This window comes from Somniosus microcephalus, unplaced genomic scaffold (genome assembly GCF_052327205.1).
Source record: "Somniosus microcephalus isolate GS21.2 unplaced genomic scaffold, FLI_Smic_1.0 unresolved_chr4, whole genome shotgun sequence".
Taxonomy (NCBI): Eukaryota; Metazoa; Chordata; class Chondrichthyes; order Squaliformes; family Somniosidae; genus Somniosus; species Somniosus microcephalus.
The window spans coordinates 17,941,144-18,013,232 of NW_028225182.1; the positions used below are offsets into that span (position 1 = coordinate 17,941,144).

A 72,089-nucleotide genomic window follows, 5' to 3' on the forward strand; every position below is an offset into this window, starting at 1 on the left:
TTCATCAACGGGCAAACCGTACCCCTGTTGTCGGAGGGGGTACACTGGTCCTGGTCCCGGCCTATCTAGCGGGGCCTGCTGTGCTTCCTCTACCACCTCATCCTCCCCCCCCCTTTGCTGCCAGAGCTCCTGAAACCTCGGATCCATGGGAGGCAGTCGTGGGACCTCTGATTACCTGACCGACCTTTTCCTGGATGTTGCCTGTGGGACGGTCTTATTTGGGTTGCCGGTAAAATCCGACTGACCTGCCTTCGGGCTGATCAGACATATCATCCCCTTTGCCCTCTTTTACACCATATTCTAGCTTTCTCTCTCAGCCCTACAGGGACCATGATCTGCTTCCTCAAACCCTTGATCGCAGGCCAGCTTATATGCTACCTTTACCTCCCAAAACTTTTCCTCCTGCTCTTTTATTTCTTGCATGAGGTGAGCATTCTCCTCCCACACCCTCATCTCATTGCTCTTGGCCTCTGCAACTAGGCACGTCATGTACTCTGACTCGTGCCTCGTGTGGCTTTTGCCCTCACTAAACTGGACCACCAGGCGCTCTATCTTGGCCTGGTATTCTTCAACCTCCCTTTCTCTATCCCAGCTCTCTGCTCTAGATTCCCTAAGCCTGCGGGTAACTTCCCCAAGCATGCGGGCACCTAACCACAAACAGATCAGTGGGATAAAAGGAAAACCATTAACTGCTACTCTCTCCAGACCCAAACATTGCATACCATTGCCGACGGTCCTGCCACAGTCGCCATTTTGTAGAAATTAATAGGGGGTTATATACACTGGGGTTATGCCCCTGGCCAGTCAGAAGTATCTGAGCTGCTCCAGAGACCCGTGTGGTTTCGAATCGCTCCCCTTTCCTGGTTCTGACCGCCGGACTTATTCAGCAGTGATGTAGACAAAACGAGACCCGTGGTTGGGTGCAAAATAATCAATACAGCACTCCTATGCTTAATACAGCACTTTTACTCAACACAGTACACTTTTGACTACTACAGCACTCCTTTGCTTAGTACAACACTCTATTACTTAAATACAGCACTTTTAACTAATGCAACACACTTTTAATACAGTACGCACTTTGCTTACTACAGCACCTTTTGCTTACTTAAATACAACAATTTTAACTGGTGCAGCACACTTTTAATACAGTACACTTTGCTTACTACAGCACCTTTGCTTAGTACAACACTCTTTTACTTACATACAGCACTTTTAAATGGTGCAGCATTCTTTTAGTTAATAGTGGAGGAGAAAACGGACACAACAAGGGAAAATTGAACAAAATTACAATTTAACAAAAATTCACCTTAATTCCCACCCCTAATACCTATCTAGGTTGTCTTGTGATGGGCCAGAAAATCTATGCTCACCAGAGAACGCCTGCTCTGTGCCCCTGCGGTCTGTAGTCTTCACCACCCCGAAATGGAGATACTCCAGTGTTTAAAAGTAACTGCTGGTATTCCACTCCTTTGGGCGGGCTGTCGAGTTGTTCTTCCTTGTAGGCAGAGCACGGAGGCAAGGCGGCAGAGAGAGAGCGAGATGGCTTCCTCTGAAGCTATCTTTATAACCCATTTGGAGCCGAAATCTTCACGCCCAAATCTGGATGTATCTGGGCTATACAAAAGGGAATCAAGCTGTCCCCATTCATTGTGATGGGTTTTTAATGTATCCCCATTCATTGACTGGTTTGAATAATGCTGTCTCAGTTTGAAAAAAACGTGTCTGTTTCCTTAAGTGCTGAGTAAACAGCCCTTGGATGTTAGTGCAAACATCCAATTGTCCTGCAGTCATGCCCAACCGCAATTGATTGACAGTCTCAAGTACTTAATCTCTTAAGTCAACATTGTAGAGCGCTCGTTTTAACAAGTTTCTTTGTTCATGTTGACAGTCTCAAGTACTTAATCTCTTGAGTCAACATTGTAGCTTTGTTCGTGCAAACAGAGTTCTTTGATTGACAGTTTGAATACCTCATTACATCAGAGGCTGGTTATTTTTTTAAATCCTTTGTCAGCCATCTTTGATTTTCCTTCCCACATGCACACAGGCTGTGTTGTGTCTTATAGCCACGAGGCCGGACAGCCATCTTTGAATTTCCTTTTCACATACACACACACAGGCTGCCCTTTTCTTCTGCCACGAGGTCTGATGGCCATTTTGATGCCCTGGATTTTTAAAGGTATATGCTACCCAGGTTTTCCTTCAACAAAATATAATATTCGGGGCTGTAGAGATTTTGGAAATTCATGCGAAGCCCTACAGTCCCCCATTGGATACTAAAACTTGCTTGTAGTATCCTGTCCAAAGGTGAGCAATAATTTCTGACCCCCCTATAAACAACCTTCCCTTATACTTATCTTGATCTATCTTTGATCCCCTGACACCTCCACCTCCCCTACCCAGAGAGAATCACACTACACGGTAGGCATCTATCGACAGAAAAACATGATTAGATAAATAATCAATACACGGACGGGTTCCAATTCCCCTGCACCACTTGTACTCACAATAATTCAAGCATAGAGAGGGTCCTATGCCCCTGCACCACTTGTGACATAGTTTTAACACGATAGGACATCTTCAATGGGATTACCACCAAGCCAAAACATATCTGTTAATAATACAAATGGAAGAAGACGAGCTTCCTCTTTTTTTAATTAAAATGCAATTGGCTGACACTTTATTAAATGGCACAATCCTTCAGCCATAAATGTTTTTCAAATGTTACAATCTGCAAACACGACAATCCATAGGCATATGCAATTTGTTCAATTAACTCTAAACAAGTAGTACAATCTTACATTTAGGAACTAAATTCACATATTATTTCCTTTGGAGTTGGGACCAATACATAATATAAAGTATAAAATAATTAACAAGCTTTTGCAAATTCTTAATCGAACTTCCAATAACAGTTTGAATGCTGTGGGCATCTGCCTCCTGCAGACCCCTTCCTTCGTGGGCTAGGGGTGCTTCCTTTCCCGAACACACAAAAACACGATGGTCCTCTGCACCTTCCGGAACTCTGAAAAAGACTAAAAAAACATCTTGCCAGGTCCCCTGGCTCAGGGGAGTGTGATCAGGTCCCGCGACCACGACTCATATAGACACTCTGGAATGGTTCCATACTTAAAAATTATGCTCTAATAATTAACACTACCGAATTGCAATATAAAATTTAAAATCAACACGTTCTACATTAATCCCCTTTACACGTTATTTGAACAAAGCTATATACATTCGCGCCCGTCTCCGGGCGGCCAGCCTAATCCCTGTTTGGGCTGCCACAGGCTGCTCCCTGTGGCGTGGATGGATTGATTCCAACTTTACGTCCCTCGCAGCTTATGGCTGCTGGTTGGGGACTTTTGCCTTTTGGCTTCTCCCTGACTTGGGAGTCCGCCCTATTCCACTGGAAAGTGGGGGACCATACTTTCTTTGGCTGAAGTACCTGATGAGAAATCCTAAGGAGTGTCACTGGTGGGGCTACCCCGGCGAGCGGGCACTTAGCTCGGGTCACACTCCTTGCTGGCTGGGGACCTCCTCCTTCGGGTCCCTCCCTTCCCAAATCCAGGCTGGGGACAGGCAATCCCTTTCCACCGGCTTCCGGTGGCTGAGAACCTTCCCTTTCAGGTCCAAAACCTGGTTCAGTCTCCTCCCCGGAGTCCCAAAAGAGAGGGGAATCACTTGGGCCAAGTGCTGGGGAACTTCTCCCCTCACGCTCGTGACTGCACCTGCATGTGCAGTCTTTGTGTGTGTACGCACCGTAGGCTGAAGCTTTCTAATCTCAGGTACAATCCCAGCTGCCTGTTTGACTCCCCCCGGCTCAAGCAACCTGCATTGTTTGAAATAACTGGCAGCCTGCTGGTAATCCTTTTCAAAATCGTTTTCCCTCACCAGGGCGGCTTTAAATGTGGAATCTTGCGCTTTGGCCTGCTTTTGGTCTGCGGCCAAAGCCTTTGTGCCTCCCCTGTCCTGGATTGTTGCTACCGGTCCTGCTCTACAGGGGTCCCAGAACTCTCCTTCCCTGCCCCCCTGCTTAAACAGCTTGCACTGGTCATGAATGGCTCCTCCCCTACACAAGCCACAGCGCCTGCCTGTGCAGCCTGTGAGCTTGTAACCGCTGCGGGCTGGGGATTTCTGACCTCGGGTTCACTCCCAGCTGCCTGTTTCCCTGTGGGTCCCTTTAAGCTAAATGGGACCTCATTAGACCGGGGTGAATTGGTCAGGTCTTCGGAGTGGACCACCGTGCTGGAGGCTCCAGTGTCCACCGAATATGTCCCCTGCCCCGTCTTCACCCCCATCTTAACATTGGGCCTGCTCCCCTCAGCATTTTGCGGGGACACAGGTCAAATGGTTGCGCTGGCTCTAGTCATTGCTGGGAGTGGGATGGGGCAGACGGGGTGGTGGCTGCTACTCTCCCCTGGCCAGTCAGAAGAGACCATAGGAACTGTAAAAATGACTCGATCGCAGTGGGAGGGATATCTTGCCCTGCCTTTTGGGCTCGGGCTGTGGGATCCTTTCCCTGGTTATCCTTCCAGGTATTCTTACAGTCTTTTCTCCAGTGACTGTCTTTCCCGCACCCATAACAATTCAACATTGCCAGGGAGGGGTGGTTCCTTCCTGGTGCCACTCTTTCTTACTCTGGCTCCCAGGTTTAACCTCATGGTCTCTTCCCTTGGGTTGGGGCGCCTCGATGCACCTCATGTTTCTGAAGGCTACTGTGAGCTGCTGGATCACCACTTCTTCGGTGGTCTGGGGGTTTCAGGGGTCAAACCAAGCCAAGACCTGCGCTTGGATCTGGGGTCGGCTATTTGTCATGAGACAACGGAGCCAGTGAGTCAATGGGACTGGGTCCAGTGCTGCCTGCCCTGGCATTCCCAGGCATGCGCTCCAGTAGACTGGCAATAGCCTGTCAGCGAACGCCTGCGGGGACTCCCCTGGAAGCTGCACCGTTCTCTCTACCCGGGTGAATGGACTAACATCATTGAGTCCCAAGGCCTCCAATATCTCATTCTTAAGACCCTCATAATCCCTCTGCCCTCTTTTGCACTCACCAGATTGGGCTTGGAGGAGATCACCTGCCAGGAAAAACAGCAGCATTTTTGCCTGCTCTGCTTCATCGCAGTCATTTCCACAAGCTGCCTGCTCTATCTCCCTGAAGTGTAGAGAGGGGTCTCCCTTTTTAGTGAGCTTGCGGGTGTGGCTAACCATGTCCCTGAGCTGGTGGGTGTCATATGGCACCACAAACTGATTCTGGATGGCCCCTGGGTCATCTTCATCAACGAGCGAACCGTACCTCCGTTGTCAGAGGGGGTACACTGGTCCTGGTCGTGGCCAATCTAACGGGGCCTGCTGTGCTTCCTCTACCACCTCATCCTCCCCCGCTTTGCTGCCAGAGCTCCTGAAAGCTCGGAGCCGTGGGAGGCGGTCGTGGGACCTCTGATTCCCTGACCAACCTTTTCCTGGATGTTGCCTGTGGTACGGTCTTATTTGGGTAGCCGGTAAAATCCGACTGACCAGTCTTCGGGCTGATCAGACATATCATCCCTTTTGCCCTCTTTTACGCCATATTCTAGCTTTCTCTCTCAGCCCTACAGGGACCATGATCTGCTTCCTCAAAACCTTGATCGCAGGCCAGCTTATATGCTACCTTTACCTCCCTAAACTTTTCCTCCTGCTCTTTTATTTCTTGCATGAGGTGAGCATTCTCCTCCCGGACTCTCATCTCATTGCTCTTGGCCTCTGCAACTAGGCACTTCATGTTCTCTGACTCATGCCTCGTGTGGCTTTTGCCCTCACTAAACTGGACCACCAGGCGCTCTATCTTGGCCTGGTATTCTTCAACCTCCCTTTCTCTATCCCAACTCTCTGCTCTAGATTCCCGTAGCCTGCAGGTAACTTCCCCAAGCGTGCGGGCACCTAACCACAAACAGACCAGTGGGATAAAAAGAAAACCATTAACTGCTACTCTCTCCAGACCCAAAAATTGCATACCATTGCCGACGGTCCTGCCACAGTCGCCATTTTGTAGAAATTAATAGGGGGTTATATATACTGGGGTTATTGCCTCTGGCCAGTCAGAAGTATCTGAGCTGCTCCAGAGCCCCGTGCGGTTTCGAATCGCTCCCCTTTCCTCGTTCTGACCGCTGGACTTATTCAGCAGCGATGTAGACAAAACGAGACCCGTGGTTGGGTGCAAAATAATCAATACAGCACTCCAGTGCTTAATACAGCAGTTTTACTCAACACAGTACACTTTTGTCGACTACAGCACTCCTTTGCTTTGTACAACACTCTATTACTTAAATACAGCACTTTTAACTGGTGCAGCACACATTTAATACAGTACACTTTGCTTACTACAGCACCTTTGCTTAGTACAACACTCTTTTACTTAAATACAGCACTTTTATCTAGTGCAGCTTTCTTTTAGTTAATAGTGGAGGAGAAAACTGACACAACGAGGGAAAATTGAACAAAATTAAATTTAACAAAAATTCACCTTAATTCCCACCCCTAATACCTATCTAGGTTGCCTTGTGATGGGCCAGAAAATCTATGCTCACCAAATAATGCCTGTTCTGTGCCCCTGCGGTCTGTAGTCTTCACCACCCCGAAATGGAGATACCCCAGTGTTTAAAAGTAACTGCTGGTATTCCACTCCTTTAGGCGCACTGTCGAGTTGTTCTTCCTTGCAGGCAGAGCACGGAGGCGAGGCGGCAGAGAGAGAGAGATGGCTTCCTGAGAAGCTATCTTTATACCCCATTTGGAGCCGAAATCTTTGCGCCCAAATCCGGATGTATCTGGGCTATATAAAAGGGAATCGATCTGTCCCCATTCATTGTGATGGGTTTTTGAATGTGCCCCCGTTCATTGTGATGGGTTTTTGAATGTATCCCCATTCATTGTGATGGGTTTTTGAATGTATCCCCATTCATTGTGATGGGTTTTTGAATGTATCCCCATTCATTGACTGGTTTGAATAAAGCTGTCTCAGTTTGAAAAAAAGTGTCTGTTTCCTGAAGTGCTGAGTAAACAGCCCTTGGATGTTAGTGTAAACATCCGATTGTCCTGCGTTAGTGCCCAACCACAATTGATTGACAGTCTCAAGTACGTAATCTGATAAGTCAACATTGTACAGCGTTCGTGTATACAAGGTTCTTTGTTCATGTTGACAGTCTCGAGTACTTAGTCTCTTGAGTCAACATTGTAGCTTTGTTCGTGTAAACAGAGTTCTTTGATTGACAGTTTGAATACCTCATTACTTCCGAGGCAGTTTTTTTTTTAAATCCTTTGTCAGCCATCTTTGATTTTCCTTCCCACATGCACACACACAGGCTGCACTTTTCTTCTGCCACGAGGTCTGATGGACATTTTGATGACCTGGATTTTTAAAGGTATATGCTACCCAGGTTTTCTTTAACCAAAATATAATCTTCGGGGCTGTAGAGATTTTGGAAATTCTTGCAAAACCCTACAGACACCATCGGATACTAAAACTTGCTTGTTGTATCCTGTCCAAAGGTGAGTAATAACTTCTGATGCCCCCGCAAGCCTTATACTTATCTAGATCTATCTATGATCCCTCGACACCTCCATCTCCCCTACCCAGAGAGAAACGCAGTACACGGTAGGCATCTATGGACATGATTCGTTAAATAATCAATACACGGAGGGTGTCCAATGCCCCTGCACCACTTGTAAACACAGCAATTCAACCATGGACGGGGTCCAATGCCCCTGCACCACTTGTGACATAGTTTTTACATGATACGACATCTTCAATGGGATTAACACCAAGCCAAAACATAACTGTTAAAAATACAAATGGAAGAAGACGAGCTTCCCCTTTTTTTTATTAAAATGCAATTGCCTGACACTTTATTAAATGGCACCATCCTTCAGCCATAAATGTTTTTCAAACTTTACAATCTGTAAACACGATAATCCATAGGCATATGCAATTTGTTCAATTAACTCTAAACAAGTAGTACAATCTTACATTTGGGAAATAAATTCACACATTATTGCCTTTGGAGTTGGGACCAATACATAATACAATATATAAAATAATTAACAAGCTTTCGTAAACTCTTAATTCAACTTCCAATAACAGTTTGAATGCTGTGGGCATCTGCCGCCTGCCGACCCCTTCCTTCGTGGGCTAGGGGTGCTTCCTTTCCCAAACACCCAAAAACACGATGGTCCTCTGTACCTTCCGGAACTCTGAAAAAGTCTAAAATAAATCTAGCCAGGTCCCCTGACTCAGGGGAGTATGATCAGGTCCCGCGACCTCGACTCACATAGACACTCTGGAATGGTTCCATACTTAAAACTTATGCTCTAATAATTAACACTACCGAATTGCAATATTAAATTTAAAATCAACACATTCTACCTTAATCCTCTGTACATGTTATTTGAACAAAGCTATATACAAGCGCAGCCCGTCTCCGGGTGGCCAGCTTAATCCCTGTTTGGGCTGCCACAGGCTGCTCCCTGCGGCGTGGCTGGATTGATTCCAACTTCTCGTCCCTCGCAGCTTATGGCTGCTGGTTGGGGACTTCTGCCTTTTGGATACTCCCTGACTCGGGAGACCACCCTATTCCACTGGAAAGTGGGGGACACTACTTTCTTGGGCTGGGGTACCCGCAGAGACCTCCTAGGGAGTGTCGCTGGTGGGGCTACCCCGGCGAGGATACCCTTAGCTCCAGTCACACTCCTTGCTGGCTGGGGACCTCCTCCTTCGGGTCCCTCCCTTCCCAAATCTGGGCTGGGGACAGGCAATCCCTTTCCACTGGCTGCCGGTGGCTGACAGCCTTCCCCTTCAGGTCTAAAACCTGGTTCAGGCTCCTCCTCAGAGTCCCACAAGAGAGGGGGAATCGCTCGGGCCAAGTTCTGGGGAACTTCCCTCATGCACGCGACTGCACCTGCGTGTGCAGTCTGTGTGTGTATACGCACCGCAGGCTGCGGCTTTCTAATCTCAAGTACAATCCCAGCTGCCTGTTTCCCTGCCCCCAGCTCAAACAACCTGCATTGTTTGATAAAACTGGCAGCCTGCCACTAATCCTGTTCAAAATCCTTTTCCCTCACCAGGGTGGCCGTAAATGTGGAATCTTGGGCTTGGACCATCTATTGGCATCTTTGTCTCTGTCTAGGCCGGGAGCCTAGGTCTAGAGTTGCACTGCTGGCAGTTGGAGAAGCCTAGCCCCGGGCCTGGAAAAACGGTGAAAGGTAGGAGAATTATAGACGTTTGAGAAAAGATTTACAAATTAATTAACTTTTTTTAAAGACAATTTGTGTTTTAAAAGCAACTTCTTTTTTAGCTGGAAATGTAGATTTGAAAAGAAACACGCAGAAAGCGGGAAAAAGAAATGATAAGATTGGAATCAAGATGGCGGCGACTCACCTCAGTTCAGAACAGCCCATGCAGGCACCGATTGGTCGACCGTCAGGTCACCGAAGTGTAGGATTGGTCAATCCTCCCGTCACTCGACTGTAGGAGGGCCTGCCCGCACGCGCCAGGAACCCGGCGTACGATTGGTCGACCTCGACATCACTATTGCTAATAAGCGGATAATGACATGCTAATGAGTGGAATTTTGAACGTTTTTTGGATACCGCTGGCGCGGTTTTGTCCGGCCGAAACGTAAATGCGCTTACGACCGTTTTGGAAAGGTAAGCTTTCTTTTGACGTAACGCACGCGTAGGTACGCTCTATAACTTTCGAGTGCATAGCCGGACAGACGCACACCAGAGGACAGACAGACAGACAGATAGACAGACAGACAGGCAGATAGACAGACAGAAAGACAGATCGATCCGTTTATATATATAGATATATGATATAGGCCGGGGTTATGAACTGAAATTGTTGAACTCTCTTTTGAGTCCAGAGGATTGTAAAGTGCCTAATCGAAAGATGAGCTGCTGTTCCTCAAGCTTACACTGAGCTTCCGTGGAACAATGCAGGAGGCCAAGGATGGTGAGGTCTGAGTGGGTGCAGAGCAGTGAATTAAAGTGACAGGCAACCGGAAGCTCGGGGTCCCCTGTGTTACTCGTATTTGTGCCTTTAATTAAAGTTTGTGCCATCTGACACCCGTTCATGTCCCTTCTTCCTCTGTTGCATAAGAAAGGAGGGGCTGACGTTAACCAGACTGCACTGCGCCTGATATTTGTGAGCTCATCCTTTATCTTGAGTGAGCTGCTTAAGGTGAACCAATCAGCACAGAGGGAGTTCACTGGTCAGATCCCCTGTCTTGACGCAATGCGCACAGTGGTTCCTGTAGTGTAGTGGTTATCACGTTCATTTTACACGCGGCAGGTCCCCGGTTCGAGTCCTGGTGGAAACAATATGTTTAAAGTTGCTGTGAATGAACAACCAAAAGGTTTATTCCAAAGGACAAAGGAAACTGACTGTAAATCTGGAATAGAAACGGAAAAGTAGGAAATGCTCAAGAGGTCAGGCAGTATCTGTGGATAAAGAAACAGAGTGAACGCGTTAAGTTGATGACCCTTCGTTCGAACTGGGAAACGTGAGAGATGTATGCCGAGTTTATTCTCCTGTCAATAGGGCTAAAACGGCTTCGCCCTTATTATTTATTTGTTCTTTATTTCACTTCCCTAATCAGATACCTTTGAGTGAAAGAAAACTGATCCACAGTGAGGCCCATTTCATTTGTTGTTCCCTTTTAAACCTTGGAATCTCTGATGTCCTGAGGTTCAGAAATGTAAATCATTAATCTGCAGGGTGACCATCAGTAAGAAGACTTTTCTGTCTGGATCTGGAAGTGCAGCTCATTTCAGGCTCAAGACTGGCGCTACTCTCGATAGATTTTTGTTGGTTAAGGGTATTGAGGGTTATGGAAATAAAAAGCGTAGATGAAGTGAAGATGCAGATCAGCCCTGAGCTAATTGAATGGTGCAACAGGCTCGAGGGGTTGAATGGCCTCCTACTCTTCCTATGTAGTCGCTGCAATGCAATGCATTCGAGTGCTGAGGGTTTCCGGTGTGTAGTGGTTATCGCATTCTGCTAACACATGAAAACTCAGCGGTTCGAAAGTGGGTAGTTCCAATTTAAAGCCTTTTCTCCATTCAAGTTTAGGAAATATGAAACTGGAATTATTTGCATGGTTGGTTCAGTATAAATAAAATACGCATTGACAGGCGAATTATGCCATTCAAATGGCAGCGTTACAGTGATTCAAATTATTCTCAATGATATTTCCCATATAGGACACAGTTTTGGTTGTGGTACTGTCAGGAGGATTTGGGGAAAGTTGGTTTTGATTTAGGGAATCTCCCCCCACGTGTCGCTAACTTAAGGGGTGAGACTTATTTTACATAAAAATTGAGGCTGGGAATGTTGTCGTTCAGAATGTAGAAGCAGAACAACACAGATAAATAGGAAAACACAAGGTCAGCGGCAGGATTCAAATTGCAGTTTCAATTGGTCCGTCTGGGTGTCCTTTCAATAAGTAATGAAAAAGCGCATCTGTAAAAATGTTCCCACCGTGTTATGATTCAGGAAACTCAGACGGGGGTAGAAATAGAAGAATAAAAGCACATGGATATAGAGAAGAGGAAGAGGGAAGAGGGAATGTACTTTTTCCACGTGAACTAATGCAGAGACTCCTCTGCTGCACCTGGGGCGACCTCCTCAAGCCCAGATACGTTAACGTCCTAACAGCTCATTAACTGTAGGAGTGGGACCGGGCGGCGCTTCAGAAGACAGGTCGAAAAGGCAAAGATACTGTCTCAGTCTCAAGTGCTCTGGTCATCAAGAATAGCCACATACACAACATGGTTTTACAATGGTTACCTGCTCCCTCGGCTAGCTTTGACTAGGCATCTCGGGGTCTGATTTTCGCTTCGGTAGTTGTTAAAATTTCCGAGAAGTCCGCGTTTCAAATCCCAAACGAGCGCTAATTTTGCCACCACTCTTGGACAGGCAGTTGAATTTTTTGCAATCACAATTAAATAACCGATAACCATAATTTACAGATAGAAAGAAAGGCGAAACACACTTCAATAACGCATTTATCCCTTTGTAATTCATGAACTGTTAACCATGTCTCATTTTACACATTGCAGTTTAGGAATATCTTTTAAAATGGTAATTGCTTATGAAAGCAGAAAGCTGTTGAAATTATCGGGACTGATCACTGCACAGAATGAAATCCTAGCAATTGTCATGTTGCCGCCGGGGCTCGAACGGGGGACTTTTCTCATGTGAGTGTAAGGTGCTAGCCGCTACACTACGGAAACCTCAGCTTCACTTCTCACAGAGAATAAAATCAGTAGTGAACAAAATATCCCACGGTGCTCATTTTCAGATTCAACGCAGTCAGCTTTTAGATAAAATGAAATAATTTTTCAGTGAAACGATTTGGAAGTATGTGTTACTCGTATTTGTGCCTTTAATTAAAGTTTGTGGCGTCTGACTCCCGTCCATGTCTCTTCTTCCTCTGTTGAATAAGAAAGAAGTGGCTGACGTTGACCAGACTGCACTGCGTCTGATATCTGTGAGCTCATCCTTTATCTTGAGCGATGCTGCTTAAGGTGAACCAATCAGCACAGAGTGAGTTCACTGGTCAGCTCCACTGTGTTGAAAGTATGCACACTGCGGTTCCCATAGTGTAGTGGTTATCACGTTCGCTTTACAAGTGGTAGGCCTCCGGTACGAGCGGGGGTAAACATTATGTTTAAACTTGATCTGTATGAACATCCCAGCTGTTTCATTACAAATGGTAAAAAAAAATTCTGCAAATGCTGTAAATCTGAAATAGAAACGGAAAATGCTGGAAATTCTCAAGAGGTCAGGCAGTATCTGTGGATGAAGAATCATTGAACGTTTCATGTTCATGACCCTTCGTTTGAACTGGGAAACGTGAGAGATATATGGCGAGTTTATTCTCATACATAGAAACATAGAAGATAGGAGCAGGAGCAGGCCATTCGGCCCCTCGAGCCTGCTCCGCTATTCAATGAGATCATGGCTGAACATTCAAATTCAGTACTCTGTCCCTGCCTTTTCTACATACCCCTTGATCCCTTTAGCCTTAAGAAATATATCTAACTCCTTCTTCAATATATTTAATGAATTGGCCTCTACGGCCTTCTGTGGTAGAGAACTCCATAGGTTCACCACTCTCTGGGTGAAGAAATTCCTCCTCATCTCTGTCCTAAATTGCTTACCCCTTATCCTTAGACTGTGACCCCCGGTTCTGGACTCACCAACCATCGGGAATATCCTCCCCGCATCTAGACTGTCTAGTTCTTTTAGAATTTTATAAGTTTCAATGAGATCCCCTCTCATGCTTCTGAACTTCAACGAGTATAAGCCCAATCGACCCAATCTCTCCTCATACGTCATTCCTGCCATCACATGTATCAGCCTGGTGAATCTTCGCTGCACTCCCTCCATGGCAAGAACATCCTTCCTCAGATAAGGCGACCAAAACTGCACACAGTACTCAAGATGTGGTCTCACCAAAGCCCTGTACAACTGCAGCAAGACATCCTTGTTCCTGTACTCAAAACCTCTTGCTACGAAGGCCAACATATCATTTGCCTTCTTAACCGCCTGCTGCACCTGCATGCTTACCTTCAGCGACTGGTGCACAAGGACACAAAGGTCTCGTTTCACTTCCCCTTCTCCCAATCTATTGCCATTCAGATAATGATCTGCCTTCCTGTTTTTGGCACCAAAGTGGATAACTTCGTATTTATAAACGTTATATTGCAACTGCCATGCTTCTGCCCAATCACCCAACCTGCCCAAATCATACTGGAGTTTTTCGGCATCCTCCTCACAGCACAAACGCCCACCCAGCTTTTTGTCGTCTGCAAACTTGGAGATATTTCATCTAGTTCCCTCGTCTAGATCGTTAATATATATTGTGAATAGCTGGGGTCCAAGGCCTGATCCATGCGGTACCCCACTAGTCCCTGCCTGCCACTCAGAAAAAGACCCATTTATACCAACTCTTTGCTTTCTATCTGCCAACCAGTTCTCTATCCAAGTCAATACCTTGCCCCCAATCCCATGTGCCTTAACTTTACACGCTAATCTCTTATGCATGACCTTATCGAACCCCTTTTGAATATCCAATTGCACCACATCAACTGGTTCTCCCTTATCCATTTTACCAGTTACATCCTCAAAAAATTCCAGTAGATCAGTCAAGCACGAGTTACCTTTTGTATATCCATGTTGACTTTGTATGATCGGGTCACTGTTTTCCAAGTGCTCTGCTATTACATCTTTTATAATGGACTCTAGCATTTTCCCCATTACCGATGTCAGGCTTACCGGCCTGTAATTCCCCGTTTTATCTCTACCACCTTTTTTGGAGAGTTGGGGAAACATTAGCTACCCTCCAGTCTATGGTTACTGTTTCAGAATCTATCGAATTTTGGAAGATGGCCAGCATTGCATCTATTATTTCCAGAGCCACTTCCTTAAGTACCCTAGGATGTAGATTATCAGGCCCTGGGAATTTATCGGCCTTCAATCCCGTCAATTTCCCTAACACCATTTCCCTACAAATACTGATTTCTTTCAGTTCCTCTCTTTCATTAGACATTATGTTGCCCGACATCTCTGGGAGGTAATTTGTGTCCTCCTTTCTGAAGACAGAACCAAAGTATGTGTTTCATTGGACTGCCATTTCTTTGTTCCCCATTATAAATTCCCCTGATTCTGACTGCAAGGGACCTACGCTTGACTTCACCAATCTTAATCTCTTCACATAGTCATAAAAGCTTTTTTTATTTATTTATTTTTTTTATTTATTTTTTAGAAACCCCACAGTGCAGATAGAGGCCATTTCGGCCCATCGAGCCTGCTCTGACACATATCCCACCCGAACCCCGTAACCCCTACACAAACACATATCCCACCCTATCCCTGTAACCCCACGTATTTAATCCCCCTAACACTAAGGGTCAATTTATCATAGCCAATCAACCTAACCCGCACATCTTTGGACTGTGGGAGGAAACCGGAGCACCCGGAGAAAACCCACGCAAATACGGGGAGAATGTGCAAACTTTTACAGTCAGTTTTTATGTCCCGTGCATCCATACTCTCATACCCTATTTCCCCGCTCTTAATTAATCCCTTTGTCCTCTTTTGGTTGAATCCTAAACTGCTCCCAATCCTCAGATTTACTGCTTTTTCTGGCCAATTTATATGTCCTCTCCTTGGATATGATCGAATTCTTCATTAAGATGGAAAATGAAGCAGTTGGCTCAGCGTATAGCATCCTGAATTTAATTAAAGGGAACTACAATTGACTGAGGCACGAGTTGGGTAGGATGGATTAGGGAATGTCACTCAAAGGTTTGCCAGTGGATAGGCAATGGCAAACATTCAAAGACCACATGGACGAACTACAGAATTTGTTCATCACTGTTTGGCATAAAAATAAAACAAAAATGGTGACTCAACCGTGGCTAACAAGAGAAATTAGGGATAGCATAAGATTCAAGGAGAGGACATATAAATTGGCCAGAAAATGCAGTAAACCTGAGGATTGGGAGCAGTTTAGGATTCAACAAAGGAGGACAATGGATTAATTAAGAAAGGAAAAATAGAATATGAGAGTAAGCTTTCAGTGAACATAAAAACTGATGTAAAAGCTTTTATAGATATGTGAAGAGAAAAAGATTGGTGAAGTCAAGCAGAGGTCCCTTGCAGACAGAATCAGGGGTATTTATAATGTGGAACAAAGAAGTGGCAGTCCAATTAAATACATATTTTGGTTCTGTCTTCACAAAGGAGGACACAGATAACCTCCCAGAGACGTCGGGAACATAGGGTCTGATGAAAGGGAGGAACTGAAAGAAATCAGTATTTGTAGGGAAATGGTGTTAGGGAAATTGACGGGATTGAAGGCCGATAAATCCTCAGGGCCTGCTAATATATATCTTAGGGTACTTAAGGAAGTGGCCCTAGAAATATTAGATGCATTGCTAAACATCTTCCAACATTCGATAGAATCTGGAACAGTACCCATGGATTGGAAGGTAGCTAATGTTACCCAACTATTCAAAAAAGGTGGTAGAGAGAAAACGGGGAATTACAGACCTTTAAGCCTGACATCGGTAGTGGGGAAAATGCTAGAGTCCATTGTAAAATATGTAATAGCAGAGCACTTGGAAAACAGTGACAGGATCTGACAAAGTTAAAATGGATTTACAAAAGGTAAATCGTGCTTGACTAATCTACTGGAATTTTTTGAGGATGTAACCAGTAAAATAAATAAGGGAAAACCAGTGGTTGTGGTGCATTTGGACTTTCAGAAGTCTTTCGATAAGGTCCCACATAAGAGATTAGCGTGTAAAGTTAAGGCACATGGGATTGGGGGCAATGTATTGACTTGGATAGAGAGCTGGTTGGCAGATAGAAAGCAAAGAGTTGGAATAAATGTGTCTTTTTCCAAGTGGCAGGCAGGGACTAGTGGGGTACCGCAGGGATCGGGCCTTGGAGCCCAGCTATTCACAATATATATTAATGATCTAGACAAGGGAACTAGATGCAATAACTCCAACTATGCAGAAGACACAAAGCTGGGTGGGCATGTGTGCTGTGAGGAGGATGCCGAGAAACTACAGGATGATTTGGACCGGTTGGGTGATTGGGCAGAAGAAAAGCAGATGCAATATAACGTGGATAAATGTGAGGTTATCTACTTTGGTGGCTAAAACAGGAAGGCAGATTATTATCTGAATGGCAATAGATTGGAAGAAGCGGAAGTGCAACGAGACATGGGGGTCTTTGTGCACCTATCGCTGAAGTTAAGCATGCAGGTGCAACAGGCGGTTAAGAAGGCAAATGGCACGTTGGCCTTCGTAGCGAGAGGGTTTGAGTTCAGGAACAAGGATGTCTTGCTGCAGTTGTATAGGGCCTTGGTGAGACCACATCTTGAGGATTGATGTATGAGGAGATATTGGGACGATTGGGCTTGTACTCGCTGGAGTTTAGAAGAATGAGAGGGGATCTCATTGAAACTTATAAAATTCTGGCAGGGCTGGACAGACTAGATGCAGGGAGGATGTTCCCGATGGTTGGGGAATCCAGAACCAGGGGTCACAATCTAAGGATTAGGGGTCGGCCTTTTAGGACAGAAATGAGGAGGAATTTATTCACCCAGAGCGTGGTGAACCTGTGGACTTCTCTACCACAGGAGGCAGTAGAGGCCAATACATTAAATATATTCAAGAAGGAGTTGGATATATTTCTTCAGGCTAAATGGATCAAGGGGTATGAGGAGAAAGCAGGGACCGGGTACCGAACTTGGATGATCAGCCATGATCGCATTGAATGGCAGAGCAGGCTCGAGGGGCCGAATGGCCTACTACTGCTCCTATCTTCTATGTTTCAATATATATATATGTATATGCATGTGTGTGTTTGTAATTATAATATTTAGAAATTGCTCGGTCATTGAAGTCAATGGCCCCGATACTTACAGGGAAGCGGGGGGGGGGGCGGGTGGAGATGAAAAGAGAGCATAGAACTCAGCTAGGCCGGGTAATTGTTGGTCCTTACGAACTTAACAGCGGGACCTCATTATCTATTTTTCTGCCGTTTCACATCTGGCAATCGGTCAAATTGACATCCTGGCCGGCTGCCGGGCGTGAAAAACCAGTGACCGGAGGTCACAGCCATGGACCGTTGCAGTCGGCCCCTGGCAATCGGGAGGGGGGAAGGTCAGCGAGTGGTGCTTGGAGTGGGAGGAGAGAGAGAACATCGTGGGATGTTGATGCTTGGATGGGTTGGGTCACAATTGGCTGCAGCGAGAGAGATGCCATCGGGGTGGGAGTGGATGGAAGGGATGACAATCTCGGCAGGTGGAGAGAGAGGTCGTGAATGGCAGCGGGGTGGTGATGCACATGCGCTAAAACCCAGAACTTGTGATCTGTCAAGTTTCTGCTTGACGGATCATTCACATTTGTTTGAAATGGACATTCCCTGGTGCAGAGTTGCGCTGTTTGCCCAACTACTGCCTAAGCGACTGCACGTGAAACACTTATGCCTGGTAAGAGCAGACATAACATAACTCCTTTTTTATCAGTGTAAGGGTTTAAATAAATATTAAAACCGAATCATTTAAACATTCCCTTACATTTAAAATTAGTTTAGATTATTTCTGTCCCGTTTAAAAGAAAATTAATTTATTTTTCTAAACATATTACTATTTTAAATGTTTAATTAAATGACATTTTAATTAATTTTGACCATGGGATTATTTATTTGTGTTTCAGTGTTGTGTAATTTTATTTTCAGGGGATTCCTATTCTTCTTGTGGGGATTCTGTAGATAATCAGAATCCCCCTTTCTCATTGGTTGGGCTGGCCCACGAGATCCATGAGATGCTTGCCAGCTGCAATGCACCCCTGGGATACATACGCCTGCCAGCCCAGGACTGAAACAGATGCCAGCTAATGAGGCACCAGGTAGTTGCATACTCTTCTTGGGTCCGGAGGATACACACGCGGGAAACCTCCGACCGCAATTTCCAGCCCACTAGTAATTAAGTACCCGACTCTCCACACGGCTGGGATGTCACAAAACCCGCCACGTGAAAACAGAATTTTGCCACCTTTTTTTCTGTGGCACTCTCCCTCCCCCTCCCACCCCCCATGACCACGCCCATTCCTAGACGCTCTCCGCCCGTCATGGGGGTGTTAACATCGAGGCCAATGGAACTGAATAACGGGCAGTGCGCAGGACGAGCCAAAGAAAGGAGGCTGACCATTTTGAACTACCGCCCGAGGGAATGACTAACCCCACAATGCATATACTGAAGTAAAATCGAATATCTGTACCATGTTCCGTTATAATTCAATTTAAAAAGCAGATATCTGTTGTAACGGACGTGAGAGGCGCTTGCAGAAGCTCCAACACCCGCAGCACATCCTCAGCATAAGGGAGAAAAGGAGACGTAGCGAACCCCGCCTCTGACAAATGACACAGTTCCCTTTTACACCACCCCTGAACAGCACAGCTTCACAGGCGCTGCACACTGATCGGCGGAATGGAAGATGATATCACTTGTGCAGAACTGAAGTTCTCACAAACTTCTTGACAGCAACAACTTCCAGCACCTCCGCCCAGCAATGCAGGTACAGGAGCCGTTTGTTCAGTATATAACAACGTAGATTTAAGGTAACCAGGCAGTTATTGTAGTCGCTCTGTGATGGTGTGCCAACAGGTACGACCCATTATAATTATCACCTTTGAAATTTGTGTCAGTTTAACTCGTAGATACTTGGAAGTTTCGGAGTGGCACTGAAGCCATACAGCCCACAGGGGTTCCAGCTAGGAAGCCTGATTCACTCAGCGTTTGCTGATCCGGAACATGGTCCTGACAGCAGCCACTTAAGGATCCGTGAGTTCTCTTTTTAAGGAGGAATGTCAGCGAGAATTGGATCTGCAGATTGTCACCCAGTTACTCTGGCCGGAATCACTGCGCGAGAGGTTCTAGTGGGAGTTGCATTGGAAGGGATCACCCCGTGCTTAAATATCCTGTGAACTGACCGGCTCCTACACGAAGAATGAGAGCTCGGGCCAGCGACCAGAAATGTGACCGATATCAGTAAGCAATGTTATTGATCTGAGCAGAACTAGGTTTATTTTGAAAGAGGGGGTGGTGCAGTATTAATAACACATAATGGAATTTTCTATATGCAAACGTTTTTATGTGTATTGTAACTCAGTCTGGCACTACATCGCAAGCAGTGTAATTTCTCAGTGAGCCAAAGTACACTGCTGTCCCCCGACAGTCTACCACGGCAGTTGTTCATTTCTGCACTGCCCGAAACAGCAGCAGGAGCCTTTGGTGATTGAAGTAAATCTCATCTTGTTGAACATCTTGTTTTTGAACGTTATTTATGCATGGACCCTAGCTATTGTGCCACTGCTGTGTCCATTAACCGTTATGATCTACAGTAAGTTCCTGATCTTGATTACATGTTCATCGTTTAGAGCAGATATTTCCTGTTGATCTGGGGAACATTCGGATGTCGCAACATTTTTACTGTGCATGTTTTATTTTTCTCCACCAACTACTTAATTCACAATTGGTTCATTAACAAACATATTTTTCCAATTAAAATTAAAAGCATTTAAGCCCCTTTATTATCCAGTAAATGCATTGTCTGAAATAATACTGAAAAATACAGGTTACAAGTTGAACCACACAAGAAAGAAATGGAACTAGGCAAATAAGTAGGTGCCACAGGCAGATGGAAAGATGTACAACACAGGTGAGAAAGTGCACTAGCCAAGAGAGAAGCTGAAATGATAAGGTAAGGAAGAAAAGTGTATAGAGAATTAAACCGATCAGAAGGCAAACTGGACAGGAACCGTCATCTAGACAGGAGACACAGTGACATAGACAGCTGACATGGTGACACAAACAGATGACGAGATTTGATGGACCAGTGACATTGTGAACCAGTCATGTAACACAGTTACCTAGACAGGCGCTGCAGTCACCAAGACCAGTAATAAAACTACTCCTGCTCCTCTCTTCTATGTCTCTAGAGCTATGACACAGTGGCCTAGGCAGGTGAAATATTGACCTAGAATTATGCACAGTGACCTAGGCAGGAAAAACAGTGACCTAGACATGTGCACAGTGACATAGGAAGGTGACACAGTGACCTAGGAAGGTGAAACAGTGAACTAGGCAGGTGAAGCAATGACCTAGGCAGGTGACAGAGTGACCTAGAATTGTGCAATGTGACTTAGGCAGGTGACATATTGATCCAGGCAGGTGAAACAGTGAGCTAGGCAGGTGACACAGTGATCCAAAATTGTGCACAGTGACCTAGGCAGGTGACATAGTGGCCTAGGCAGGCAAAACCGTGACCCAGGCATGTGACACAGCGACCTAGACCTGTACACAGTGATCTAGGCAGGTGAAACTGTGACCTAGGTAGATGAGAAAGTGATCTAGACCTGTGCACATTGAACTAGACAGGTAAAACTGTGACTTAGGCAGTTGACATAATGAACAATACCTGTGCACAGTGATCTAGGCAGGTGACAGTGTGATCTAGGCAGGTGAATCAGTGACCTGTGCAGGTGACACATTGAACTAGGCCTGTGCACAGTGAACTAGGCAGGTGAAATAATGACCTAGGTAGGTGAAACCGTGACTAGGCAGATGACACAATGACCTAGGCAGGTGACATAGTGATCGAGGCCAGTGCACGGTGAACTAGGCAGGTGACACAGTGACCTAGGAAGGTGAAACAGTGAGCTAGGTAGGTGAAAGAGTGCCCTAGGTAGGTGAAACAGTGATCTAGGCAGGTGACACAGTGACCTAGGCAGGTGACATAGTGATCGAGACCTGTGCACGGTGACATAGGCAGGTGACACAGTGACCTAGGAAGGTGACATAGTGATCGAGACCTGTGCACGGTGAACTAGGCAGGTGACACAGTGACCTAGGAAGGTGAACCAGTGACCTAGGCAGATGCCATGGTGACTTAGACTTGTGCACAGTGACGAACACAGGTGAAACAATGACCTACACAGGTGACACAGTGACGTGGAATTGTGCACAGTCACCTGGACAGGTGACATAATGAACTTGTCAGGAGAAACTGTGACCTAGGCAGGTGACACAGAGACCTAGACCTGTGCAACTTGATCTAGGCAGGTGAAACAGTGACCTAGGTAGGTGACATAGTGATCTAGACCAGTGCACAGTGATCTAGGCAGGTGACATAGTGACCTAGGAAGGTGAAACTGTGATCTAGGCAGATGACACAGTGACCTAGGAAGGTGAAACAGTGACCTAAGCAGGTGAGACGGTGACCTAAACTTGCGCACAGTGTCGTAGGCAGGTGAAACAATGACCTTGGCAGATGACACAGTGACCTAGAATTGTGCACCGTGACCTAGATTTGTGCCCAGTGACCTAGGCAGATGAAACAGTGACCTAGGCAGGTGACGTAGATTTGTGCAGAATGACCTAGGCAGAGGAAAACGCGAGCTAGGCAGGTGAAAAAGTGACCTAGCTTCGTGCACAGTGACCTTGGCAGCTGAAACTGTGACCTAGGCTGGTGACGCAGTGAACTAGACCTGTGCACAGAGATCTTGGCAGAAGAAATAATGGACTAGGCAGGTGACATAGTGACCTAAAATTGTGCAAAATAACCTAGGCAGATGAAACAGTGACCTAGGCTTGTGCACAGTGAACTAGGCAGAAGAAACAGTGACATAGGCAGGTTACATAGTGAGCTAGACCTGTGCACAGTAAGCAAGCAGATGAAATAGTGACCTAGGCAGGTGACCCAGTGAGCTAGGCTTGTGCACAGTGACATAGGGAGAAGAAACTGTGACCTAGGCAGGTTACATAATGAGCTAGACCTGTGCACAGTAATCTAGGCAGATGAAATAGTGACCTAGGCAGGTGACCCAGTGAGCTAGGCTTGTGCACAGTGACCTAGGGAGGAGAAACTGTGACCTAGGCAGGTGACATAATGATCTAGACCTGTGCACAGTGACGTAGGCAGGTGAAACAGTGATCTAGGCAGGTGATATAGTGACATTGACCTGTGCACAGTGATCTAGGCAGATGAAACAGTGAGCTAGGCAGGTGACCTAGTGACCTAGACCTGAGCACAGTGACCTAGGCTTATGAAACAGTGACCTAGGCAGATGAAACAGTGACCTAGGTAAGTGTCACAGTGACCTAGATTATGGCACAGTGACCTCGTCAGGTGAAACAGTGACATAGGCAGGTTACATAGTGAGCTAGACCTGTATACAGTGACCTAGGCAGGTGAAACAGTCACCTAGGCAGGTGATATAGTGACCTAGAGCTGTGTACTGTTACTAAGGCATGTGAAACAGTGACCTAGGCAGGGGACATAGTGACATTGACCTGTGCACAGTGACCTAGACAGTTGAAACTGGGACCTAGGCAAGGGACATAGTGAACTAGACCTGTGCAAAGTGACCTAGGCAGATGACACAGTGACTTAGGTAGGTGATACAATGTCCTCGGCAGAGTCTCCTAGGCAGCTGAAACAGTGACCTAGGCAGGTGACATTGTGACCTAGACCTGTGCACAGTTACCAAGGCAGGAGAAACCGTGACCTAGGCAGCTGTCACAGTGACCTAGACTTTTGCACAGTGACCTCTTCAGGTGAAACTGAACTAGGCAGGTGACATAGTGTGCTAGACCTGTGCACAGTGACCTAGGGAGGTAAAACAGTGATATAGGCAGGTGACACAGTGAAATAGACATGGGCACAGTGACCTAGGCAGATGATACAGTGATCTAGGCAGGTGACATAGTGACCTAGACCTGAGCACATTGACCTAGGCTTATGAAACCATGACCTAGGCAGATGAAACAGTGACCTAGACCTGTGCACAGTGAACTAGGCAGGTGCTACAGTGATCTAAATTTGTGCACAGTGACCTAGGCAGGTGAAACAGTGACCTAGGCATGTGACATTGTGATCTAGACCTGTGCATAGTGCCCTAGGCAGGTGACACAGTTACCTAGGCAGGTGATATAGTGATCTAGACCTGTTCATCATGCCCTAGGTAGTTGACACAGTTACCTAGGCAGGAGATATAGTGATCTAGACCTGTGCATAGTGCCCTAAGCAGGTGACACAGTTACCTAGGCAGCTGACCTAGTACTCTAGATCTGGGTGCAATGTCCTAGGCAGGTGCCACAGTGACCTAGGCAGGTGCGATGATGAAATAACATTTGATTGTGGGATGTACACAGATGAGAAGGTGATTCATACATGTGTCAAGATGAACTTGGTGGGTGCTAACATGAGATTGAAATGTGTGAAGGTGGATTAAACAAGTGCAAAAGTGAACAAGACAGAATTGATGGTGAACTAGATTAACTAAGAGTGAACTTTGACTGGTGAGTAGGTGAACTACACAGCTGAGACAATACAGCAGGTGAACTGCATAATGTTTCTAGCATATACATTCAGAGATTTGTTTGGTTATCATAAGTTTCCAAGTCTCATGATCCTTGGCTTTCATCGTGGTGGAGAAGGTCAGATTATTCTGGGGCCTGAGGCCAACTATAACGGTGAGAGAGCCAGGTTCTTCTGCTTCTTATAGTTATCATTTCCAGGCCATCAAACCACGGGTTACCAGTTACCAGTATCTTGGAGATGCTGTGCCGATAAGCCTGGTCACGTGCCCTTAAAGGCTGTCAGGTCATCATTTTGACCTGAACATTTGTGACCGAAAATGGTGGATGCAGCAGTGACGCTCCTGAAACACTGGATCATTTTTGGCCTGGTGTGATTGCGAGGCAGTTCATGTCTCTAATGTATCCAGGAGAAATGGAGTGATGCAAGTCTTTTAAAGGCGCAGCTTTGTTGGAAGCAAACAATGCGATGACCATATCCTCTTGTCCATGGGCATCATTACCTGGCACCTCAGGGTACTTTGGTATCGTACTTCTGGGATGCTTGTACATAACACATGGTTCAGTAATGCTAGATATATAAACCCCTTCAACCATTCCACAGTTGTACCTGAAATCTCTAGATAACACGGATGCGGGATAAAAGCGAAGAGTGAATGGATCATTGTCTTCTTTTTGTTTACTGCTATGCCTAAAGCGCCAATTATAAAGTGAACTGCATGAGGGAAAAGTTGAACTAGGCAACTGAGAACGTGATCTTGTCTGGTAAGAACCTGAACGACACACGTGATAAGGATGAATAGCAGATGAAAAAGATGAACAAAATAAGAGAAACGTATAAGAGACAAGTTAAAAGCTAAACTAAGCAGGTTAGGTGGTGAACTGATAGTTGAGTTTGTGAAGTGTTGAGGTAAGAGGACAAACTGAACGGGTAATAGGTGAAATACCAGTTGAGAAAGTAAAGGAGCCAAGAGCAATAGTGAGCAGGGCAGTTGGGAAGGTAGCGTTGTGGTTATAGCACTGAGCTAGCAGCCCAGAGACCAAGAATTGAAATAGCACCATTATAATCTGTTTGAACTCAATTCAATAAAGCTGCTAATTCATGCACTAGTTCAGGAGCAAGTAGCCGTGGTAGCTTCCAGGCTGCCATAACAAAAAATTGCTTTACGAGGGAGAAGGAGGCCTATATATGTGAGATATTGAACTATGAAACTGAGAAGATAATTTGAGTGGCAGGTGTAGTGTATGTGCCTTTAAGAGCCCCAGGTGTGCTGTGGTGCCGGTGATTGCCACTCGGGCTATATAAGCCTGTGTATTGTGTATATCCGTTAGAACCCCCCCCAGACTTTGCTTAGTAAATACCTATGAACCAACTCCTGTCTTCAGTGTCTTTATCAACACACGGATACTATATTGGCGATGAAGTGGAAACGGACTTACCTGCAATTCGGCAGCACCTCAAGGACATCGATTCCTTGGGCGTCCTGAAGACTCAAGGAAGTGAGAGAAGCTGTGGTTTCACCAGCTGGCCAAGCTGGTGGCAGGTACTGCGCTAAATCCTTCCTGGGCGTCAGGCTGGGGCTCCAGCGGCTGGCTCTACAGCTGAGACAGGCAGCGAAATTGGAGGCAAGCAATAACGGACTGGGAGGGAGCACTCGGGAGATGGCCGGCGCGGCAAGCAGGTCAGCGTTCAGACCTGGACAAAAACTCCGGCGGGAGCGAGTCTCCAACAGTAAATTAAAAAAAACAAACGGAAACCGCAGTAAGCAGCGTTGTCATCGGCAGCAGCGGCGGGAAAGCGCGGGAAGCACCATATCTTTTCTACAGAAAAGAAAGAAAAGCGCGGGAAGCGCCATATCTTTTCTAAGATGCCTAATTCTGGCAATATTGATGTTTTTGATAACGAGATAGAGGATGGGACCACATATGTGGAAAGAGTGGAGGTATATTGCACCGCAAATGGAATAGAAGATGATAAAAAAGCTTCAGTGCTTCTGGATCTAATGGGTGCAAAGACATACAAGCTGTAACGAAACTTAATCACTCCAGCCGAACTGATGGACAAGAATTTTGAGGAGATTGTTGATACCCTACACTGCCAATTCGAGGCAGGGCTGGCAGATTCTCTGCGAGACAAATTCATCTGCGATTCCCTAAGTGTAGAAACACAAAAAAAGCTATCTTCTGAGAAAAATTTAACACTGGACAAGGCTTTCAGTGCAATAGGAGCTGCAGAGATACAGCAAAGGCCACAGGACTTCGGCACCCATGAAATGACACAGGGTTTCGAGAGATGCTATCACTGCGGCAGATCCACCCATGACCAGAGGGACTGCTGGTTCAAGGAAAAAGCATGCAGGCGATGCGGAAAGATGGGACACATTCCACGTGTGTGCCGATCTGGAAACAAAAAAATCCACTAACAGGAAAAGAATCAATAAGGAAAAGCACAGAAAGGTACAAATGATGACGGACAGTAGCTCCGAAGACCAGAAGAGCGATAACGACTCCGGGAACCAGAGACTAAGCTCTCTCAAATTATATAATGTGATTGCCAAAGAAGATTACCAGACCATTTGGGTTACCCTCGCAATAGCAGGGTCCCCAGTTAAAATGGAGCTGGATACAGGATCAGCTCTGACCATCATAAATCGACGGGATTACGAGCGGCTATTTCTGCATATACCTTTAAAAGACACATCCATTATCTTGAAAACATATACGGGGCAGAAAGCATACCCCAAAGGAAAAATAAGGGTGCCTGTTGTATACAACGGCAAGGAAATACAGAAGTTGTATTTATACGTTCTACAAGATGGTGGTCCACCGCTGTTGGGACGTGAATGGATCAGAAAAATTACGTTTAGACTGGCACTCCATTCAGGCACTGACGGTGACCAGTAAGGAAAGGAATGATGATGACGTCATACCTGAACGATTAAAAGACATCTTGGCCAACGCCAAGGAAGTGTTTCAAGAGAAACTAGAAACCTTGAAAGGCATCACCGCCTCAATAAAAGTGGAAGATGCAGCAATTCCCAAGTTTTTTAAGGCATACGCCATACGCAATTCGTCCAGCAGTCGAGGCAGAGCTGGAGAATTTGGAAAAGGCAGGCGTATTATCTAAAATAGATTGGAGCGAGTGGGCAACACCCATCATCCCAGTCATGAAGAAAGCATTGAAGAATGATAAATCTGAAGAACAGAGAATAATTCGCATCTGTGGAGACTTCAAGGTGACTGTAAACCCGGTCCTTCACACGGTACAGTATCCTCTTCCGAGGATAGAAGATATTTTCGCCTCACTATCCGGAGGGAAACGTTTCACCAAAATTGACTTGGCACAGGCATATCTACAGATGGAGGTTGAAGAGGCCTCTAAAAATATCTCACGATAAATACACACAAAGGTCTGTACCAGTACAATCGACTGGTTTTCAGAGTAGCATCCACTCCAGCTATCTGGCAAAGAGCTATGGAGCAAGTCCTCCAAGGGATTCCGGGGACTCAATGCTACCTAGACGACATCCTTGTAACAGAAGAAAACGACAACGAGCACCTTACCAACTTAGAGCAGGTGCTCACTAGGCTGAGAGAACGGGGCCTACGAGCAAATCGCCCCAAGTGCGAATTTTTCCGAAATCAAATATCATATTGTGGCCACATAATAAATAATGAAGGGTTGAATAAGTCACCTGAAAAAATTGAGGCGGTCATAAAGGCCCCAGCACCTGAAAATGTTTCACAATTAAGGTCGTTCCTGAGATTAATAAATTACTATCATAAATTTTTACCGAACTTATCAACTCTTCTACACCCTCTTAATGAATTGCTACAAACAGGAGTAATTTGGAAATGGAACGAAGACTGTAAACGTGCCTTCCATAAATGCAAAGACTTAATCAAGTCCAAAGAAGTTTTGGCTCATTACAACCCAGCACTGCCAATCAGACTCGTGTGCGATGCATCCCCTTACGGCATAGGAGCAGTATTATGGCATAAATTCCCTGATGGCTCGGAACGGCTGATAGCATTTGCGTCACGCTCATTGAACTCAGCTGAGCGTAACTATGCCCAAATCGACAGGGAAGCACGCAGCCTGGTATGGGGAGTAAAGAAATTCAACCATTACCTACACGGACAAAAATTTACCTTGTTGACTGACCATCAACCCCTCATCTCCATATTCAACCCTAAAAAGGGTGTTCCCATTGAGACAGCGCAAAGGCTACAGAGGTGGTCCCTTTTTCTAGGGGCACACCAATACAACATAGAATACAAAGGGTCAAAACATCATGGGAATGCTGATGGTTTATCGCGCCTACCGTTGCCAATGGTAGAAGAGGCACCTACAGTAGACCCAATGGAGCTGTTCCACTGTACCATAGTGGAATGTCTACCAGTAACAAATTCTGCCATTGAAAGGGAAATGAGAAATGACCCGACTCTTTCACGGGTCTACGATGTAACAGTGAAGGGATGGCCAGCAAATGGCGAACCACTGTTGCCAGCATGCTCGCAAAGAAGAGAACAGCTGTCAGTGTGCCGAGGAACCTTGATGTGTGGATCCAGAGTGGTGATTCCACCCAAACTCCAGGATAAAGTGCTAAAGGAGCTTCACGAGGGGCATCTGGGTGGAGTGAAAATGAAGAACCTAGCCAGGGCGTTTGTAGAGTGGCCAGGTATCGCTGGAGACATCGAAGAAATGACCAAGAGCTGCCTGGGATGCCAGAAGGTCCAAAACGCTCCACCACAAGCCCCTCTACATCCATGGGAGTGGCCCTCATCTTCCTGGCAAAGGGTACACATCGACTTTGCTGGTCCATTTATGGACTCAATGTTCTTAATCGCGATTGATGCACACTCCAAGTGGCCGGAGGTAATAAAGATGTCCTCCACCACCACGGAAAAAACCATCACAGTATTAAGGACCACATTTGCCAGGAATGGGCTGCCAGAACAGATCTGTTCTGATAATGGACCGCAATTTGTGCCCGAAGAATTCAGAAAGTTCTTAAAAAACAATGGGGTTAAGCACTACACGTCCACCCCATACCATCCCGCCACCAATGGATTGGCTGAAAGGTTTGTCCAGACCTTCAAGAAGGCCATAAAGGCCATGGGTAATGAAGACACAAAACTTCAGCACAAGGTGGATTACTTCTTATTCGCATACAGGAATGCAACACATATGGTTACCAACCAAACTCCGACCATGATGTTCTTCAATAGAAACCTAAGATGCCGGCTGGATTTGGTCAAGCCCAACATCAGAAGGGACGTGGAGAACCGGCAGTTTCAAGGCATGAATGAAAGGCAAACTAGAATCTTCCAGATAGGTCAACAAGTTTTGGCCCGGAACTACCGTACCGAGAAATGGCAGCCTGGAACAATCTGCACACGACTAGGACCACTGATGTATACCGTGGACATCGGAGAAAGCATAATAAGGCACCATGCTGACCAACTCATAAAGTCATCCGAAAAGGGACAACCTACACCACCACTCTATACATCTAACGATGAAGTAGAGATACCCATATCTACCTCCAATCCGGTGATACTGGAACCCGATGAACACGACACTGGCATTCAAGCCGAATCAGCCTTGCCAGAAGAACCTACTACACCACCAGAAACCACTACGTTATCCAGACCGAGTCAGGAAGCCTCCTGAGAGACTGACTTATAATTAATTAACTACAGCAATGTATATTATTTTGCTTATAATATGTAATTAATAATTACTTAAAATATGATGTACTGGTTAGCTAAAAGGGGAGGAATTGTAGTGTATGTGCCTTTAAGAGCCCCAGGTGTGCTGTGGTGCCGGTGATTGACACTCGGGCTATATAAGCCTGTGTATTGTGTATATCCGTTAGAACCCCCCCCCCCAGACTTTGCTTAGTAAATACCTATGAACCAGTGTCTTTATCAACACACGGACACTACAGCAGGATCCAGAACAGAATAGGTGAGAAAGTGAATTACATTGATGGGCCGTAGAACTAGACAAGTGAGGAGGCGATCTCCGTAGACAAGTGATAATGTGAGATACACAGATGAGCGGATTGGAGTATACAAGGGAAAAGTTACGTAGTTAAGTGAGATGATGAACTGCTAAGCTGATAACGTGAGTCATACATGTTCAGAAGGTGAAGTAGATGAGTGAGAACATGAAGTAGAGAGCTGAGAAAGTGAACTGGCCAGGACAGAAAGTGAACTGCAGAGCCAAACATTACAACTCCACAGATGAGAAAGTGAAATGGAATGGGGAGAAGATGAAATGGAAAATGAAGAAGGTACGCTGAACTGATTCGAGGGTGTACCAGGCATCCCTGAAGGTCAACTCATACCAGAAAAAAGCTAACCTAGACAGAGATGAACTGGTCAAGTAACGATGCCCTTTGGCAGATGAGAAACTGAAATAGGCGAATGGCGTGGTGAAGTAGACAGATGTGAAGAAAAGCACAGCGGGGAAGGTGAACCAGACAAGAGAGAGCGTGAAATTGGTATTTGCGAAATTGAAGTAGAAAGGTAAGGTGGTGAAAAAGGAAGGGGAGAATGTGACCAAGGCAGATAATGATGTTAAGCCGAAAGGGCAGAACATGAACTACACCGTGCAAGGTACGTTAGAACCATCCCCTTTTAACTTGCTTTTCGACTGTGAAACTGTCATTTTGAGGCCAGTTACATAGGAAGGAACATAGGTCAATGGTAGGGCATCCAGCCGCTCAAACCTGTTCCGCAATTCAATTAGATCATGTCTGATCTGCATCTTAAATCCACCTACCACATTGAATCCGTAACACCTAATACGCTTACCTAACAATAATCCATTAATCCCTATTTTGAAATTTTCAACTGACCCAGCCTCAACAGATTTTGGGGGAGGAATTCCAGATTGGCACTGCGCTTTGTGCAAAGAAGTCCTTCCGGATATCACCCCTGAAAGGCCGAGCTCCAATTGTAACATTTTCCCCCCTTGTTGTGGCCTCTCCCATCAGAGGAAATCCTTTCTCTCTATTTAACCTATCACGTACTTTACTCTTCGTAAACATCGCAATTAGTTCACCCGCTCATTTTCTATAATCAAATGATGCAAGCCGCGTCTGTCCAACCTGTCCTCATAATTTAACCCCTTTAACCCCGGTATAATTCTAATGAATCTGCACTTTACCCCTTCTTGAGGAGTTGTGAACAGATCTGAATACAATACTCCAGATGGGATCTCACCAGAGCTCTGCACACCTATAGCATAACTTCCATCCCTTTGCATTCCAGCCTTCTTTGCATAGGCTGGGGTTGTTTTACTTGGAACAGAGGAAACTCAATTGAGGTGTATATAATTATGAGGGTTCTGGATAGAGTGAATAGTAAGGACGTATTTCTCTTCGCAGAAAATTCACTAACCTGTGTGCATATATTTAAAGTAATTGGTATAATGATTAGATGGGGTTTGAGGAGACCCTTTTCACCGAGAGGGTGTTTGGGTTCTGAATCTCACTGCCCGGAAGGGTGGCAGATGCAGAAAACATTATCACACTTGGAGCGCTGCAACTTACAAGGCTACGGACCAACAGCTGGAAAGTGGGATTAGGCTGGATAGCTTTTTTTCGGCCGGTACAGGGATGATGGGCCGAATGACCTCCTTTTGTGCCACAAAATTTGATCATTCTAAAGTTCTTCGGATAAAGGCCAATATTCCATTAATCTTTCAAATTATTGTTGTTACCCGTTAGTATATTTTAGTGATTTCTGAACTTGAACCCCTTAATCTCCACTGTTCTTAGCTTCTCGCCATTTCATAAATACTCTGATCTATCTTTCTTTGGCCCAATGTGGATGACCTCACATTTTCTCACCTTAAAGTACACCTGCCACAGCTTTCCCCATTCACTTAATCTAACAATGTCCCTTTGCAACCTTCTGCTCCCATCTACACTATTTCCAGCACCACCTAACATAGAAACATAGAAGATAGGAGCAGGAGTAGGCCATTCGGCCCTCGAGCCAGCTCCGCCATTCAATGAGATCATGGCTGATCATCCAAATTCAGTACCCTGTCCCTGCCTACTCCCCATAACCCTTGATCCCTTTAGCCTCAAGAAATATATCCAAATCTTTCTTGAATATATTTAATGAACTGGCCACCACCGCCCTCTGTGGCAGAGAATTCCACAGGTTCACCACTCTCTGGGTGAAGAAATTCCTCCTCATTTCAGTCCTAAATGGCTTACCCCTTATCCTTAGACTATGACCCCTGGTTCCGGGCTCCACGGCCATCAGAAACATCCTTTCTGCATCTAGTCTGTCCAGACCTGACATAATTTTATAGGTTACGATGAGATCCCCTCTCAATCTTCTAAACTCCAGAGAGTATAAGCCCAATCGACACAATTTCTCCTCGGACATCATTCCTGCCATCCCAGGTATCAGCCTGGTGAATCTTCGCTGCACTCCCTCCATGGCAAGAACGTCCTTCCTCAGGTAAGGTGACCAAAACTGCACACAATACTCAAGGTGCGGTCTCACCAAGGCCCTGTACAACTGCAGCAAGACATCCTTGGTCTTGTACTCGAACCCACTTGCTACGAATGCCAACATACCATTTGCCTTCTTAACCGCCTGCTGCACCTGCATGCTTACCTTCAGCGACTGGTGCACAAGAACACCCAGGTCTCTTTGCACTTCCCCTTCTCCCAATCTATTGCCATTCAAATAATAATCTGCCTTCCTGTTTTTACCACCAAAGTGGATAACCTCACATTTATCCACATTATAGTGCATTTGCCATGTTTCTGCCCAATCAACCAACCTGTCCAAATCGTACTTAGCATCATCAGCAAGCATAGCTATACTGCTCTCTATTCCTTCACTCATTTATAGATATAGTGAAAACCTGCATCCCAATAGAAGTCCCTGAGGACACCGCTAGTCTCATCCTGCCAATTTAATTAAATAACCATTAACCTACTCTCTATATCCAAACACCTGAATTATTCAAGCCAGTAGGTTGCCTCCAATTCCATACGCTCTATTTTTTCTTACCAATATATCAAGTGGAAGCTTGTTGAATGCCTTCTGGAAGTCCATATACATAACATCCATAGACAGTCCCTTATCTACCACATTAGTTACCGCATCAATAAAACCAACTATGTTCATTAGACAAAGTCAAATGCCCAGTCACTCTGTCCAGAATAACAGATTCTAATAACTTCCCCACAACTCATTATAGAGTAACGGGCCTATATATTCCGAGAATATCTCTCTTACCCTTCTTACATATTGGAGTAACATTGGCAATTTTCCAAACCAGGGTGATACGTCCTGAATCGAGAGATTTTTTTTGGTACGTCTGACGAATGTTCCAACAATTTTCAAACTGCTTCTTATAATACATTGGGTTGGAAACCATCTGGTCCTCAAAATCTGTGTTTCCTTAATCTCGATCAACATTTTTAAATTTATAATGAATCCAGATGATTCTAAACTTTTGATCAATATTTGTTTTTTCATGTATCCCTGGTATTTTATCATTATCCTGTACTGTGAAGACCGATACACATTAGCTATTTAGTAAGACTGCCATTTCTTTATTACCAATTACAAGATCACCTGCATCTGCCAATTATAGAATCCGCCCAATTTTCATTTCCATTCAAATCACATTTATGCCCGAATGGTGCGTTGAAAATGTTCCCTATATCTGGGGGTAATTTTTAATTACAACAAAGATATAAAATGGGCGGGTGTATAATGGGTGGCGTATTCGTTATCACCATTTCTTACACCAAATAAAAGTAAAAATTACCCTCCTGAGTTTATCTTTCCAAAAAGAGCAAGCCCAGTATCGCCGACACTCCCTTAAACTGTTTATCATGAAATTCCTATTTTCAAAATGGTGACAAAATTATCCTGATTAGTAAATCCATGTCCTTAAAATTATAAATTCAGTGTTCTTTTCTTTCCTTATACAGATGTTTTGTGATGCACATCAGCAACAAATTAAAAATGAAGCAAATTAGTTCAGTTACTCTTGAATGTGTCCCAAAATCCTATGATTTCAATGATCAGCCCAGATCCATTTACATTCCACTCCTTTTGTTTCATTTTCTTTAATTCGCTAAATAATTTCTCATTTTAGATTCGGATAAAGCTGCCACCTGGAAATTGCTGACATAACTCCTCCTGCTCACCTGTTGTGTTCTAATTGCAGCACTTGTTTCGCAAATAATAACAGGTCAGTAAAATTAATTTGATTATTTTCCCCTTAATCATTTCTTTCTAATTCGTCCTGGTTTACATTGGAGACAAAACGAGTATGAGGAATTAATAGAGTTGTCCTTTGTTAGCAGTCAAACTCCTTTTTCTCCTTTGGTTCAAAACAGCACATTTCGACTGAGCACGAGACTTCGTAGTCGAGTATTCAGAATAGCATTTATTGAAACACCATAAAAGTGATTGGCCCCAATTATATATAGAGAGTGTCTTTTTCTTATTTCTGTATCCTTCGAGCACTCTGAAAATCTGTTGAAATCCATGCTCCTTTAAAACTTCATGTTTTGACTAGATCAATGGAAAATGTACGAGATAAGACTGTATGACACATTTATTCCCAAACCCTTTAAAAACAGAATATTCATGTAAACAGTTGGCAGTTATTTACTTCTGAATAGTTCTCCTCTACAAGACTTCCTGAAACGGATCTGCAACCCCTGTTTTACTACCCTAAAACTAAAGTTACATTTTATTACTGCCAATTATTTCCTGACACAAGCACTTTACATATCAAAAGGCACGCCACGCTTTCTCCTCACCAAAGCTCAAAGTCATCCTGATTATATTAGAAAACCTGATGATTCAAGACACAAAGAAGTTCCACTGATAACCGTTAACTCACCACGAAATCCAACATATATCTTTCCAGGATATCCAATATCATTGTCCCATCAAAATAATCCTAGGAAATGCTCAGCACAGGGTAGATACACAGTAATGCTGCACACACTGACACATCATCCATTCTCAGGACAGGTACAACATGTACTATGTACCGAGTAAATCTTCCATTGACCAGTCCCATTAAACACTTCGACGGCAGGTACAACAAATGTTAGATAGAGAGTAAAGCTCCATCTACATGAGTGTGAGGTTATCCACTTTGGCACGACAAATAAATGAGCTAATTATTATTTAAATGGAGAGAGATTACAAAATGCTACTGTTCAGAGGGACCTGGGGTCCTTGTACATGAAACACAAAAATGATTATGCAGGTACAGCAAGCAATAAAAAAGGCAAATGGGATGTTGGCATTTATTGCAAGGGGGTTGGAATATAAATGCAGGGAAGCCCTGCTATAACTGTACAGGGTGTTGCTGAGACCACACCTTGAGTACTGCGTACAATTTTGGTCTCCTTATTTAAGAAAGGATATACTTGCATTGGAGGATGTTTGGAGACGATTCACTCGGGTGATTCCTGAGATGAGTGGGTTGACTTATGAAGAAAGGTTGAGCCGGTTGGGCCCATACTCATTGGAATTTAGAAGAATCAGAGGTGATCATATTGAAACTTATAAGATACTGAGAGGACTCAACAAGGTAGATTCAGAGAGGATGTTTCCCCTCGTGGGGAAATCTAGAACTCGGGGGCATAGTTTCAGAATAAAGGGTCGACCCTTTAGAACTGAGATGAGGAGGAATTTCTTCTCTCAGAGGGTCGTAAATCTGTGGAATTCTCTGCCCCAGAGAGCCGTGGAGGCTGGGTCATTAAATACATTTAAGGTGGAGGTGGACAGATTTTTGCAGGATAAGGGAGTGAGGGGTTATTGGGAGCGAACAGGGAATCGGCTTTGAGCCCAAGATCAGCCATGATCTTATTGAATGGCGGAGCAGGCTCGAGGGACCAAGTGGCCTATTCCGGCTACTATTTCTTATGCTCTTATGTTATACTGTCCCATCAAACACTCACAGGGCCAGATACAGAGTAACCTTCCTCTACATCGTCCCATCCAACACCCACACGGCTAGTATAGCATGGGTCAGATACAGAGTAATGCTCCCCCTACACTGTCCGATCAAACACCCACAGGGCCAGTATAGCATGGGTCAGATACAGAGTAACGCTCCACCTACACTGTTCCATCAAATACCCACAGGGCCAATATAGCACGGGTCAGATACAGAGTAATGCTCCCCCTACACTGTCCCATCAAATACCGCTACCTCAGCAACAGCACACATGCGATGCAGACATTTCCCCGTGAAGCGCGTTCCGGATTGATACACTTCAGGTTTAATATGGAATAAATTTCCACAACAATCGTTCCCAATTATGTAGAGAACAGGTTATATGAAGTAACTGTACATTACCATATACCAAAAAGCAGTTTGGATGCAATGTAAAGTCTCGAGATATCCTTTTCCCCCTTAATTTTTTAAACTCTATTGCTGCCATATTTTTGACATTCTGAAACGCCTGTCAATATTTGTGATTTTATATTCCTTTTAAACGATTTCAGAAGCAGTGAAGCAATATATCTTGTGCTGTTTAACCAAGGTTACTTACTTATATCATATAAATATTGTGTTATTGTTTTGAAGTTGTAAAAGTTTCACTTATTTTGAGGATATTTTGTTCGCCTGGAAATTGATGAGAAATTTACGACCCTGAACAGCAACATTACACACCTCCAGGAAAAATATATGGCACTCTGGAGAAGGTATGTATAATAAACATCCATATTTCAGGAATATATCCATCCATCTAACTGTTAACAAAGCCATCCATTCATCCATGTCCCCACCGATTAATCCGATGATGCATCCTTACACATCTATCCATCCATCCATCCATCCTTCTATCTGTCTGTCTGTCTCTCTGCCTATCTGTTTGACTATCTTGCTATCTGGCTCTGGAGGTGCAATGCAACTTCGATGTGTACAGATAAACCCGCAGTCATGGAATGGCTGCCCACCCCATATTGAAGTCCATTGAAAGACAATCGGGTGTGTGTTTATAACTGGCCACCGATTCACTGCTGCCAGTTTTGCAGACGCGCCAAACTGACTTTTAACCTTATGTATCTATATTCTATCTCCCTAATTATCATGTTATCTATCTAGATTCCCATTTGTCTCTCCATCTATACATCCAGCTAATAATTATTTTCTCTATTATCTTTCTATCTGTCCATAGATTTATCTATCCTTCCATCACTTTATATAATCAGTTTATGTATGTATTTCTATTGAAATGAGGAAACAAACCCTCTTTTATTACAGAGTGCGATGGCATAATGTGTCCAAACGAATGGAAGTATTTTAATGGAAGTTGTTACTTCTTTTCAACTGATAAACGGAATTGGACTTCAAGTGTGAACTATTGCATTGGGCATGAATCCCATCTTGTTGTAATTACTAGTCAACAGGAACAGGTGAGATTTCATAGCAGCGTCACAATATAAACTCTATCAATTTTATAAGAGCAATGATTATGGAGTGGAATTTCCCAACCTGCACTCGGCCGTCTGTGGTTTTTGCTCACATTAAATAAATGGATGAATAACTTTGTGCAGAGGGGCAAAGAAGTGGAATTTCCTCTCCCTGCCCCTGGGTAAAATTGTGTCTTCATCCGCTGGGCAGTTATCGGGCGGTGTCTGTCACGGGCGGTCGCTCTGCAATCGGGGGCAAGTTGCAGATATAACCTGTAGAATTTCTCGGCATGGTGGAGTATCAATTGGTTTTGGGCGAACCCTCAAAACGGGCGTTAGAAAATCGGCCGCAAGTTTTGCACTCCATCAGGTTGTCCATTCTAGTGACTTCATTGGCGGAGTGTAAAATGCGTGGCCCATTCACCATCACTCGTTTTGTACTATCGCCCAATTCAGATATATACACTTTAAAAAGACTTCCAGTGATACTAATGGTACAGACACACACAGGAACTCTCAGACACTCACATCCTCACAGTCACTCACACAGACACACACAGACATAGATATGCAGACACACTCACAGAGACACACACACATGCACAAGGTTAGAAACAAAGTCACAGATAATACCACGCATTTACACATGTACAGACACACGCACACTCACTGACACACACATAGAGTCACAGGCACAGAGAGCAAGACACACGTGGCTGAATATAAACATCCACCATGGGTTGGAGTCTTCTCAGAAGTTGAAATATCAAAAATCCGAAACCACACCACAGCCCATCTCCAATCGACCCACTTCTATGTTGAAAGGAGATGGGAGAAGGGGCATCGAGCCAGCCCGCTCCCAGGAGAAGGGTTGCCAATTGAAATGTTTCAATGAGGCTGGCAGCTTCTGATTTAACCTGCTGTATTGGCGGCTGGCCGGATTTGCCAGGTCTCGGTGAATCCGGCAGCCGAAGCTGGTGAGAAATGTTTTGTACAATTTAGTGCTTTTACTGCACTGCTTGTGGGCCAAGAGTGCTTCCCCAGAGCCCATGCTGCATCACCAACAGACCCACCATACAAAGAGCCAAGAGATCTAACACCCTCAGGAATCAAACCCTCCCCCCACCCAGGACCAAGCTGCTCCTGCGGGCTGCGATGGAGTCCTCCCCAACCAACTGCAAGACAATTAGTTCAATCAGGCTGACTTCCTGGTGGGGAAAATGTCAAATACAAAAGACACACGTTGTGTATTTGAAACTCCTCAGCTTGTGGTGAAAATCCATACTTCTGGATTTCCAGTGTCTCTGCCACCCCTGCTCCACCTGCAATGCGATACGTAACCCACCCCAGTTAATAACCACGTTATAGTGACACATACCGACACAGACACACAAACACACACACACAAACAGATACATTCACAGGCACCAGTGCAAGTATTAAGCCTGGACTGAAAGGCGGCAAGTAAATTCATGTCACACAAGCCTACGGCAATGTTCATCTTCAACAACAGAGTCTAACCACCTTCACTTGACATTCAATGGCATAGCCTTTGCCTAAAGCTCCACCTTCAAAATATTGGTGTCACCATTGACCAGAAATTCTACTGATCAAGCCATATTAATGCCCTGTCTACTGGAGCAGGACATTAACTTTGTATTTTGCGGTAAGTGTCTCACCTTCTTACTCCCCAAGCCTGCATACAACCTACAAGGAACAAATCAGGAGTGTGTTGGAATTCTCTCCACTGTCCGGGATGGGTGTAGCTCCAACAGCGATCATTATGCTAGAAACTATCCATGTCAAAGTTTTCCACTTGACCAGCACCTCATCCACTGGTTTATACATCAACCCCCTCCACCAGCAGCGCACCATGCCTGCAGTGTGTACTACCTACAGGAAGCAATGCAGCAGGTCGCCAATGTATTTTCAGAAGCACCTCCTGATTCTGCATTCTCTACCACCTAGAAGGAGCAGAGCAGAAGGCGCATCGGAACACCATCACCTCCAACTCAACCTTTAAGTTACATGCCATGCTTAATTGGGCATATATAGCTAACCCTTCATTGTCTCTGGGACAAAATCCTGGAACTTCCTATCTAACAATTGTAGGAGCATCTTCACTGCAAGAACCGCAGCAGTTCAGAATTTTAGCTAAACATAACATTCTCAAGGAATCTAGCATTGGGCAATCAATTTCGGTCATTGCAGTGAAGCCCTCATCTGCAGCACGGTGGCATTGTGGTTAGCACTGTTGCCTCACAGCGCCAGAGACCCGGGTTTGAATCCGGCCTCGGGTGACTGTCTGTGTGGAGTTTGCATATTCTCCCCGTGTTTGCGTGGGTTTTCTCCGGGTGCTCCGGTTTCCTCCCACAGTCCAAAGATGTGCGGGTTAGGTTGATTGGCTATGATAAATTGACCCTTAGTGTTAGGGGGATTAAATACGTGGGGTTACAGGGATAGGGTGGGATATGTGTTGGGGTTATGGGGATCGGGTGGGATATGTGTCGGTGCAGGCTCGATGGGCTGTAAATGGCCTCTATCTGCACTGTGGGGTTTCTGTGATTCTGTGAATGAGCAAAGACAAACACACACACACTCATACAGCTTTTCTAACAAATGAGTGTGCTAGCCAAAGGCTATTATCTGCTAAAGAGAAGGCCATTCTGATGTGCAGTCTATCTGCCATTGACTCCTTTTCTACCTTCACTATCTGTATCTATCTCTGCATTGCAGCCTTTCTCTTGTCTTCTACTATAGTAAACTTTTTTTGATGGTTCAGCATCGGCCCATTCGCCTCTTCTTTCTATTACCTGACTGCGCTGTACATTATTCTCCATCCATTCCATGAAACCGCGTTGTATTTATGTCCGGGGCCACCAACACATTCAAGCTATGCTCATTGGCCGCAAGATCTGAAACCGTCTATCCCTCAGCTCTCCCCGTCATTTAGTTGCCATCCTTTGTTTAGTTTCAACACTCTCGTGGGTTCAAATCCCACTCCAGTGACTTGAGCACATAATCCAGGCTGGCAATTCGGGACCCTACTGAGGCAGTGCTGCACTGTCAGAGGGGTTACGAATTTCGGATAAAATGTTAAACTGAGGCCCGTCTTCCCTCTCAGGTGGTCTATTTTGAAGAAGATTCTAATTCCTAATAAGGAATGTTTCACCGGTGTCCTGGCTAATATTTGTCCTTCAACCAACATCACTTAGCCAGATTGTCTGGTCACTATCTAATTACGATTATACATTCCCTTCAGGAATAAAAACCCCATGGGAAAAGTGGTCCAATCATAGCTAAGTAGAGATGTAAAAGATAGTATTCGATTAAAGGAAGATGTTTATAATGTTATCAATACGAATAGTAAGTCCTAGGATTAGGATGATTTTGGAATTCATCAAAGGATGGCCAAGACATTTATTGAGAGAAAACAGAATGAGACGTAATAACAGATTTTATAAGCTTCTATATGTATGTAAGAAGGAAGGGATTTGTGAAAGCAAATCTGGGGCCCTTACAGGCAGAGACAGTAGAAATTATAATGGGAAATAAGGAAATGCCAGTGTCATTAAGCAGACACTTTGTATTTGTTATCATGAAACAGGAAACAGAAAGCATTCCGGAAATAATGGGGAAACATGTGTCCAGTGAGAATGAAGAACTTAAAGAAATTAGCATCAGTAAAGAAATAGAACTGGAGAAATTAATGGGACTAAATCCCACAAATTCCCTGGAACTACATCGGTGGCTTTTAAAAGTGGAGGCTACAGACATAGTAGAGGCATTGGTTTTTATCTTTCAAAATTCTTTAAATTCTACAATAGTCCCGACGGGTTGGAAGGTAGCAAATGTAACTGTGCTATTCAAGAAAGGAGGGAGAGAGAATACAGAATTACAACAGTAGTGGGGGAAATGTTAGAATTTATTATTGGGGACGTTGGAACATGGCACCTAGAAAATCATAATATGATTTGGCAGAGTCAACACGGAAAGGGCTATCATGTTTGTCAATTCTGTTAGATGTTTTGGAGTTTGTAACTAGCAAGCTGGATAAGGGGGAAACGGGATGTTGTGTATTTGGATTTTCAAAGCTTTTCGATAAGGTGCCACGCAAGTGGTTATTACACAAAATGAGGGCTCAAGGGATTGGGGAAATATACTAGCATTGGTTAAGGATTGGTTAACGGACAGAAAACAGGGAGTAGGAATAAATGCGTCAATTTGTGGTTGGCAGGCTGTAACTAGTTGGATACCACAAGGATCAGTTTTTGGGCCTCAGCTATTAACAATCTGTATCAATGACTTCGAAGAGGGGAACGAGTGTAATGTATCCAAAATAAAAACTGAAAATGTTGAAAATACTCAGCAGGTCAGGCAGCAAGTTTATGGTCAGTGACCCTCTGCCAGTTCTGACGAAGCATCATCGACCTGTAACGTTAACTCTGTTTCTCTCTCTGCAGATGCCTGATCTGCTGTGAATTTCCAGCATTTTCTGTTATTATTTCAGATTTCCAGCATCCGCAGTATTTTGCTTTTGTATGTAATGTATCCAAATTTGCTTAAGATGCAAAGTTAGGTCGGTGCGTAACTGGTGAGGAGGACGCCAAGAGGCTGCAAAGGAATACAAACAGGTTAACTAATTGGGCAAGAACATGTCAGATGGAATATAAGGTGGAGAAATGTGAAGTTATCAGCTTTGGTAGGAAGATAGAAAATCAGGTTTTTTATAAATGATGGGAGATTGGGAAATGTTGCTATTCAGAGGAACCTGTGTGACCATGTGCATTAATCACAGATAGTTAACATACAGCTACAGCAAGCAATTGGGAAATCAAATGGTATGTTCGCCTTTATTAGAAAGGATTGGAGCATCAGAGTAAAGAAATCTTACTGCAATTATATAGGGCCTTGTTGAGACCATACCTAGATTACTTTGTGCAGTTTTGAAAGAAAAATACACAAAGATTTAAAAAGCCCCATTGACGACCTGCGGACGTCCCAGAGTGCTTTACAGCCAATGAAGTACTTTTTGAAATGTAGTCACTGTTGTAATGTATGAAATGCGGCAGCAAATTTGGGCGCAAGCTCCCAGAAACAGCAATGTGATAATGCCCAGATATACGTTTTATATGTTAATGGGTGGATAAATATTGGCTAGGGCACCGAGGGTAACTCTGGTGATCTAACTCAAAATCTTGTCATATGATCTCTTATGTCCACCTGAGAGAACAGACAAGGCCTCGGTTTAAAGTCTCATCTGAAAGACAGCACCTCCGACAGTTCAGCACTCCCTCAGTACTGCACAGGAATGTCAGCCCAGATTTCGTGCTCACGTCTCGAGTGGGTAGGATGAACCCACAACCTTCTGACTCAGAGGTAAGTTTGCTACCAACTGATCCACAGCTGACAATGTTTTGGTCTCTTAACCTAAGGAAGGATATACTTGCCTTAGGAAAAGTGCAACGAAGGTTCATTGCATTAATTCCTGCAATGGGGGGAATTGTCCTATGAGGAGAGATTGGGTATAATTGGTCTATATTCCCTTGAGTTTAGAAGAATGAGAGGAGAGCTCATTCAAACATATAAAATACTTAAGTGGCTTGAAGGCGTAGAGCTTGCAAAGTTGTTTCCCCCGGCTGCTAGTCTAGAACTACTGGACACTGTCTCAGAATAAGTGGAAGGCCATTTAGGACTGAGATGAGGAGAATTTTTTCAATCAAAAGATTGTGAATCTTTAAAATTCTCTACCTCAGAGAGCTATGGATGCTTAATCGTTGAATATATTGGAGGCAGAGTTCGATATTTTTCTGATACTCAGAGAGTCAATTGATATGGGCGGGAAGGTGTAGTTTAAGTAGAAGAACAGCCATAATCTTATTAAATGGCAGAGCAGGCTTGAAGGACCGAACTTTCTGACTATGATATCCTGCTGTGCTCAAACTGGCTGCTCCGATTCCGCTCATTACATCAGTTATTAAAGTTATTCATTGGCTGTGAAGCACTTTGGGACGTCCTGAGGTCGTGAAATGCGCTTTAAAATGCAAAGCCTTTGTTCCTTTCATTTGTTGTTTCTTTCTTTATATCTGTGTTTGTTTCTTTCGTTTTTCTTTCTTTATCTTCCTCCTAAACCTCAACATACTTTAAAACATTATTTAAACCTCACTGCGTATTATGGTGCCTTGTCTCCTTCCTTACTGTTTATAAACAATGAACAGTGCTACAGAGACAGCGTCGGCCCTGCACACAGTTTAAAAAAAAATTATTACTAGTAACAATAATAATCTTATAAACTGTGTAATATTTACATCCATGAAGGATTTTGTTAAGGGCGGATATGATCAACACTGGATTGGGATGACGGACGAGGGAAACGAAGGCACCTGGCAATGGGTGGATGGTACAGGCCAGCTCTCTGAACCTAAGTGAGTACCGAGAGGTGTGAGTGAATGGAGGGGACTCAGAACAATATTCCAAGGAATCTGGGTGATGCAGTGACCTCGGCTCAGATCAGATTCCCGGAATAAAATGGCGTTAGTCTGCACAGTCTGACTCTACAAGAAACACTATGGAGCTAATTTTAACTCATTTCGAAAGCATAAAATGGGCGGTAACAGATCGGTCACGCGTTCTACTTCTCGCCCAATTTTCCTTTCCTGTTGCCTTTGCCAAACCATTACAATTACCCTCTGTGATGAGGGTGTGGGCTTAAAATGCTTTCTAGGGTGATTATTCACGTTTACCGCCGGGATATAATGGGCGCCGCGGATCGCCGGTGGTTTTACAATCTGTACGCTTTTCATTTCCACGGAATTCAATGTTAACCAATATCGGATGGAATGTAAGGCAGTGGCCGATCTGCGAGCGCCAGTTTTCCATCGGGCTGGAATAATGGAAATGGACAGCACTGCGTATAGTTCCATACTGAATTAGCAACTGCAGTTAGAAAGCCTAAACGGATATCTAAAAATAAATGATTTTATCTCTGGATGTGGGTATATATTGCCTCATGCCAGGTACCCTGAGATGGTGGAGAGCATTCTTTTTTGTAATTGTAGCAGTTTGATACATCTCAGTAGCTTGCTAGGCCAATTTAACGGACATTTAAGAGCCAACCAGGACATTCTAGGACTGGAGTCAGATATACACCAGACAGGGTAAGGGCAGCGTGTTTCCTTCCGTAAAGGACATCAGTGAACCTGTTGGCTTGTTACCACAATCCAACAGCTTTTTGCTCACTTTTTTTAATAACGGCCTTTGACTAGCATATATTTTTCACAGATTTCAAATTCTGAAACTGTCATGGTGGAATCTGAAATCACATTCTCTGGACTAACGATCTATGCCTTTGGATTAATAATCCAGTCACATAGCTCTCAAATTAACTTACCCTAAAACACCTAAACCACCCTATCCTATAACCTGTACACTATCGTATCATCCACCTCCTAAACTACCGTAAATTTTAACCCCAACACTACCACACCCTTTAACAGCTAAACTGACATAACATAAAACCCATACAATACCGTACCCTTTAACACTGACACTAACGCACCATATACCCCATACACTGACGTAACCTATAAATCCAATAGTGCAGTTTCCAATATCCCATACACTACCATAACCTATAATTTGGGCACTTCTTTACCTTATAATGCATACACTAACGTACCAAATAAGTCGTATACTATCATACCGTATAAATCCAACAGGGCTGCAACCTATCACCTGGACATTAGTGTATCCAATAATCGTCACACTAGGATACCCTATAACTGCTACATCATTGTACCTTATAACCGCTAGATTACGGTACTCATTAACCCCTGAACTTGTAAGATTCGAAATTTTCAGGTATTCAATCACGCAACAAAACAGTTTATTGACCAAGAGAAAGCTTGTACAGAAAAACCTTTGACAAAAAGGGGCATACAAAATGGCCACCGGACCGCGTGATCAGTTTCTGGGACCATTTGATTTCTGTTACTGCAAGCCAGACAGGCTTGTGGATTGAGGACAGTAAGCCCGCGAAAGCCAGTATCGGGAAGCCGAAACTCACGGAACTGAGCATACATATTAATTGGATTCTAAGTACAAGACCGTTTCAGGTAACAGGATGGGGCCCATCAAGAAATGGGCGGACAATTGAATGAACACTTAAACCCATTTACTGTACAAAGGAAAGACCGTTTAACAGCCATCAAGGGCAATCTCCAGACTGATCAATATGCGAACCGAGTTACGGTGACAAAGTAAAAGACATTATCGGCCAGGAAGGCCAGTTAAGCTATCACCGGCTCCCGTTACAAGACAAAGCGCCCCTGCAGAGATTTCTGCCCGCCAAAAATATTACAAAGACAGGACTATGATCTGGCGGGAGATAAGACTGTCCCAAAAAGGGTATAACTATGGATTTGAAAAGTCCATCAGGGCGATTTTCATAAGTACACACACTGGACGCTACGCTTCACTTCGGAAGGTTTAACGCTTCAGAATTTCATCAGGACGCTTCGCTTCTTCTACGATTCTACGCTTCGCTTTGGGAACTCGCTTCTTCTACCTCGGCAGCTTCGGAATTCGACCAGGACGTTTTCAGGACATGGTCGGTGTTCAGCCAGGCAAGGCTCGGTGACGATGGGAAGATGACGAGGGTGGCCCGGGTACTGTTGTCGGGAGATCATCGATGACCCAGGCCAAAGGAGAAGACACCCTCTGGAAAACCACCGAGCCAGGCGGGAGCGAGAAATAAAAGGACACTCCCGGCCTAGCCAGTCAGGGCCTCGACATACCATTCGGCCAGAAACCTTCGGACTCCCCCATGTACATCCAGTTATTTCAATGGATTCAGTCATGATGAGCGCTCATCGAGGCTGTGTCCACTGCCTCATCGCCTGAGAGAGAAAAACAAGCTGCGCCAGAAGTTTCCAAATCCACGTGACGACGGAAAGCTGTGCCAAAAGGCTGCGAACCCCCTCTTTTGCGAATCTGAAAGTGGTGAGCATGGTTCCGAGTTCCTCAAGTCAAAACTTAGTCTAGGTCTAGGGGAGGGGGTAAGGGTAATCGTAATGTGTTTCCCATTTTTCGATGTGCCGTGTGTTCCCCATTTCCATAGAGTTAAGTTTATAGATATGTGCATGCTTGTAGTTACTTTAATTTGTGCTTATGACATGTATTTCTTAATGCTGCAAACTGTTTAATAATAAAAGCATCCATTTCGTGCTATTCAACCTGGTCTATTGAGTCTTTCTCTGCGCTACAGTTCCCTGCACCTAAGTCCAAGGTCTAGAACCATATGGTAATTATTGCACGAAGCCTGGTAGGAGACCAGAACGAGCAAGAGAAACCCCCTGCAGAGATGGCGACCGCGGCAGGACCTTGGCAGCAGGAATGTAGCGTGTTAGATCAAGGTTTGAATAAACAAAATGTGATGGATGAGAGGATAGCGGATTATGTTTTTGGGAAGGTAAACCTTACAAAACAGTGGATATCTGACCTATTGACAGATAGGCGCCCGCTAGACGCAGCCATCAAGTGGACAGAAAGTAAAGAGCATAAGAAATCGGTAGAAAAGGCGGTTTGGCTAATGTGCTACAAGAAGCAAGTCCAGCTATTGGACCAGGTCGTTGTAGTACAGACAGCCCAGATAAAAGGGCTACTAACAGAAGTAGAGGAAAAGGTTGCGGGATGTCAGAAACTGATTCAATCGCTTAACGCGCTGAATCAGGAACGCCAATCCGTAACTCACCGCCATGAGACCCGGATAGAGTATTTGGAATGTCAGGTCATTGAGTCATAGAGTCATAGAGTCATAGAGTTTTACAGCACAGAAAGAGGCCCTTCGGCCCATCGTGTCTGCGCCGCCCATCCCTCCCTGTCCAGTCTAATCCCATTTTCCAGCATTTGGTCCATAGCCTTGTATGCAATGGCATTTCAAGTGCTCATCCAAATGCTTCTTGAATGTTGTGAGGGTTCCTGCCTCTACCACCCTTTCAGGCAGTGAGTTCCAGCTTCCAACCACCCTCTGGGTGAAAAAGTTCCTCCTCAAATCCCCCCTAAATCTCCTGCCCCTTACCCTGAATCTGTGCCCCCTTGTTATTGACCCCCCTACTAAGGGGAAAAGTTCCTCTTTATCTACCCTATCTATGCCCCTCATCATTTTGTACACCTCAATCAGGTCCCCCCTCAGCCTTCTTTGCTCCAAGGAAAACAACCCCAGCCTGTCCAGTCTCTCTTCATAGCTGAGGCGCTCCATCCCAGGTAACATCCTGGTGAATCTCCTCTGCACCCTCTCCAAAGCAATCACTTCCTTCCTATAGTGAGGCGACCAGAACTGCACACAGTACTCCAGCTGTGGCCTCACCAGCGTTTTGTACAGCTCCATCATAACCTCCCTGCTCTTATATTCTATGCCTCTGCTAATGAAGGCAAGTATCCCATAAGCCTTTTTAACCACCTTATCTACCTGTTCCGCTGCCTTCAGGGAATTATGTACATGTACACCAAGGTCCCTCTGACCCTCTGTACTTCCTAGGGTCCTACCACTCATTGTGTATTCCCTTGCCTTATTTGTCCGTCCAAAATGCATCACCTCGCACTTTTCCGGGTTAAATTCCATTTGCCACTTTTCCGCCCATCTGACCAACCCGTTAATATTGTGCTGTAGCCTGAGGCTTTCCTCCTCGCAATTTACCACCCCACCAATTTCCGTGTCATCCGCGAACTTACTGATCATACCCTTTACATTCTCATCCAAATCATTAATGTAGATCACAAACAGCAAGGGACTCAGCACCGATCCCTGAGGTACCCCACTGGACACAGGCTTCCAGTCACAAAAGCAACCTTCGACCATCACCCTCTGCCTCCTGCCACTCAGCCAGTTTAGGATCCAACGCGCCAAGGCCCCCTGGATCCCATGGGCTCTTACCTTCTTGACCAGTCTCCTATGCGGGACCTTGTCAAAAGCTTTACTGAAGTCCATGTAAACCACATCCACAGCATTTCCCTCATCCACACACCTAGTCACCCCCTCGAAAAATTCAATCAGATTGGTCAGACATGATTTACCCTTGACAAAGCCATGCTGACTATCCCCGATTAATCCTTGCCTCTCCAAGTGGAGACTAATTTTGTCCCTCAGAACTTTTTCCAATAATTTCCCTACCACAGATGTTAGGCTCACTGGCCTGTAATTCCCTGGTTCATCCCTGCTACCCTTTTTGAATAATGGTACTACATTAGCTGTTCTCCAGTCCTCTGGTACATCCCCTGTGGCCAGAGAGGTTCTGAGGCCAAGGCCAGTGAAGGTAGAATAAAAGAGAGGTGTTTCCGCCTAGCTAAGCAGATAGCGGCACAGGAGGAAAGTATCTTGGGGGCCAGGGCAGCTTATAAGATGGCCATGGAGGATAGGTCTGAGAACACCGATCATAGCGCTTGCCACAGGGAGCTAGAGGACCTGAGAGTGGCCCTAGCAAAGGCAACCGGCTTGGTGTGTCTCATAAACCCGCCAGCAAGCCAGTTACTGTTAGCCAAGGAATCAAAAAGACCAATTCCACAGGAGGCAGTTAGGGTACCAACCCCCGAGCCCTCAGCACCTCCCGCCTATAATGAGTCTTGGGTTGCGGGGGAGGAAACGGAGAAGTCAGACACAGAGGTTCTTGAGGTAGAGCAACACCAGGTAGTAGACTCGGGACCGGCACTGATGTGTCCCACGCGACACCGGAGGCTCGGTCCAGGCGCCAATGATGGCGAGGACGGACCCCTTGTGAATCAGATCATAATGCCCCATAGCGCACGACATCTAAGGGAAATGATCAGTAGCATCCCAAAACTCTCCGAGTCAGGAGATCCCTCCGTGCATTTTCGGGATGTGGAGCAAACCGCAGCAGTTAATGACTGTGATGGGGCCGAACTGTCCAAAATGCTGCTGTTCTCCCTGGACAGCTCGCTCCTCCAGTGTCTCCCTGACGAGAGCAAGAGAGGGCGAAAAACGTACGAGGAAATACGGGATGAGATCCTGGAGATTATAGGGGAGGGTGACGGAACTCCGTTCCTCCGATTGGAAAGGACGGTACTGCTAGAGGGGGAACCCCCACGGGTTTTCGCCGGAAGGTTGTGGCCAGTGTACCGGCGCAGCTGCCCGGGAGGACCGGACCGGAATGCGCTAAATGATGACCAAAGGGCTCATTGGCTCCGGTGTCTCAGAATCACAGAATCACAGAATCCCCACAGTGCAGATAGAGGCCATTTCGGCCCATCGAGCCTGCACTGACACATATCCCACCCGATCCCCGTAACCCCTACACCAACATATATCCCACCCTATCCCCGTAACCCCACGTATTTAATCCCCCTAACACTAAGGGTCAATTTATCATAGCCAATCAACCTAACCCGCACATCTATGGACTGTGGGAGGAAACCGAAGCAACCGGAGGAAACCCACGCAAACACAGGGAGAATGTGCAAACTCCACACAGACAGTCGCCTGAGACTGGATTCGAACCCGGGTCCCTGGTGCTGTGAGGCAACAGTGTTAACCACTATGCCGCCGGTGAGGGAGCAGGCCAAAGCATGGTTTGACCCCACTAACCACCACTCCACGGAGGAGGTAGTACTTGATCAGCTCACGATAAGTTACAGGAACAACAAGAGTAGGGATGTGCCTTCCTCAAAAGGAAAGGTGCATGAGGCGAGGCCTGCAGCTCCTGCTAAAATGGAATGGCATCAGGAGGGGAATCGCGCCCCCCAAGCCAAGAGCAGTTGTTACGGGTGTGGAAAGGAGGGTCATTGGCGCCGAGACTGTATAATCCCTGGAAGGATTTAAAGGGAAAAACTTCCCCAGCCCCAGCCCAAGCACCCATCCAGGAGAGGGGAGCCGATGTGTCGATCCATCCCGACACGATCGAGTTGGTTTTAGTGGCAATGCGGTCTCTAATGACCTCACAGGGGAAAATAGCGGTTGCCACCGGCCTCGTCGCTCCCGAAACTCCGATCGCTGTACCCAAGTGACTAGAGTTGCCGCCGCCTGTCTACCTGTTTCCGCTCTGCTACGATGCATGGAGATGACCCCTCGTAGAGATGGAGGTGGAGGAGGTGAGGGAAACTTATCTGTTGGATACGGGAGCATCGTGCATCGTAGTCCACGCAGATAACCCCACCAACTCACTTTTGTCAACCGGGGTCCCGTATCGTCTGTTGGGCTTCACGGGTGAAGAACAGGCTGGCGCACATTCCCTTCCCCTCTCCATTTGTTTAGGGCCACTCCGCACCACGTGGAAGTGTATCCTGCTGAGGTGGAAAGAGGGGGTGGGAGCGGGAGTCCTGGGGTCTGATTTCTTGGTAGCCCACGGGATCCACGTGGACCTGAGAAATCACTGTCTCTGGGGAGAGATTGCGAGCATGGAGGAGATGGAGAGGGTTCAAGAAACCCCTACGAAGGGGCGGGTTGGCCGGCGAGAAGTAAAATTCTTGCGTCTAACCCTATTCGCTGGCGAGAGAACCGTAGACCAGGAGAATGAGCCGAAATCAGTACAAAGTCCGCCGACCTACGCCACTCGCACAGTGGAGGTGTCCTGTCGTAACAAGTGGTTTGGTGGGAAATGGTGCAAACTGTTTAAGTCGGGTGCACAAGGGCCAACAACAGTGGCCAAGTCTGAGGACAAAAATCCTCAGCCTGCGACAGAGTCACAGAGCACACAGGCTGGAACAGTAGCCTGTGTGAAGGGAGGAGTCATCCCATTGGAGTGGGAGGTCGCCCCTCTGATTTGGAATTCGGACGAGGAAGAGCCCGAATGGCTCAACCCCGCCCTTGACCCGATCACGGAGGAGGATGAGTCAGAGAACGAAGATCCCGCCCTCGACTCAAGCTTAGCGGAGTAGGGATTGGGGGCGGAGACTCACTGCCTGTAGGGACAGGTGAGGTGGAGTCGGATGCCACAAATCCTGGCCCCGGGGGGGCGGAGCCTGAGGGAAGGGAGCCGGAGCCGGCAGCTGTGGTAGGACCACAGGCTGTGATGGTGAAGGTCCCAACCCCCGGTCCATCAGCCCTGGGAGCCTCGCCCAAGGCAGCCCCTCGTAGGTCGACTCGAACGCCTCAGCCCAGAAAGCAGTGGCCAAGTTCTCCCTATCTTCCCCAACCTCGGTACAGAGCAGCCCGAGAAAGGCACGGTTCCCGTTCAGCAGCGACAGGCTGTGGGGGATCAAAGCCAAAGGTCAGTGCAGCCCCGCCACAGGGAGCGGCACGCTGCAGCCCTCACAGGAATTAGGTAGGCTGCCCGAAGGAGGGTGGCGCTGTACATAGGTGTTAGGTAATGATAAGTTAAGTTAGGTAATTGTAATGATAGTTTAAGGTGTGTAAAGTTTAAGATGATGGGATGTTTAAAAGATAGTTTTTGAAGTCTGCCCAGTATGTGTGTTTTGTTTGGAAGCGGGGTCAAGGGACCCGCGCGTCTGTTTAATTAGGCCAGCACCTGTTGGGAGCCTGGCTACATCATCTTGTCGATTACAGAAACCCGAGATACGATGGAGAGGATTCTCGTGATGCTCACGGCGATCGGGTGCGGGCTGGCCTACCGGGGCCGCACCAAGGACATCATTGTGTTTGGATGTTCCGGGGACACAGCCCCCATCGTGATGGATGGGATGGGGAAGCGAGAGGTTGAGGAAACCGCCACCTACTTCCACCAAGGGAGATGGCCAGGTTGGCTGGGAACGAATTCTACGGAATACTCCAGCAATTTCGGTTTCGCCTACCAAGAGACTTTGTTATCGTGCCCTCGGGTGAGGATCCTTGCACCCAGAGTCAGCGTTACTGTGGGAAAGAGGATCTGTTTGGTGTGTAATGGGAACGTACCGTTGAGTAGATGGTGGTGGTTACGAAAGCTGGGAAAGGACATGAAGAACTCTACTATCGAGTGGGAACGACTGGGTAACAATACCCATCGGACAATTACGGGGACTCACGGACAATTACGTGTGTGTTGGGACAAATGGTGGGAACCAGATGAAGGGATATATATCTGTATGTGGGGTTCGAAATGCGTTTGCCCCAAGGGCGTATCCATCTTTTTCCAGAGGCAGTGGCAAGATGATGGAAAGGGGATGAGATGGGATGTCAGCACTCGGGCGTGTGGAGCCCCATACTCCCCGATTCCAGTAAACGCCACTGAACTCATCACCCACCCACGAAAGCCCCTGCCCACGATTCTGGTAGCGCTGGCCCAGAAGGAAGGGTGCCCCACCACCACAAAGGGACCCGGGAACGGTCTAGTATTGGTACCCACTGGCCAGGTGCTGTACCAAGGGGTACACTATGCGGTGGCCTCAGTGATTTGAAACCTCACTGAGGTACGATTGCCTGAGTGGTGTCCCAGGGAAACGGAACAGTTGTACCAGGTACTGTTAACCCGAATGTTCAGACAATTTTACGAGTTTGACTTTGCCGACATCGACAAGGCCAAATTATACACCACACCACAGGAAGTTTTGGATCGGGTAGGAAGGCAAAGAAGGGGTACTGTAAATGACATTTTCACTGCTTTTAACACCGGAACGTCTGTTGTCAACGCTCTAGACAACGTGGAGCTGCAGACACAGATCAATGGTTTAAAAACACAGTTGAGGAACATACTGACAGACGAAAATAAGGTAGTGGGTTCTGAGCTACATGAAGACCAAGCCATGACACTACACTTAAAGGAAATAATTGCTGAGCTGGAGAAACACGCTAGAACGGTAAAGGCGCTCATTAAGAAGGATCGGAATGCGTCCGATCAGGCTGTGCAGAACAAGGCCTGTGTGCTATACGGGGCGTGGTTACTGGGCGAAGGCCGCAGTAATCTGGAGGATTTAAAAGAAGGTTTGGTCCCGTCCTGGATCAGCAACAAACACTTGCAAGCGCTCCACCCTTTTGAGAATGCATTAAGTCCGTGCCAGCTCAGACTAGCTGCAGAGGCATACCCAGTCCCAGTGGACTGCGGACGCTCAAACCACACTATCATGGGAATAGTAATAAGGATGCCGGTGTTGGGTCCCGCAGCAAAGCCCACCCCAGTATACAGGGTGGAGAACATTGGAGTCATTCAGGGGGGTGCGCACATTTCGTTACGCAGTGGTCCCGCCTTATGTCATCAGATGGGAGCATACGATGACAGGCACCGACCTCTCGGGGTGTCGTAGCCGGGGAGCACACATCATCCTGTGTCCCCAGCATTTGAATGCCTTTTTGAAACCACAGTGCGGGTTCAGAGCCGCTAGCGTGAAGCCGGTAAATTGCACCATGGAGGCAATGGCAAAGGACCATTTGCCCCCGCAGGTGGCATATATCGGGGGTGGGACATACTGTGTCACCACTGCAGCACCTCACTACCGCCACGGACAGCACGAGTGGTGTCCGGTCAGTGACAGCAGTTTCTGCTTCAAACCCAGGGCTGAAGTTCAAGTGGCACAACAACGGATTGTCCCCATTCCTGCACCCTCCACCATTCACCTCACTGTAAAAGAAAATTTCAAGGACTTGCAGCGATTCATCGTGCATTTTGGTTATGTCATTCCCCCTCTCCCCGAACACCTCACCAAGATTTTAAAAGCCGTTATAGTTTCACAGAAGCATTTCTACACACTGGAGCAGAAGACATTAGAGATAGGGAAGGACATATTGGACATAGTCACCCCACCATGGTGGAACCTGTTCACCAATATAGAGATCCCGGCCTGGATTAGAATAGCATCCCACATCCTAGTAGTGTGTCAGGTTTTAATTGTAATATTTTTATTGTTCGTGCATTGCAAGAGAGGCAAACGCCTCCAGAGGCACGAGAACACAGGAGAATGGAGAGAACGCTATGTACGAGTGGGGGAAGAGGACACCCCAGTATAAGCGGCTAGTATTAAAAGTTAAAGCGGCCCTTCATTTTTGGATTTCAGCCACTGCATGATTAAAGTGTGCAATACAGTAATGTTATAGCCGTTGGCGAAGTTTTGCTTTGTTTGATTAATAAAAGGTGTATGCAGGTGGTACAAGGGGCATTGGCCCCTTCACATCTGAATAACTGAATGTGTTATAGTATAAGGTAATACTGCCTATGATTGTCCAACTGTACACAAGGTAATTTTCCCAAAATGGGAACTGCATGTGTCGGGGGGGTCATAGATAGTTAATTACCGGGAATGTTTGGACGTGAGGAATCAGCGAAAATTTGCTCACCACGGATTATTGATACTTTAAGCAAGCTATCAGTATCACAGAGGGGACTGTAAGATTCGAAATTTTCAGGTATTCAATCACGCAACAAAACAGGGTTGATAAGACAGTTTATTGACCAAGAGAAAGCTTGTACAGAAAAACCTTTGACAAAAAGGGGCATACAAAATGGCCACCGGACCTCGTGGTCAGCTTCTGGGACCATTTGATTTCTGTTACTGCAAGCCAGACAGGCTTGTGGATTGAGGACAGTAAGCCCGCGAAAGCCAATATCGGGAAACCGAAACCCAGGGAACTGAGCATACATATTAATTGGATTCTAAGTACAAGACAGTTTCAGGTAACAGGATGGGGCCCATCAAGAAATGGGCGGACAATTGAATGAACACGTAAACCCATTTACTGTACAAAGGAAAGACCGTTTAACAGCCATCAAGGGCAATCTCCAGAACGATCAATATACGAACCGAGTTACGGTGACAAAGTAAAAGGCATTATTGGCCAGGAAGGCCAGTTAAGCTATCACCGGCTCCCGTTACAAGACAAAGCGCCCCTGCAGAGATTTCTGCCCGCCAAAAATATTACAAAGACATGACTATGATCTGGCGGGAGATAATACTGTCCCAAAAAGGTTATAACTATGGATTTGAAACATCCATCAGGGCGATTTTCGTAAGTACACACACTGGACGCTACGCTTCACTTCGGAAGGTTTAACGCTTCAGAATTTAATCAGGATGCTTCGCTTCTTCTACGATTCTAAGCTTCGCTTCGGGAACTCGCTTCTTCTACCTCGGCAGCTTCGGAATTTGACCAGGCCTTTTTCAGGACATGGTCGGTGTTCAGCCAGGCAAGGCTCGGTGACGACGGGAAGACGACAAGGGTGGCCCGGGTACTGTTGTCGGGAGATCATCGACGACCCAGGCCGAAGGAGAAGACACCCTCTGGAAAACCGCCGAACCAGGCGGGAGCGAGAAATAAAAGGACACTCCGGGCCTAGCCAGTCAGGGCCTCGACATACCATTCGGCCAGAAACTTTCGGACTCCCCCATGTGCATCCAGTTATTTCAACGGATTCAGTCATGACGAACGCTCATCGAGGCTGTGTCCACTGCCTCATCGCCTGAGAGAGGAAAACAAGCTGCGCCAGAAGTTTCCAAATCCACGTGACGACGGAAAGCTGTGCCAAAAGGCTGCGAACCCCCTCTTTTGCGAATCTCAAAGTGGTGAGCATGATTCCGAGTTCCTCAAGTCGAAACTTAGTCGAGGTCTAGGGGAGGGGGTAAGGGTAATCGTAATGTGTTTCCCCTTTTTCGATGTGCCGTGTGTTCCCCATTTCCATAGAGTTAAGTTTATAGATATGTGCATGCTTGTAGTTACTTTAATTTGTGCTTATGACATGTATTTCTTAATGCTGCAAACTGTTTAATAATAAAAGCATCCATTTCGTGCTATTCAACCTGGTCTATTGAGTCTTTCTCTGCACTACAGTTCCCTGCACCTAAGTCCAAGGTCTAAAACCGTAGGGGAGAGTGGGTCGAACCACTCAAGGGTAATTATTGCACGAAGCCTGGTAGGAGACCAGAACGAGCAAGAGAAACCCCCTACAAACTACTGTTCACTAAAACTGCTAAAGTACAGCACAGTATAACCGTGACAATATGGTGCCCTATAACCCCAACACTACTTTACCATATAACCACTACACTGCCGTACTTTATATCCCCTACAACTCTCCATGCTATATCAGTTACACTAACGTACCCTATAAGCACTACGCTATTTTATTCTATAAACCCTACACCACTGTACCTATAACCACTACACTACTGCTCATTGTAATCCTTACACTTCCTTACCAAGAACCATTACAATACATTACCTAATACTGCTACACTACCGTGCCCTATAACTCCTATACTACCATACCCTATAACTCCTACACTACTGTACCATATAACACCTACACTACTGTATCCAATAACGCCTACACTACTGTACCCAATAACCCATACACTGCCATACTCTATAACTGCCAACATACCGTAGCCTACATTACCAGACTCACTAACCCCTACACAGCTGTACTCTATAACATCTAAAATACTATACATTATAACTCTTAATGTAGAGCACCCAATTACCAGTTAGCTACTGTACCCTATAACACCTGCAATACCGTACTCAATAAATAATACAATACTGTACCCAATAAAACCTACACTACTGTACCAAGAGGAAATGGTAGCTCATATTTGCCCGTAATTCTCTCTGGGGCTCTGCCCATCAGCCACCAGTAATGTTGATAGAAGTTCGACAGGAACCCCCAGGCATATGGTAATTGCTCAGAGCTGCTCCTGATTTGCTACCAGCCGTTTTTTGCTCCCGTCAATGACGCAATTTATCCCAATAATCTTTGGTACCCTCTGCTTCCCTGTTATATGGTCCACTGATACGAGGGGATGAAGGTCCTCCTAGTCTGTCGTGCTCTTCATTCCTTGCCATAACTTTGGTGAGCGTTCGTTTACTCACTTTGATGGGGTTTCCATCGAAATTCCACTGAAGTTATGGCAGCGCAGTAGAAGAACCCCGAGAACATTCACCTCAATGGTTTGCAGTAGTGCTCACGTGACAGCGGTTAGGGTTAGGTCAAGAGTCTGAATCCATACTGTGCTCAGGAATAACTGAGGGCAAATCCATCGCCTACTTCCTACTCTTTTAAAACAGCTAACTTCGGAGTAGCCAGCAATGAAAATCAGGGCCTTCTGTGACTGTGCAGCTTATTAGTGCCTCAGCCCCCGAGCCACCTATAGCTCCGAATGAGTGGGTTCAGGAGAGATAAAATTCTATAACTAAGGAATGATGAACACCCCTATCCCAATCGGAAACAACACAATATTAACTTCCATTGAACTAAAAGGATTTTCCCTGCACACACCTACACTGACATTTGTTTGTTCTGTGCAGATTTTGGAGAGACAAACAACCGGACAACTACAATCACCAGATTGCCCAATGTCTGCTTGAGAACTGCGCTACTGTCAATAGTTGGGGCTGGATGGACTATTGCTGTGCCATGGATTTGAAGTGGATTTGTGAACGAAAATCAGCAGCTGTTGTGTTGCAGCATTAGTTTTGCGGACATCACTGTGAATTGAACAGAATAAAAAAAAGCGAAATGCCCTACTCACCTGATGATTTTTGTACTTTTCTGCATTAATCCCGAAACTGCAATGAATATACAGCAGGTCAATCAGGGAGCGGAATGTTACTGGAGAGAACCCTGCCGCAACTTCCTGAGTCAGTCTCTTTCCCCCGCAGACACCGACTGATAAACTCCACATTCCCAAGACGCTCTCTTTTTATGTTATGATTGCACAATTCCCAAACTTTCCCTTTGATCGCTTACTTTAGTCACTATAAACTTTCGGGCTTATTGAATCCAATTGGCTCAAAGCAGGTCAACTACTATTTAAAAATGGGGTTGTTGTGAAAGATTTAAGGAACGATGTTTTATTTACCGTAATCTACACAACGCCTTAGATAATGGCTTCGCTTTAATGATCAATGCTCAAAAAAGTGTCTCAGCCTCACTTCTTTCAGAGTTTTACGAGGTATTGTCGTAATAACATAGCAGTGGCAGAGTGACAATAAATCTTTGTTTCATTACATTAAAGCTGAGAAGCTTGTATATTCAAGAAGCATAATGTGTAGCTTGCTGTCAAATAAAATATAGATTACTTTCTGCAAACACCGTGTAAGAATGTCCTAAACACCCGTTATTGTTCTTCTGTAAGTGGTTCATTTTCAAATTGCCAGAGAATATTTAATCAATGAGCTGGTTAATTAATGCTGCCGATTGTGAATGTGTGTAATGGATGCAGTAACTGATGCAGAGCGACACCAACAGAGCAACGTTGAGATAGATATAACTGAGCACAGTGAGTGATGGAGAGAGACAGCAGATGAAGGTAATACCGAGATGTATAACTGAGTAGAGCTTGCTTTACAGACAGAAACTAATAGAGGGAGAAAGGGAGATATAATTGAGTACAATGAGTCCCACTGAGACATGTGGCCCCGATTTTAATTCCAGGTTGGTTCGCCATCAGGCCTGAGCTAAAATTACTTTTGAACCTCAATGATGTCATCGAGCTACAACGTGCATATGCAATGAAGGACAATGCTGGTTCCGGACACGTGGGCCTTGCAGCCTGGTCAGCAGATCAGGTCAAAATTGATGATGTTGCGATTATGGCAGCTTTCAGACAGTTAAGAGCCAGGGCGATTTTAGCTGCCCTCCCGCCAAGTTTCTGCTGAGCTCGTAGCGTTCAAATGACACCCACGCTAACCGAGGGAGATATGGAGAAAAGTAACAGAGTGCAGTGACTACAGAGGGACGCCAACAGTGGGAGATAGAGAGTGGTCTAACTGAATGCAATGAGTCATACAGAGGGACGCCAACAGAGGGAGATAGAGAGTGGTCTAATTGAATGCAATGAGTCATACAGAGGGACGCCAACAGAGGGAGATAGAGAGTGGTCTAACTGAATGCAATGAGTCATACAGAGGGATGCCTAAACAACAACAACAACATTGTATTTACATAGAGCCTTCAACATAGTGAAATGTCCCAACCCGCTTCACAGGAGTGTTATCAAACAAAATTTGACACTGAGCCACACAGGGAAATATTGGGGCTGATGATCAAAAGCTTGGTCAAGAGGCAGATTTCAAGGACCGCCTTGAAGGAGGAAAGAGAGATGGAGAGGCGGAGATGTTTGGAGGGAATTCAGAAGCTTAGGCCTTGTCAGCTAAAGGCACGGTCACTAATTGTTATGCAATTAAAATCTTGGATGCCCAAGAGGCCGAAATTTGAGGAGCGCTGTTCTGTTGGAGGGTTGTGGTTCTGCAGGAGATTTCAGAGATATTGAGGTCGAGGCCAGGAAGGGATTTGAAAAAATTGACGCGAATTTTAAATTCGAGGCATTGCTGAACCGGGAGCCAATGTAAGTCAGCGAGCACAGGCGTGATGGGTGAATGAGATTGGCACGAGTTAGGACACAGGCAGCAAGGATTTGAATGACCGCAAGAGGGTACAGCGTGGGAGGCTAGTCAGGATGAGGATAAAGATGTAACTGTATTGTCACAGTTGTAATTTGAAATACAGACACCTTTATCCTCAGATCCAGATAGCTTAATAATGACCCATTGTTCCAGAGGTTGTTAAGATTCTTTTCGAATTTGGGAATGAAGGCAATCTTTCCTCTATTTTTATCGTGATGCCAACACACACGGACCAGAGGAATTTTCTCCCAAGGTGACAAAATGCAATACTGGTGTTATTATATTCTGTTTAACCCACAATTTTCAATCCTACTTTCCAAGTTGCAGCAGAGCTCGGGAGAAACTGACGAATGACTAACAGTTGGATCAGTGCTTGGGGCTGGAGGGGAGGTGGCAGTGGTGGAGGCCGGTGTTTCCACTGAGCCGTTTCACTTTAGAATCCAGTGCGGGATTGAAGATTGTGTCACAACAGATCCGGACCGTCATTAAAGAGAGGAATTCATCACCGTACCAGCCTGATGTGTGTCCATCAATTGGCCACAAATTTCACAAGATTGCACACTGACGCTTCTCTGGGGGGACATCCACAGTCTCCGGCAGGATAGCAAAACATTTAGAGAGCTATTAGCTGAACTTAGGTTTATACAATTTCAAATTTTGCAAATGACACGGAAGACAACCAAGTAATAAATAACGTGGAAGATTTCAGACTTCAGGAGGAAATAGACAGACTGGTGAAATGGGCACAAATGGCAGATATATTTTAAAGTAGTGAAGCGTAAAGAGATGAATTTGCAAAGAAGAATGAGGGGAGAGAATAGGTAATAAATGGTACAATTTTAAAGGGATGCAGGAGCAGAGGAATCTGTGAATTCTTTGAAGCTGGTAGGACAAGTTGAGAAGTTGTCATCTGCGATCCCTGGCTTGAAAAATAGAGGCATAGAGTAAAACAACAAGGAAATTATGCCAAGTATTTATAAATAATTGGTTAGGCCTCAGCTGCAGTATTTTGTCCAATTCCGGGCACCGTAATTTAGGAAGGATATCAAAGCCTTGCAGAGGTTGCAGAGGAGATTCACTAGAACAGCACGAGGGATCAGGGAATCCAGTTACGTGGAGTGACGAGTGAAATTGGCATTCATCTATTATAGCAGGGACAGTTAAGGGGAGGTTTGAGAGATGTGTTCAAATTCAGGAAGTGTTTTGATAGAGTAAATAATGAGAAACACTTTGCACTGGCAGGAGTGCCGGTAACCGGAGGACACCAATGTACAATAATTGAGGGAAGAGTCAGAGGGAAGCTGAGGATACAAAACAATTACTGAGCGAGTTTTTTATGATCGGTAATGCGCTGCTTGAAAGGGCCGTGAATGCAAATTAATTAGTAATTTCCATAAGGGAACTGGATAAACACTTGAAGGGGAGAAAGTTACAGGGCTATGCTGAAAGAACAGGGGAGTGGGTTTCATCGGAAAGCTTTTTCAAAGGGCACAGGCACGATGGGCAGAATTGTTTCCTTCTGTCTTTTAATATTTGTTGATTCTATGTTTACAATTTAGACGCACCATTTACTGGTGAAGAACTATTGCAAAGGTTTCTGTCAGCTATCAGGGCTGCTTTATATTTGCTAACACAAATCACACGGAAACGTTTCCTGTGGAATACCCCGGATGTTTACCGCTTTTTCTATACTTCAGAAGGCAGTTACTGCTCTTTCCTGATTGGTTAAACTGCTGAGTCTGATTTAATTACATACAAATGAATATATTGAATAAAGAAAATACTTTAAGTTTTTCATTGTAGTTCAACAGCGAATCATATATATTTTATTAACTAGTCAGACTGATTATTAAATTGGAAAGACTGGTTCAAAATGCCTTTAGTTTTTCTCTGGAATTTTTTGCTAATGCAATTCCTAGATGGTAAATTACACACAATGCAGGGAGAAAGGTTTTTAAGTGTTGAGACCTTAAAAATCATGGATTTAAACCTCATCGCCTGGCTGGAAGAGTGTGGAATCTTCTTGATAGCCCGTTTTACACCAGAGCTGATTTTATTCTTCACTGGGGGTGAAATTGCCCGAGTCATAAGCGCAAAAAGAGCGGCAGGAAATTGGCAGCCCGTATTAAATTCCACGTGATTCTCTATTCCATTGAAGTCAATGTAAAGTTTTATCGGGGTGTGTAGTTGTCGATTTGCTACCGCCCATATTGTGCTACCGGCCAAGGCGAATTTCGCCCTTATGAGCAATTGGAAATAAAACTGGGCGTGGTGTAAAATGGGTGTCTGACCCAAAGCAGCCCCATTCACCCCAACGGGGTTTGTTTAAATCGGGGCTTTGAGCGTTGGACAAAATACCGTGATGTAATATCCCAAGCAGAGCGAACAGAGAACTGAAGCTACAAGTGTCTTCACGGAATGCTGCAATGTTATTTCTTTCAGGTAAAAGCGTAGCTCAGGAGAATGAGCAACTTTAAATAAATTCTCATTTAAAACACAGTTATGAATCATCTAAGTATGACAAGATCAGTTGGAACATAAGCACAAAAGAGTTAGGAGCAGGAGTGGGCCACACCTCCCTTCGAGCCTGCTCCCACATTCAATAAGATCATGGCTGATCTTCAATCTGAACTCCACTTTCCCGCCCGATCTCCATATGCCTTGATACCCCTAGTGTCCAAAAATCTAACTATATCAGCCTGAAATATACTCAACGACTCAGCATCCACTGCCTTTTGGGGTAGATATTTCCAAAGACTCACAACCCTCTAAGTGAAAGAATTTCTGCTCATCTGAGTCCTAATTGTCCGTCCCCTTATCCTGAGACTGTGAGCCCTAGTCCTACACTCTCAAAGCAGGGGAACCAACCTCTCAGCATCTACCTTGTGAAGCCCCCTCAGAATCGGAGAGCTATTAAACATTTACATGTTAAATATGTTGTGGCTTGTAGAATTATTAAAGGTTTCTTGAGTATCCCAAGAATAATTTGGTAGGTAAATTAAAATAATATTCTAGAGCACAAAGTATTTTTTATTCATTGGCAGGATGTGACCATTGATGTCAAGACAGGAATTCAATGCCCATTGCAAATGCATTTTCCAAAGTAGTAACCCAGATGTTGTCATTCTATTTGACACTGGTTCGCTAATAAAGACAGATAGAGTCATGCATATATAGTAATATACAGTTATAACCCGTAAAATTAGAAATAGATATCTGTATGTGTGTGCATGCATGAAGTGTAGAAAACAGTAGCTACTGCTACCACATAGAGACAGAGAGAGAGATTTATAGATGCATTATCTACTAAGCATTTATCTCTGTGTGTGTGTGTTTGTGTGTGTGTAATTATAATATTTAGAAATTACTAGTCCATTGAAGTCAATGGCCCCGATGATTACGGGGAAGAGGTGGGTGTGGTGGAGATGAAAACAGAAAAATGAACCTGGCCAGGCCGGGGAATTGGAGGTCTTTCCAAAATTAACAGAAGGACTTCATTATCTTTTTGTCTCCCATTTCTTGCCTGGTTAGCGGTCAAATTGACAAGCTGTCCTGTTGCCGAGCGCGAAAAGCCAGAGGCAGGAGGTCCCGGCCGCTGAAAATCGAGAGGAGGGATGGTCAGCGATCCGGGCCCGGGGTGGGGCAGCGAGAGAAAACATGGTGGGAGTGGATACAGTCGGTGAGATAGGCTTCAGGGGTAGAGAGAGTCCAAAGAGGGATGGGGTATGTCGGCAATCGGGGCTCGTGGGGTGGTGGTGCTTAGAAAGGATTGGTCATGATCGGCTGCAGGGAGAGAGATAAAATCGGGGCCGATGTGCGGGGAAGTGTCGCTGATCGCGGCAGGTGGAGAGAGAGGTTGAGAATGGCTGAGAGGAGGCAGTAGGATTCTTTGAGGGGCCAGCCAGAGTATTCATGGTCTTGCTGGCACACAAGGAGTGCTGAAACATGCCCTTGTGGATCCAGGAACTCGCACCTGTTAATTAAAGGTCCCGCTTTTTCACACGGCTGGGATGTCACTAACCCCACCTCCAACAAATGGCACTGTTCCCTTTTACACCGCTCCTGAACAACACAGCTTCACAGACACTGCACACGGATCAGCGGAATGGAAGCTGACATCACTTATGCAGAACTGAAGACCTCGCAAGCTTCTCAACAGCAACAACTTCCAGCACCTGTGTCCAGCAATGCAGGTACAGGAGCCGTTTGTTCAGCAAATAGCAACGTAGCTTTAAGGTAATTCATGTATATATATATGTATATATATATATGGGTGGTGCAGGTGGGTGTTTATAGTAACTCAATCGGGCACTACAGTGTCCTGATCATAAACAAAGGCAATTACAATGGCTAAGAGCAGAACTGACTAAAGTGGACTGGAAACATAAATTAACGGGTAAGACAGTTGCAATGCAGTGGTGGACATTTAACGAGATATTTCATAACTCTCAACAAAAATATATTCCAGTGAGAAAGAAAGATTTTAAGAGAGAGGAGCACCATCCGTGGCTAACTAATGAAGGGAAGGATGGTATCCATTTGAAAACGAAGGCATACAATGTTGCCAAGATTGGTGGGAGGCCAGAGGGTTGGAATATTTTAAAAACAAGTAAAGGATGACTAAAAACTAATACAGAGAAAGAAGATGAATTATGAGAGTATACTGGTAAGAAATGTTAAAACAGATAGTGAGAGCTTCTACAGGGATATAAAAAGGAAGAGATTAGCTATAGTTAACTTTGGTCCCTTAGAGGATGCGACTGGGTAATTAATAATGGGGAACGGGGAAATTGCAGAGTCTCTAAACAAATATTTGTTATCTGTCTTCATGGTAGAAGACACTAACAACACCCCAATAATGGATAATCAAGGGGTCACAGGGGGAGCGGGACTAAAGACAAACACTATTAGTAAGGAAATAGCACTTGGTAAAATAATGGGACTAAAAGCCGACAAGTCCCCTGGAGCAGACGGCCTACATCCCAGGATCTTAAAAGATGTGGCTGCCGAGATGCATTTATTGCAATATACCAAAATTCCCTGGACTCTAGAGAGGTCCCAGCGGATTGGAAATCAGCAAATGAAACACCCCTATTTAAGAAAAGAGGGAGACAGAAAGCAGGAAACTATAGATCAGTTGGCCTAACGTCTGTCGTTGGGAAAATGCTGGAGTCTTTCATTAAGTAAGCTGTAGCAGGACATTTGGAAAATCACAATGCAGTCAAGCAGACACAGCATGGTTTTATGAAAGAGAAATCGTGGTTAACACATTTGCTTGAGTTCTTTGAGGATGTAACAAACAGGGTGGGCAGGGGTGAGCCAATGGATGTGGTGTATTTGGATTTCCAGAAGGCATTCCATAAGGTGCCACATAAAAGGTTACTGCATGAGATAAGATCTGACGGAGTTGTGGGTAATATATTAGCATGGATTGAGAATTGACTAACTAACAGAAAGCAGAGAGTCGGCATAAATGGTTCATTTGGCGGTTTGCAAATGGTAACTACTGGGGTGCCCACAGGGATCAGTGCGGGGGCCTCAAATATTTAAAATCTACATTAATGACTTGGATGAAGGGACCGAGTGTAATGTAGCCAAGTATGCGGTTGATAAAAGATGGATAGGAAAGCAATCAAAGAATCTGCAAAAGATATGGACAGGTTAAGTGAGTGGGCAAACATTTGGCAGATGGAGTATAATGTGGGAACGTGCGAGGTTATCCACTTTGGCAGGAAAAATAAAAAAGCAAATTATTATTTAAATGGAGAGAGATTACAAAATGCCACAATTCAGAGGGACCTGGGGGTCCTTGTGCATGAAACACAAAACGTTGGCATGCAGGTACAGCAAGTAATCAAAAAGTCAAATGGAATGTTGGCCTTTATTGCGAGGGGTTGCAGTGTAAAAGCAGGGAAGTCCTGCTACAAATGTACAGGGTATTGGTGAGACCACAACTTGAGTACTGCCTACAGTTTTGGTCTCCTTATTTAAGGAGGGATATACCTGCATTGGAGGCAGTTCAGTGACGATTCACCAGGTTAATTCCAGAGATGAGGGGGATGACTTATGAGGAAAGGTTGAGCAGGTTGGGCCTATACTCAATGGGATTTAGAAGCATGAGAGGTGATCATAACGAAACATATAAGATACTGAGGGGGCTCGACACCTTAGAGGCAGATAGTTTTTTTACCCTCATGGGGAAATCTAGAACTCGGGGGCATAGTTTCAGAATAATGGGTCGCCCTTTTGGAACTAAGATGAGGAGGAATTTATTTTCTCAGAGTGTAGTAAATCTGTGGAATACTCTGCCCCAGAGAGCTGTGGAGGCTGGGTCATTAAATACATTTAATTTGGAGATAGGCAGAATTTTGCAGGATAAGGGAGTGAAGGGTTATGGGGAGCGGCCAGGGAAGTGGCTTTGAGCCCAAGATCAACCATGATCTTATTGAATGGCGGAGCAGGCTCGAGGGGCCAAGTGGCCTATTCATGCTCCTATTTCTTATGTTCTTATGTTCTTATGTACATCTCAAGCAGTGTAAATTCTCAGTAAGCCAAACTATACTGCTGTCACCTGGCAACCTACAATGGCAGTTGTTCATTACTGCAATGCCAGGAACAGCAGCAGGAGACTTTGGTGACTGAAGTAAGCCATATCTTTTTTAAAAGCTTGTTTTGGAACATTATTTATGTACAGAGCCAAGCTATTGCGGCCATTGATGTTTCCTTTAACCGTTATGTTTTACAGTAACTTCCTGATTTTGATTGCAAGTTCATCGTTTCGAACAGATGTTTCCTTTGCACCTGGCATCCAAAGCGAAGTCGCAACATATTTACTGTAAATTTTCTTTCCTCTACCAACTGTTTATTTCACAATTGGTTCATAAAAGAATATATTTTTTACAATAAGAATTAAAAGTATTGCTGCCCCATTATTATCCAGTAAATGCACTGTCCGAAATGATACTGCAACATACAGCTTACAAGGTGAAACACACAGGATAGAACAATGAACTAGACAAATAAGCAGGTGTCATAGAAAGGTGGAAAGTTGTACGACACAGGTCAGAATGTGAACTAGACATGGGAGAAGCTGAAGTGACAGGTGAGGAAGGAAATGCTATAGATGAAGTAAGCCGATCAGAAGGCAAACTGGACAGAAAGATTGAACCAGACAGGACACACAGTGACATAGACAGCTGACACAGTGACCAGACAGGTGACACAGTGATCTAGACTGGTGACACGGTAACCTAGGCAGGTTATATAGAGAACTGGACAAGTGATACAGTGACCTAGACAGGTGACATCGTGCACTAGACAGGTGATACAGTGACCTAGACAGGTGACATAGAGAACTAGAGAGGCTATACGGTGACCTAGAAAGTTAAGACTGTGACCTATACCTATGACACCGTAGCTTAGAAAGGTGCCACAGTGACCTAGACAAGTGGTACATTGTCCTAGACAGGTGACACAGTGAACTAGACTTGTGACACAGTGACCATAACTTTGACACAGTGACCTCGACAAGTGATGCACTGTCCTGAGCTGTGACTGATGACCGAGACAGGTGACACAGTGAAATAGACCTGTGACATGGTGACAGGAAAAGGTGACACAATGAATTTGACAGATGCCTCAGTGAACTAATCATAATCATAATCATAATCAACTTTATTGTCACTGTTAGTGCACAAGTGCAGTACAACAAAATGTAGACTTGCGGCTCCCGAGAGTGTACATTTAGATTAAGACATTTAAACATTCAACATTCATTTGGCTTGTAGTACATTAACATAAACATAATAAAGTGCATTGGCAGATGTGCAGGCTTCAGAGTTTATTTGTGGAGTTCAGTAGGATGACAGCCCTGGGAAAGAAGCTGGTCGTTCGGGTGCGAATGCATCTGTAGCACCTCCCAGATGGCAGGGGGGCGAACAGACTGTGGCTGGGGTGGGTAGGGTCTTTGATGATTGTCAGTGACCTCCGTAAACAACGTTTCTGGTATATGTGCTCTATGGTCGGTAGCCGGGTGCCGGTAATGCATTCGGCAGTTTTGACTACACGCTGCAGGGCTTTCCGGTCATAGGAGCTACAGCTGCCATACCATACTGTGATACAATTCGTCAGGATGCTCTCTATTGTACAGCGGTAAAAGTTAGAGAGGATCAGGGGTGACAGATAGGTGAAATAGTGAATTAGACCTGTGACACAATTACCCACACAGGTGACACAGTGACCCACACAGGTGAGACAGTGACCTAGACAAGTGAGACAGAGACATACACCTGTGACACAGCAAACAAGACAAGTGACCCATTAACCTACACAGATGCCACAGCAATCTAGACATGTGACACCATGACCTAAACCTACGACACTGTGACCTATACCGATGACAAAATGATCTAGACTGCTAATACAGAGAACTAGAATTGTGACAAATTGACCTACACCGGTGACACAGTGTCGTAGACCTTTTGACACAGTGACCTAGACATGTGATACAGTGACCTAGACATGCGACAGTGACGTTGACCTGTGACACAGTGACCTAGACATGTGACAGTGATCTAGATATGTGATACAGTGAGCTAGGCATGTGACACAGTGACCTAGATATGTGAGACAGTGAGCTAGACATGTGACACCGTGAGCTAGACAGGTGACACAGCGACCTAGGCCTGAGACACTTTGAGTTAGACAGTTGAGACTGTGAACGAGACAAGTGACAAGGTGATCTAGAGCTCTGACATTGTGACATATGCCGGTGAAACAGTGACCTAGACATGTGCCACAGTGAAATAGACAGGTGTCATACTGACCTAGATCAGTGCCACAATGAGATTATTGGGTGAACTAATTGCGATGTTTAAGATGATTAAGATCATTAAAGCAACCTTTCTCATAATTTAACCCTTTTAGCCCAGGTAGAATTCCACTGAATCTGCGCTGCACACTTTCCAAGGCTAACATATCCTTCCTGTGCCCAGAGTTGAATACGACACTCCAGATGGGGTCTCACTAGAGCTCTGCACAGCTGTAACATAACTTCCATCACTTTGTAGTCCAGCCCTCTTGAGGAATGTGGTAAACCACTGTTTGTATTCCACTGTGTACATGCCTGTACATGCCTCGGCTGAATCCTCCCACGAATCCAGGTATAAAGGTGACTGCTCCACAGCCCCTTTGTATTCTGGACCGGTCGACCACTCGAGGCACACCTTCATTCTCTTGTTAATAAAAGCCTGTTAATTACTCGCTTAATCTCAGTCTTTTGAGTTATTGATAGTGCATCAATTTTATTAACAAGATTTTATAATGGAGAAGATCCTCACACCAGCATGCCTAGACTTAGACCATCGGGAGGCGGACGCATCCACCAAGTTTACTCACTGGCTGAGGTGCTTTGAAAAATTCCTGATCGCCTCCGCTGAAACGGTCAAATCGGATGAGGACAAACTGGATGTCCTGACCTCCAAAGTGAACCACCGAGTGTACTCGGTCATCCAAGACGCGACCTCGTACGCGGATGCTATCAAGCTCCTCAAGGACCAGTACACGCGCCCAGTGAATGAAGTGTACGCCAGGCACCTCCTGGGGAGTCGTAAACAACAACCTGGGGAATCGACCGAGGAATACCTTCAGGCACTGTCTGTGTTTGGCCGGGCCTGTGGTTGTAAGGATGTAAAGGCTGCCGTGTACACAGAGGAACTTATCCGGGACGCTTTTGTAGCGGGCCACAGGTCCAATTACACCCGACAGCAACTGTTGGAGCAGAGTGACCTCGACCTCAACAAGGCCTCTGAACTCGCACTATCATTGGACGCAGCCTACCGGGGCATGGATGCCTACTCCTCTGCACCGTGGACGCCGCGGGGAATGACAGCCTGGGACACGGTAGGACCGTCTCATAGCACCGTGCCACCCCAGCCACATCCCAGCAACGGCCCAACTACCGCAGAAGTGTCCCAAGGCCAGACAGCAGTGCCCCAAGGCCAGAAATGCTACTTCTGTGGCCAGGCCAAACACCCCAGAGCGCGCTGCCCGGCGAAAAATGCGATCTGCTCGGGCTGCGGGAAGAAGGGACACTACGCCAGCATCTGCAGGGCCAAAGCCACCCCGAACCCCAGCAGCACCGCGTGTGGGCCGTGCAGGCCGCCATCTTGGGCCTCCCCAGCCATGTGCGAACCACCAGAACAGCAGCCATTTTGGACGCCTCCAGCCACATGGGGATCATGGATGCCGCCATCTTGGATGACAGCCGGGACGCAGCAGGCCCCCAACACCACCTCATCTGATACCCACAGCGACACACCGACCCCTACGCTGGCCTCCGTTACACTGGACCAAGCGAGACCGCACCAGCTGGCCAGTTCCACAATGGACATTAAGGTAAATGGTCACGAAACAATCTGCCTTTTTGACTCTGGGAGCACGGAGAGCTTCATCCACCCCGACACAGTGCGGTGTTGCTCTCTCCCAGTCCTGCCTATGCACCAGCGGATTTCTATGGCCTCCGAGTCCCAGTCGGTGGACATTGGTGGCTACTGCATGGTGACACTCGTAGTAGATGGGACTGTGTATGATAATTTTAAACTTCTGGTCCTGCCCGACCTCTCTGCTGCCATTCTACTGGGGTTAGATTTTCAGTGCCATCTTAAAAGTGTTACGATGGCGTACGGTGGACCCCTCCCCCCACTCACAGTCCGCAGCCAGCAGCTTCCAAATTGTCCGCCGCGCACCAGGTGCAACCTCTCCACACTCAGAGACACCCCCCCCCCCACTGTTTGCTAACCTCACCCCCAACTGTAAGCCCATCGCCACAAAGAGCAGGCGATACAGTGCCGGGGACAGGGTTTTCATTAAAACCGAAGTGGAGCGGCTCCTGAAGGAAGGGATTATTGAGGGCAGCACCAGCCCCTGGCAAGCCCAGGTTGTCGTCGTTAAGACCGGCAAGAAGCAGCGCCTGGTCATCGACTACAGCCAGACAATAAATCGCTACACCCTGCTGGACGCCTACCCACTCCCCCGCATAGCTGATATGGTCAACCAGATCACGCAGTACCGCGTCTTCTCGACCATTGACCTGAAATCAGCGTACCACCAGCTCCCTATCCGCCCTAAGGACCGCCAGTATACTGCCTTGAGGCAAACAGCCGCCTCTATCACTTCCTTAGGGTTCCCTTTGGCGTCACCAACGGGGTCTCCGTCTTCCAAAGGGAGATGGACCGGATGGTCGATCAAAATGCGTTGCAGGCCACTTTCCCATATCTGGACAATGTGACCATCTGTGGCCATGACTTGCAGGACCATGACGCAAACCTCGAAAAATTCCTCTGCACCGCCAAACTCCTCAACCTGACGTATAACAAGGAGAAGTGCATATTCCGCACAACCCGCCTCACCATCCTTGGCTGTGTTGTGGAACACGGAGTCATCGGCCCCGACCCCGACCGGATGCGTCCCCTTATGGAACTCCCACTGCCCCACTGCCTCAAGGCCCTGAAGAGGTGCCTAGGGTTTTTCTCTTATTACGCCCAGTGGGTCCCCTACTATGCGGACAAGGCCCGTCCGCTGATCAAGTCCACCTCTTTTCCCGTGACGGCAGAGGCCCGCTTAGCCTTCCACCGTATCAAGGAAGACATTGCCAAAGCCACCATGCATGCAGTGGATGAATCCATCCCCTTCCAGGTGGAAAGCGATGCGTCCGAGTTTGCCCTGGCCGCTACCCTCAATCAGGCGGGGAGACCAGTGGCATTCTTTTCATGAACCCTCCAGGGCCCGGAGACCAGACACTCCACTGTTGAGAAGGAGGCCCAGGCTATTGTGGAGGCTGTGCGTCATTGGAGGCACTACCTGGCTGGAAAACGATTTACCCTGCTCACTGACCAGCGTTCAGTTGCTTTCATGTTTAACAACAAGCAGAGGGGCAAAATCAAAAACGACAAGATCTTGAGGTGGAGAATCGAACTTTCCACCTACAATTACGAGATCTTGTACCAGCCCGGGAAGCTCAATGAACCCTCGGATGCTCTATCGCGTGTCCCCTGTGCCAGCGCGCAGATCGATAGACTGCGGGCCCTCCACAATGACCTCTGCCACCTGGGGGTCACCAGGTTCTTCCACTTCATCAAGGCCCGCAACCTGCCTTACTCCATTGAGGAGGTCAGGACCATGACCAGGAACTGCCAAGTCTGCGCTGAGTGCAAACCGCACTTTTATAGACCAGACAGGGCTCACCTGATAAAAGCCACTCGCCCCTTCGAGCGCCTGAGCGTTGATTTTAAAGGGCCTCTCCCCTCCTCCGACCGCAATGTGTACTTCCTCAATATTATTGATGAGTACTCCCGTTTCCCGTTCGCCATCCCCTGCCTGGACATGACCAGTGCCACGGTCATTAAATGTCTGAACGACCTCTTCACCCTGTTCGGTTT

The 72,089-nt window shown here is 45.7% G+C and overlaps 1 pseudogene; it reads left to right on the forward strand.

Moving 5' to 3' along the window:
* Window positions 1-19,046: 19,046 nt before the first annotated feature.
* On the forward strand, window positions 19,047-57,718 carry LOC147089984 (CD209 antigen-like protein C; annotated as a pseudogene).
* Window positions 57,719-72,089: the final 14,371 nt, after the last annotated feature.